Here is a 72,089-nt window from a genome sequence, read left to right as displayed (position 1 = left end):
TAAAATATCTTAATCCCTGCTTGGTTCCAGTGGTACAGTTTTAAGACTCCAAATGCACTCTATGAATATATCCTGAGGGGTAGATAACTGCTCTTAACATCAAGGTGCCGTTCAACCAAATATGACATCAAGGAGCCGTCGCAAAGCTGCAGTCAGTAAGAATCAGGTGAAAAACCCTCTGCCGGCTGGAACCTTACCATAAAGGAAGTGGTTGTGGTTGTTGGAAGTCAGTTGCCCCAACTCCAAAGCATCACTGCGGGGGTTACGTAAATTTGTGCCCTGAGCTCAACCATCTTCAACTGTTTCATCAAATGCCAAATGCCATCCCTCCGTCAGAATGCCATACGTGGGGATGTTCTCAGTTGATTGTGTCATGTTCAGCACCACTCATAGCTCCTCAGATGCTGAAGTAGTCCATGTCCACGGAACATAAGTGATGAGAAGCAAGTGGTAGTTGTGCTGTGCAACTTACGGGCAATGAACGTCACCATTAAGGAGAATCTAACCATTGCCCCATGACTTACACTCCTTTACTGCCAATATGCTGAGGCTTATCAGGTTTCCAGAAACTGAATTGGACCAAACTTGTAATTATTGTGACGACAAGAGCAGGTCAGAGGTTAAGAATTCTGCAGTGAATAATGAGCCCCCTACCTACACAAAGCCTGTCCACCATCTATAAAGCCCAAGTCAGGAATGTAATCTCCACTGGTCAGGACTGGTGCAGCTCCATCAACACTCAGGAAGCTTGAATCATATGGACAAAGCAGCCTGTTGGATTGGTACCCCACCCACCACCTTCAACATCTGTTCTATCATCAGTAATGTATAATTAGTGCCCCATGCAAGTTTCCCTCCAAGCCACACACCATCCTGACTCGGAACTATATCGCTGTTCATTAATAGTCATTGAGTGAAGATTCTGGAGCTTCTTTCTGAACAGCACTACTCTAAGGACTGCAGTTATTCAAGAAGGCAGCTCACCACCACCTTCTCCAGGGTAATTGGGCTTAGCCAGCAACATCCACATCCCGTGAATAAAAAAGAATCTTCCAGGCTATCTGTGCCAATTGGACTCACAGTTTATGGTAACATCTTTCTTACAAGATCCCATTACTTCTTGGTCTATCGACTGTATGCTATCCTGGACTGTATCTTCTGTCAGGGGATCTATGAATCTGAAACTGTCACAGCTGTGACTTCTTTCCTTTGCTGTTCCTTATCTCTACCCAAACTGATTGTCTATTTTGCCTGGGAGCCAGTTGGCTGGTTTGTAATTCAGAGTGATACCAACAGCCTGGGATCCGACACTGTCTGAAGTTACAATCAAGGAATCTTCTTCTCAACCTCTCTCCTCATCTGAGGTGTGGTAACCTTCAATTTAAACCACCTCCAGTTATCTCTCTCGACTGTGAGAGCAGACCTGTGGTCCCATCTGGGACTATAGTGACTTTGAATCTCCAAACCAAGATAATTTCTCACCAATGTATTGATCTCATCTTTGACACAAGACAAAAAAACAAACAAATTAAACCCAATGAGATGAATTTTGGATCACTGGATTACATAGCATAATTGGACAACAAAATGCACTATTGTTAAAATAATTAGGAATTCAACCAGAAAGGCCACTAATGTGAATCCTGGATCTGTGTATCATTTGAAATTATTTAATTGGATAGTTTCAGTATTTGGCCACAAGATGGAGAAATCTGCTGAGGTGATGTACCCAGAAGATAGAAAGATGATAGAAATGTTTGGAGAGATATGGGCCAAGCACAGGCAGGTGGAACTAGTTCAGTTTGGGATTGTGATCAGCACAGGCTGGTTGGACCAAAGGATCTGTTTTCATGCTGTATGACTCTATGAAACTCAAGCTTAATTGTCCGAAACTCACATTCAGACATATCTAACCTTGATCATAATCTTACACAAAGATAGCCGACTTTATCCCTCAGAGTTGCAGACTCTTCAATTTTACATCCTCAAAGACATTTAGCAGGAATAGCATGGATTATAGAGTGAGTTGAGTAGATTGGTTCATTATTAATTCTTAACTAAATTTGATTTATTTTACATTTTTAGACAACATCAGGTGAAGATGTGCGTGATTTCACCAAGGTGCTGAAAAATAACTTCAGATCAAAGAAATACTTTGCCAAACATCCTCGCTTGGGTTATTTACCACTACAAACAGTCCTAGAAGGTGAGAACCTTGAGATGTAAGTTTATTGATGTGAGATTTACTAATGTATCAATGCCCATTTGGGGGTTGACAAATATTGCAGCATTATTCGTTCTGCAGCTTAGCAGGAGAGTGAGGTTGTCCATTTGCGCCGATATCAGAAGTACACAATACAAGAACAAGAGGGGCTTAACTGATATCATCGGCCCTCTCGCCTTGAAAGCAGTGTAGTTACTCAGAGTGCATCTGCTGTGGACTTGTTGATACTGTCACTAACGTGCAACCTTCCTTGATATCTTTCTCTGTCCTCCAGTTCTGTCTTTAAAAACTACAATCAATTACCCTCTCCTCAAAAGGAAAGAACCTTTGGCTGAACAGAGAACAAAGAACAGTACAGGCCCTTCGGCCCACGATGTTATGCCGACCTATTATCCCACTCAGATCAAACTACCCTGCATACCCTTCATTTTACTATCCTTCATGTGCCGATCCAAGAGCCGTTTAAAAGTCTTGAAATGTATCTGACTCCGTTACCACTGCCAGCAGCGCATTCCACACACCCGCCACTCTCTGTGTAAAGAACCTACCTCTGACATCTCCCCTATTCCTTCCTCCAGTCACCTTAAAATTTCTCCCCCTCGTAATAGTCATTTCTGCCCTGGGAAAAAAAATCTGACTATCCACTCCAGCTATGCCTCTCATCATCTTGCATACCTCTATCAAGTCACCTCTCATTCTTCTTTGCTCCAATGGAAAAAGTCCTCGCCCCCTCAATGTTTCATCATAAGACGTGCCGTCCATTCCATGCAGCATCCTGCTAAATCTCCTCTGCACCCTCTCTAAAGCTTCCACATCCTTCCTATAATGAAGCAACCAGAATTGAACTCAATATTCCAAGCGCTGCTCCATCCCCACAAACTAATGCTCGATTCCAAATCCCTTTTCTCTTGATGCTTTAAATTCAATGCTGTCTTTCGTGTAATTTCATATTTGAATTCACTGGTCCTGAGCCGCTCGCGGTGATGTGCCCCCGCGGTCCTGCTACAGTGCTTTGAGATGGAAACAAACATGACTGATGAAGGTCCACCAGTTGATGTAGTACGTTTAGATTTCAAAAAAGCATTTGATGAATTACAACTCATAAGGTGACTCAAAAGAAAGCAGCCCATGGGTTCAAGGGTAGTATATTAGGATGGACAGAGGACTGCATCGCAAACAGAAGTAGAGAAGGGGCAGCAGGATGGTAACTTATAACTGGTGTCCGGCCACAGGGTCCCTGCTGCGGAGGCCGTACACCTAATGTTCCCTGGGTTGATTTCGGAAATGGAGGAGGGGATTGCCATGCTTAGGAATGTTGGGCGGATGGGATTTATAAGATTGAAAGAAATCTTATTTTTTCAGCATTTAAGATTCTTAAGAGGCTTGATAGTGTATATCCGTAGAGAATGCTCCCATTTGTGAAATATTTTATGACCAGAGGCCACATTTTCATATTAGTTGCCTGTTAATTCAGGGGAAGAATTACTTCTTTCAGGTGGTAGCAATCTATTCAACACTTTAGCAGAGAAGGTTTTCGAGGTAATGCCATCAATTATATGCTAGGCTGAGATGGCCCGTTTAATTTTCAAATCAAGAAACAACAATAATGAGAAAAGGGTAGTCTTCACAGTGGAAGATACTTCAAGGATCCCCTTATCCCTGTATTCTTTAGTAATGAATTAAATACATCACTACCACACCATCACTACCATTACAGAAGTAGTAGTAGACAATCTAATGGAGTAAAAGCAGATCAGACTCTTTGCCCTAATGGTTTACTTTCTATGATTCCAAACAAAGGAGCTTCAGAGTTGGTGTATGCATTGATTGTAATTTCTGAAAAAGGTTTCGATTCTCGAGAAGCATCTGAGGGCTGGAAAACTGACGATGTGACATCCCTATTTAAAAAGGAGAGAGGCAAATTGTTGGAAATATGTGGCAATCAACTGTGAAGAAAATAATAGCAGGACATTTGGAAAATCAGAATCTAATCAAACAGAATCACCATAGCCTGACGAAAGTGAAATTATGTCTGGCTAATTTGTTTGGGTTTTTCAAGGAAGTCCCAACCAGAATTAGTAGAGGAAAACCAGTAAATGTGTTGTATTTGGACTTTGAGCAAGCATTTGAGAATGTACTCAAAAGTAATAAGCTAAGAGCTGAGGTTTTGAAGGTAGTATATTGCTATGGATCAGTAGGCTTTGCATGGCCAGGAAGGAGAGATCACATCTACAGTGAAATGCACCAAGTGAATAGATATTTTGGGGAATTTGGTGGCAATGTGGTAAGTCAGTGCAGAGGGTAAGAGGTGCTATTTGCTTGCTTTTTTTGCCTGATAGTTGGTCAGCTTTTTTTTTTGAGACAGGGCGAATTGAAGCCAGAAGCGGGGACCCAGAAGGTGAACCCGGTTCATTGGTTGGTGATAGCTACTGGTTTAAGAATCTATTATCGGTAACTTTCAGATTGAAAGTAAATCGGTGAAATATATACAGGCTACAAACTAATGTTTTTAAATCAAATTAAGATTTAAGTAATTGAAATGGAGATGCCGGGCCAATGATGATTTAAACCTCCATGACGGGGGAGTGGTCAGACACCATACTCCAGCTCAGGGTTGATGAACTGGAATCTCAGTTTCGACCAATCAACAAATCATGCGGGGGAGAGTTACCAGGGAATGCTCTGTTTCCGGAGGCAGTCACACACCTTAGATTAACTACCTGAAGCTCGGTCAGTGGCCAGGGACGTGGGACTGTGACTAAGGACAGGGCAGGTGGAAGGATCCAGGATGTCGTGCAGAAGGAACCTTGGCCTTTGATCTTATCGAACAGGTTTGAGATTCTTTCTTCCTGTGTGGATGAGAGGTCAGGGTATATGGAAGATGAGTAAACTGACTATAGCACGGTGGTACAGGGGGACATTCAAGAGGGGATAAAAAGTGAAATGTAGTTATAATCAGAGGTAGTATAGTTAGCGGAATGAACATTGTTGGTTGTGACTAGGATCGAGAGTCTCGAAAGTAGTGTTGCCTGCCTGGCGCCCAGGTTTAGGATATTCCGTCTTGGCTACCAAGGAATTTGAAGTGGGAGGTGTAGAAATCCAGCTATCGTGGTGGACACAGGTACCATTGATATGGAAGAAAGCGGAAAGAGGTTCTGCTGAGGGATTATGAGCATTGAGGTGCTGAGTGAGAAGGCAGAACCAAAAGGTAATAATCTCGGGATTCTTATCTGAGCAATTTGGCACGGTGTGAACAAAACTGAAGATGTAAATGCATTGTTCAAATGATGGCATGGCAGAAATGTGTTTGAATTCATGGGACATTGGCATTGGTATGGGGAAGGAGGGAGTTGTTCCGGTGGCATAGGCTTGATGAGAATCATATTGGGACAAGTATCCTGGCAAAAGACATAGCTAGGTCTGGGGGTAGGGCATCAAAGTGACAAGTGTGGAGCGGGTGAGTCCAGTTGCATGGAAAAAGTTAGAAGCTAGTAAATGCTCAGCAAAGTTTCCAGAGCAAGTAATAGGACAAAAAGTATGGAAATAGTCAGGAGTCTCATTTCAGGTGCAGCAGATAAGAAGGGTGGCCGTAAATGCCAGACTGAAGGTCTTTTATTTAATTGTAGGGAGTGTATAAAACCAAGTGAATGAGTTTGTGGTGCAGATTGAAATTGACAGATGTATTGTTCTGGGTATCACAGACATGTGGTTGTAAGGGGATAAGTGTTGGGAACTAAATATCCAATGATACATGTCCTATAGAAAGAACAGACAAATGGACAGAGATGCCAGGGTTGGCTTGTGAGTAAGAAATGGGGCAACGCTGAAGGAACCACAGGTCTTGAGCTTGTTTATTAATGACTTGGAGGAAGAGGTGAATGTGCTGTGGCTAAATTTGTAGATGACTCAAAAATATTTGGAAAGACAAGGCATGGCACAGAAACAGAGATTTACCAGGATGTTACTTGGATTGGAATGTATTAGCTTTCAGGAGGGCTTGGTGGCAATGTTGTACAATAATAAATGTAATGAGATCAACCATGATCTCACCGAATGGTGGAGGAAATTCAATGGGCCAAATGACTTTTTGAGTGAGTCTTGTTGTTTGACAATGAATTCGTAAAGGTGTTTTTTTTTTGTCTCTTGGATGAGATGTAAAAATGAAATGTGTACGCTTCCTTTTCATCTGGCAATAAATAATCGTTCTGAACGATTTCCATTGACTAGTGGCAATCTGACAAGCATCACGATGTAAAGAGATTCTTAGCTTCTTTTTAATTGTCAAGTTATTCTTTGGAATTAATTCAGCATATATTTTTGCATCTCAGGAATTATATTCATCACTGCATCTCAAAAAGTACTCTGTTGTATGATAACAGCATTTTAAAGAACACTCTTCAATGGTTGTGATTTTCAGTTGCCATAACACACATTAAATTACATTGTTGGCCAATCTGTCCATGATTATTTCATTGTCTTACATTTCAAACAGACAAGGAAATATTGGTGATGCAATGAAGAGTTTGATGATAAAATATAATTACTGTTACGGTTTCCTCTTGGACGAAATATTCTCATCAAATTGACTGGTGAAGGAAATGGGACACTGACTGTGAGTACTTTGAGTGTTTAAGTGACTCCTAAAATGAAAATTATGACCTTGATTTCTCTTGCATGCAGATATGAAGAGACTATTTTAAAAATCCTCTCGGTTCGTGGTTCAGGCATAAAGGTGTCACATGTATATTTATGTATATACATGTACATGTGTAATCTGAAAAGAAAATGACGATAAATCACTTGTTACAAGGTGAGAATGAGTTATCCAGATAGTAAGAACTGCCAAAGTTGGTGTCTGAGATAACACATTGTGGAGCTGGGGGAAAGCAGGCAGCATCAGAGGCTCAAGAAAGTTGATGTTTTGGGTCAGGACCCTTCCTCCAAAATGGAGGGTGGACGGGAGCTCAGAAACAAATAGTGTGGAGAGGGAGGAGGTGCTGGGGAAGGTAGGTGGGATGGTGATAAATGAGTACTATCCAGATTGGAACAGATTTACCCCAGAAGGTATTGAATACAAGTTCCAAATCACTCTCAAAATCCTAGTGACTGTTAACATTCATGTTTTTTTTGTCTGTGTGTTTCAGTAGTTGCATGTCAGTTTGAATGGTTCATTGAGAGTGAGGAACCTATGGACTCACACACACCAACATGGAATTTAATTCAAAGAGTGACTCCTCTTCAAAGTACTTAGTCGCTTTTAAAATCTTGACCATTTCTGCTGTCTAGTTGAACAAGTGTAGCTGAATACTGCTTCAATAGGAATTAGTGTTTAATAGGAACATATTTGTGAAACTTACAGTTCCTCAAGCTTTAGCATAAACTGGTGGAGACTTTCGGCGCTTGCAAAAAGGCTCACCTCTCTTAATACTGAAGGAAAATTGGAGTTTAAAAGTAAGTTCATCCGCTGTCGGGGAATGAAATGTTAATGTTGACTTGAATATAATTTTTAAAAAAGTAATATATTTGTGTAGCACTAAACTCAAATTAAAATTTGGATATGCCAGTTGACTCCTGTTTGACACTGTATGGAATGGCGGTGACATCAGATTCAGTGATGATTGAGAATCTAAAGAATATGAGGATAAGATTTAACATCCAAATATCATTGAACTCTTCAAGGAATGTATTACTGGAAAAGGGGGAAAGCATGTATGTCTATTAGAATTGAATACACTCTGAAGGCGGTGGCACAGATGAAACAGACCTGTGTGCTAAAACTTATCACAAATTTCACATTGAATGGAGCAGTTTAAACAGGCTGGAGGAAGCAGACATGCCAGCGCAAACTTTTGAATTTGTGCATTCTGTTCATAAACATCAGCAAAATTGTGGGAACCTGTTTATTCTTTCTCTTTTATTGCACAGAACCATACGATTACACTAATTTTGATTAGGAATTTAAAGATTATGAGCCCCGTCCGTTTGACTCGCAGTTTGGTACCATAGGTTGGTACGATCTTCGTTCAAGAAGGAAGAGGGATGTTCCAGACACAGAAAATCGTCAAACCATTTACTACAAAGTCTGTTTCTGCTTAGTATTAATTAATGCAGTTAACATTTTCAGATCGACATGATTGCAGAATGGAGTCAATAAAACAAATTCCATCTGATATTCAACATAAATTTTAAGTTTGGAATAACAAGCTCACAAGAAAGATGACCTGGTTTTAGATATCACTTGGGACCACAGACTAACAGACAAAGGAACAAAGCAAAACGACTCTGCGATTTGATGTAGAAACTCCTGACTCCGAAGCCTGCAGCCGCCCTCCAATTCTCAAGTCAGAAGTGTGTCAATGATGGTGCAGATCCAACAACACTGGAAACGATCTTGAGTCTAGACCAAAGCAGCCCCTTGATTGGCACCGTATCCATTCTCTCCACAACTAACTCCAAGACACAATAATGTGTCCATATACAAGATGCACTGCCACATTTTTTTCCAACTATTCTTACACCCGCCTTTCCAGACTTAGAAAACTCATCTTCAAGGTCAAGGACATCAGACATGGTAGCACTAATCCCAGTAAAAATCACCTCCAAGCTACTCTCAAACTGATTTGGAAATGAATGATTGTTCCTGAGTCAATATTAGTAATCTCTTTTGGAACAGCATTGTGGGCCTGTCTACAGCAACATGAAGCTGTTCAAGAAGTCAATTTGTGCTGGACAATCAGCAACAGCTATGTCTCATTAAAGAATAAATAAATCGGAAAGAAATCCATCTGAGAGTCACAAGCAAATGGGTAACTTTTTTTTGTTCACTCTGCAGCTCGTGGGCTATTACCAATTTTGACAATGACAAATGAAGCTTTTGTTTGGTTTGCTATTGATAGCATCTGTCCACAAAATAAAAACAATTGGCATCAGAGATAATGGGAAGTGCAGATGCTGGAGAATCCAAGATTACAAAGTGTGGAGCTGGATGAACACAGCAGGCCAAGCAGCATCTCAGGAGCACAAAAGCTGACGTTTCGGGCCTAGACCCTTCTTCAGAAAAGAGGGAGGAGGAGAGGGCTCTGAAAGAAATAGGGAGAGGGGAAGGCAGATTGAAGATGGATAGAGGGGAAGATAGGTGCAGAGGAGACAGACAAGCAATAAGGAAGGAGAGGATCAAATACGAAGGTAGGCTAGCTAGTCATATCAGAAATCATAGTAACAGCTTCTTTCAATAGAACATAGAACATAGAACAGTACAGCACAGAACAGGCCCTTCAGCCCACAATGTTGTGCCGACCATTGATCCTCATGGATGCACCCTCAAATTTCTGTGACCATATGCATGTCCAGCAGTCTCTTAAATGACCCCAATGACCTTGCTTCCACAACTGCTGCTGGCAACGCATTCCATGCTCTCACAACTCTCTGCGTAAAGAACCTGCCTCTGACATCCCCTCTATACTTTCCACCAACCAGCTTAAAACTATGACCCCTCGTGCTAGCCATTTCTGCCCTGGGAAATAGTCTCTGGCTATCGACTCTATCTATGCCTCTCATTATCTTGTATACCTCAATTAGGTCCCCTCTCCTCCTCCTTTTCTCCAATGAAAAGAGACCGAGCTCAGTCAACCTCTCTTCATAAGATAAGCCCTCCAGTCCAGGCAGCATCCTGGTAAACCTCCTCTGAACCCTCTCCAAAGCATCCACATCTTTCCTATAATAGGGCGCCCAGAACTGGACGCAGTATTCCAAGTGCGGTCTAACCAAAGTTTTATAGAGCTGCAACAAGATCTCACGACTCATACATAAGAAACAAACGTGAGGCAAAAGTAGACACTGGGCCACTCCAAATTGATGCTGGAAGGCAAGTGGTGGGAGATAAGGAAGTAGCTGAAGAACTTAATAAGTACTTTGCGTCAGTCTTCACAGTGGAAGACATGAGTAATATGCCAACAATTAGGGAGAGCCAGGGGGCAGAGCTGAGGATGGTAGGAATTACAAAAGAGCAAGTGCTAGAAGAGCTAAAAGGTCTAAAAATTGATAAATCTCCTGGCCCCGATGGGCTATATCCTAGAGTTCTGAGGAAGGTGGCTGAGGAAATAGCAGAGGCTTTGGCTATGATCTTTCAAAAGTCACTGTAGTCAGGGAAAGTCCCAGATGATTGGAAAATTGCTGTTGTAACTCCCTTGTTTAAGAAAGGATCAAGGCAAAAGATGGAAAATTACAGGCCGATTAGCCTGACCTCGGTAGTTGATTAAAATTCTTGAATCATTGTCAAGGATGAGATTTCGAAATTCCTGGAAGTGCAGGGTCAAATTAGAACAAGTCAGCATGGATTTAGTCAGGGGAGGTCGTGCCTGAAAAACCTGTTAGAATTCTTTGAAGAGGTAACAGGTATGTTAGACCAGGGAAACCCAGCGGATGTTATCTATCAAGACTTCCAACAGGCCTTTGATAAGGTGTCTCACAGGAGGCTGCTGAGCAACGTGAGGGCCCATGGTGTTCGAGGTGAGATACTGGCCTGGATTGAGGATTGGCTGTCTGACAGAAGGCAGAGAGTTGGGATTAAGGGCTCTTTTTCAGAATGGCAACCAGTGACGATTGGTGTCCCGCAGGGTTCAGTGGTGGGGCCGCTGCTGTTCACCTTATATGTTAATGATCTGGATGAAGGGACTGGGGGCATTCTGGCGAAGTTTTCCGATGATACGAAGATAGGTAGACAGGCAGGTAGTACTGAGGAGGTGGAGAGGCGGCAGTAAGATTGAGACAGTTTAGGAGAGTGGTCCAGGAAATGGCTGATGAAATTGAATGTGAGTAAATGTGAGGTTTTTCACTTTGGTAAAAAGAATACAGACATGGAATATTTTCTAAATGGTGAGAAAATTCGTAAAGCAGAAGTACAAAGGGATCTGGAATTCTTGGTCCAGGATTCTCTAAAAGTTAACTTGCAGGTAGAGTCCATGATTAAGAAAGCGAATGTAATGTTGTTGTTTACCTCAAGAGGGTTGGAATATAGAAGCAGTGATGTGCTTCTGAGGCTTTATAAAGGTCTAGTTAGGCCCCATTGAGAATACCGTGTCCAATGTTGGGCCCCACACCTCAGAAAGGACATACTAGCCCTGGAGCGTGTCCAGCGGAGATTCACACGGATGATCCCTGGAATGGTAGGTTTGACATACGACGAATGGCTAAGGATCCTGGGATTGTACTCATTTGAGCTGAGAAGGTTGAGGGGAGATCTAATAGAAACTTACGAGATAACGTGTGGCTTAGAAGGGGTGGACGCTAGGAAGTTGTTTCTGTTAGGCCAGGAGACTAGGACCCGTGGGCACAGCCTTAAAATTAGAGGGGGTAAATTTAAAACGGAAATGAGATGACTTTTCTTAAGACAGAGAGTGGCGGGCTTGTGAAATTCATTGCCACGGAGTGCAGTGGGGGCCGGGACGTTGGATGCCTTCAAGGCAGAGATCAACAAATTCTTGATCTCACAGGTATCAAGGGCGACGGGGAGCGTGCTGGGAAGTGGAGTTGAAATGCCCATGAGCCATGATTTAAATGGCGGAGTGGACTTGATGGGTCGAATGGCCCTACTTAGACTCATATCTTATGGTCTTAAGTTAAAGGGTCGGACATGAAGCCAATAGAGGTGAGTGTAGGTGGGGAGAGGTCAGTCTGGGGAGGACAGACAGGTCAAGGGGGCGGGAAGCGGTTAGTAGGTCAGGAATGGGGGTTTGGCTTGAGCTGGGAGGAGGGGATCGGGGAGAGGAAGAGCAGATTAGGAACGTGGGGACGAGCTGGGCTGGTTTTGGGATGCAGTGGTGGGAGGGGAGATTTTGAAGCTTGTGAAGTCCACATTGATACCATTGGGCTGCAGAGTTCCCAAGTCTCAGTTAAGGAAGGACAATAAACACTGGTCAGTCAGTCATACATCGAACAAAAAAAGTTTATTTTTTAAAAAAAATAGGATGCATCTGTCAATCAAGTGGCCAAGTATTATCGAGTTTTGAGAAGATTTTTAGCTCAGGATTGAGGTTTTGGATGTAAGATTGCTCACTGAGCTGGAAGGTTAGTTTTCAGATGATTCGTCACCATTCCAGGCGAAATCATCAGTGAGCCTCCAGTGAAGCGCTGGTGTTCGGTCCCGCTTTCTATTCAAGTGTTTAGGTTTCCTTGGGTTGGTCATGTTATTTCCTGTTCTTTGGCTCCAAATCCATCTACCATCCTCAGAGAAAATGTGTTCTCCCCAGTGTAGTTTGTGTATGGAATGAACTGCCAGAGGAGTGCCAGAGGCTATTATAATCACAGTATTTAAAAGTCACCTGCATGGACACATGAATAGGAAGGGTCTGTAGGGATATGGGCAACATGCTGGCAAATGGAACTAGTCATTTATGATATCTGGTCAGCATGGAGGAGTTGGACTGAAGGGTCTGTTTCCCTGCTGCACAACTCTACGACTCTGTCTTTGTCTCTTTGTGTCTCTCTCTCTCGCCCTCGCTCCCCACTCCCATTTTCTCCAAACCCACCCCTCGCCACACACACAATCTGTCTCTCCATCTCTCTGTGTGTGCCTCACTCTGTGTCTATGTCTCTCTCTCTCTCTGTTGTCTTGTCTCTGCCACCTCGCTGTGCACTTCTGTCTCTTTCTTTCTCTTTCACTCTGTCTCTTGTGTGTGCATGTGTGTGTGTGTGCGCGCGCTCCTCTCTGTCTCTCGTCTTGTCTCTGCCTCCCTCTGTGTGTGTCTCTGCCGTTGTCTCTCCCCTGTCTCTCCGTCTCTCCCTGTGAACTTCTCCCTCTCCCCTGCCCCCGCCCCCGGCGCTCTGTCTTTCTCTGTGTCTCTCTTACTCTCGCCGTGTGTTTATCTATCCGTGCATCTCCACCCGCTCAGCAGGCAGCATTGAGTTTTTTTTTAAAAGTTTAAAAATCTGTTTAAACCCAACCCATCCGCAATCAGACTGCATTTCTAATTCTCTCTCTCACACACACAGTCTGTCTCTTTCTCCTTCTCAGTCAATCCCCTTCCTCTCCTGTTCCTACTCACGCCTTTCCCCCCCGCCCATGCCTCGGTGACGAGTCCACTGTCTGGAACCCTTTTCCCGGGAGGGGACTGAGGACCCAGCTGTTCTGCATCGGGATCAGCGTACCACGATCCCGGACCCCTACAGCCTCCAGCATGACCACTGGGCGAGGAGCAGGCATCCAGGCTGCTGGAGCGCTCGCTGCTCAGTGGCTCGGCCCTGCGCCGCCTTGGCCGGGAGCGGGGATCCGAGGTGGGAGAAGGCCTCTTCGCCCGGCTCCTGGGCACAGCTACCTGCCTGAACAATAAAATGTGAGACTGGATGAACACAGCAGGCCAAGATCTTGGATTCTCCAGCATCTGCAGTTCCCACTATCTCTGGTACCTGCCTGAACAGCTGCCTGGCACCGAACCCACCCCCTCTCCTCCCCTCCTCTCTCCCCGCCCCCTCCTCCATTCCCCACCCGCCCCTCCTCCTACCCCCCGTCCCCTCCTCCTGCTCCCTCCCTCCATTCATCCATTCCTTCCTCCTGTCAGTCCTTGCTCCCTCCCTCCAGCCATCCATTCCTCCCTCGCTCCAGCCGTCGCACCCTCCCTCCCTCACTCCAGTCAGTCAAAACAACAAAGAAAATTACAGCACAGGAACAGGCCCTTCAGCCCTCCAAGCCTGCGCCGACCAAGATCCTCTGTCTGACCAGTCACCTATTTTCTCACGGTCTGTGTCCATTTGCTCCCTGCCCGTCCGTGTACCTGTCCAAATATATCTTAAAAGATGCTAATGTGCCTGCGTTGCCCACCTCTGCTGGCAATGCGTTCCAGGTGCCCACCAACCTCTGTGTAAAGAACTTGCCATGCATATCTCCCCTAAATTTTCCTCCTCTCGTCCACGTCCTTTTGGTAATGGACACAGTACTCTAAATGTGGCCGAACCACAGTCCTATACAACTGCAACATGACCTGCCAACTCTTGTACTCAATACCCTGTCCAATGAAGGAAAGCATGCCATATGCCGCCTTGACCACCCTATTGACCTGCATTGTCACTTTCAGGGAACAATGGACCTGAACACCCAGATCTCTCTGTTCATCAATTTCCCCCAAAACTTTTCCATTTACTGTTTCGTTTGCCCTTGAATTTGATCTTCCAAAATGCATCACCTCGCATTTGCCTAGATTGAACTCCATCTGCCATTTATCTGCCCAACTCTCCAGTCTATCTCTGTTCTGTTCTGTAATCTCTGATAGTCCCCTTCACTATCTGCTTCTCCATTCCTCCCTTGTAGTGCGATTAGGCAAGACTTAGGAGGCATAGAATGGGTGTGCAAAATGCAGGGGATGGGGACAATTGAATTGTGGAGCTGGTTTAAGGAACAGATATTGCGTGTCCTTGAGAGGTACGTCCCTGTCAGGCAAGGAGGAAGCAATAAGCTAAGGGAACCGTGGTTTACTAAAAAAATTGTATCTCTTGTTCAGCAGAAGAGGGAGGCTGATGTGACGAGACCAGATGGTTCAGATGAGGTGATGGAGAGCTACAGATTAGCTAGGGAGGATTTAAAGAGAGAGTTAAGAAGAGCAAGGAGGGTACATGAGCAGACATTGGCAGGTAAATAAAGGAGAGCCCTAAAGCTTTCTATAGGTATGTGAGGAATAAGAGGATGACTGGGTTAGGCAAAGGGCCAGTCAAAGACAGAAGTGGGAAGTTGTGTGTGGACGCTGTGGAGATTGGAGAGGTGCTAAATGAATATTTCTCATCTGTTTTCACTGAGCGACAGGAGAATATTGCAGAGGAGGTGACTGAGTTACAGGCTACTAGAATTGAAAAGGTTACGGTTAGTAAGGATGAAGTGTTATCAATTTGACAACGTGTGAAGGTAGATAAAACCCCTGGGCCTGATGGGATTTTTCCGAGGATTGTCTGGGAAGCTAGGGAGGAGGTGGTGGAGCCTTTGGCCTTGATCTTGGAGTCCTCATTGTCTACAGATTTAGTACCAGAGGACTGGAGAAGTGCAAATGTTGTGCCCTTGTTCAAGAGGGGCAGTAAGAATGACCCAGGCAATTAAAGACCTGTGAGCCTTACGTCTGTTGTAGGAAAAATTTTGGAAAGGATTATAAGAGATAGGATTTATAATCATCTAGAAAGCAACAATGTGATTGGAGATCGTCAACATGGATTTGTCAAGGGCAGGTCGTGTCTCACAAACTTCATTGAGTGTTTTGAGAAGGTGACCAATCATGTGGATGAGGGTCGGGCAGTTGGCGTGGTGTACATGGACTTCAGTAAAGCCTTTGATAAGTTTCCCCATGGTAGGCTATTGGAGAAAATACAGAGGCACGGGATTGAGGGAGATTTAGCCATTTGGATTAGAAACTAGCTTTCAGTAAGAAGGCAATGAGTGGTGGTTGATGGAAAATATTCAGCCTGGAGTCTGATTACTAGTGGTGTGTCTCAAGGATCTGTTTTGAGACCACTGCTGTTGTCATTTTTATAAATGACTTGGATGCAGGCATTGGTGGATGGGTTAGTAAGTTTGCAGATGACACTAAAGACAATGGAGTGGTGGACATTGTGGAAGAATGTTGCAGGTTGAAGGGAGACTTGGATAAACTGCAAAATTGGGCCGAAAGGTGGCAAATGGAGATTGATACGGATAAATGTGAGGTGATTCACTTTGGGAGGAATAATAGGAAGGCAGGACACCGGGTCAACAGAAAGATTCTTGGTAGTGGAGATGAACAGAGGGATCTTGGTGTCCATGTACATAGGTTCCTGAAAACTTCCCCCCAGGTTGATAGTGCTGTTCAGAAGTCTGATGGTGTTTTAGGTTGCATTGGTAGAGGGATTGAGTTGCGGAGACGTGATGTCATTCTGCAACTCTGCAAAACGCTAGTGCAGCCTCGCTTTGAATATTGCATGGTCGCTCCATTACAGGAAGGATGTGGAATCGTTGCAACAGGTGCAGAGGAGATTTACCAGGATGTTGCCTGGTCTGGAGCGAAGGTCTTATGAAGAAAGGCTGAGGAACTTGGGTGTGTTCTCATTGGAGAGAAGGAGGCTGAGAGGGGATTTAGTAGAGACATACAAGATGATCAGTGGATTAGATAGGGTGGACAGTGAGAGTCTTTTTCCGAGGATGATGACTTCAGCTGGTACAAGGGGGCACAGCTACACATTGAGGGGTGATGGATTTAAGACAGATGTCAGAGGCAAGTTCTTTCCTCAGAGAGTGGTACGGGGGTGGAATGCCCTGCCTGCCAATGAAGTTAACTCAGCCACATGAAGGGCATTTAAACAGCCCTTGGATAAACATATGGATGCTGATGGGACAGTGTAGGGGAATGGACTTAGATTAGTTCACAGGTCAGCGCAACATGGAGGGCCAAAGGGCCTGTTCTGCGCTGTGTTGTTCCATGTACTATTACAGTTCACAGATGACATTTAACACTAAAATGAGTGGTAGAGTAAAGAGGATAATGAAAATCTGCAGATGGACACAAAGTTGAAGTGAATGGACAAGGGTCTTGCAGATGGAGTGCAATGATGGTAAATGTGAGACTATCCATTTTGGTAGCAATTAGGGCAAAATGGAGTATTACTTAAATGGTGAAAAATTGTAGCATGCTGCTATGCAGAGGGAGCTGGGCAACCTTGTGTATGAATCACAGAATGTTTGCAGATGCAGCTGGTAATTGAGGCAACAAATGGAATAGTGTCCCTTATAGCTCGAGTGATGCAGTTTAAAAATCGGGAGGGGATGCTCCAGTTGTATAGGGTGCTGGTAAAGCTTGATGTAGAGTAGTTTGTACAGTTTTAGTCTCCTCACTTTAGAAAGGATGTGCTGGCACTGGAGGGGGTGCAAAGGAGTTTCACAAGAATGATTCCAGAATTGAAAATGTTGCTGTATGGGGAGAGATTGAGGAGACTAGGATTGCACTCACTGAAACTTCGAAGAATGAGGGGTGTTCTAATAGCAACTTTTAAAATGATGAAAGAAATAGATAGGAAAGAAACACGGAAGTTGTTTCCACTGATGGGTGAAATTACAACTGGGGGGGCACAGCCTCAAAATAAGGGTGAACAGATTTAAGACTGAGTTGAGGATGAGCTGCTTCATCCAAAGGGTTGTGAATCTGTGGAATTCTCTGCTCAGTGAAACAGTTGAGGTTCCCTGATTGAATGTGTTAAAGGCCAAGACAGATAGATCTTTGAACAGGAAAGGAATTGAGGGTTATGGTGAATGGCGGGGTAAGTGGAGCTGAGTCCGCACAAAGATCAGCCATGACCTTATTGAATGGCGGAGTGAGCTGAAAGAGACAGATGACCTACTCCTGCTTTATTTCTTATGTCCGTATGTCCTTAGATTGCCATCCTTGTCATTCCTCCTTCCCTGGAATAGGCCAGTTCTGAACGCTGATCAGTAGGTCTTTAAATAACTCCCGTGTATCAAATGTCGACTTGTTCAATAAAAGCTCCTCCCAATGAATACTGCTCAGCTCCTACCTAATACTCCTTCCCCCAATTTAGTAGCTTCCCACAAGTTCCTGATTGTTCATAGCTATCTTAAAATGTAAGGCGAGGCGATCACCCTGTTTGAAGAAGCTCCTGGTTCAGTGTTTTTCCCCATGTGGGAGTCAGCTGCAGGTTTTCTTGTTCCAAGCTTGGGGAGGAAATGGCCCAGTGGTGGTATTGCTGGACTGTTAATTCAGAGATTTAGATAACATTCTGGGGACCTGTGTTCAAATCACAGCACAGCAGATGGTGGAATTTGAATTGAACATCAAAGAAAATCATGAATGAAGAATCTAATGATGACCATGAATCCATTGCCAAATGTCAGAAAAACCCAACTGCTTCACTGATGTCCTTTAGAAAAGCAAACTGCCATCCTTACGAGGTCTGGCCTACTTGTGACTGAAGACCCACAGCCATATGATTGACTCTGAACTGTCCCCTGGGCAACGAGGGATGGACAATAAACACTGCGTAGCTAGTGATGTCCTCCTCCCATTAACAAATAAATAAAATTGGATTCTACATCTTCTGATTGAAGATTGTTTCTTGTTCTCTCAGTAATTTCATCGCTTACAGTCAGTTTCGCTCCTGCCTGTCTTTTTGGAATGTCACGTAGCCCTGCACATTTACCTCCAGTGTTGATCTCCTTATAACCATGTCTTTGTAATAGCTCTCAAATCATGCCCGTCAACCTGTATGTGTGCTCTTAATTTGTTGATTTTGTTCTGAATACAATGAGCACGCAAGCAAAGAGTCATTAATTTAGCTTTATATCTTTATATGACCTCTTGACACTATTTACAGCTGTTTTCTGTTTCTACATGCTGTCTTTTCCAGTCCCATGCTGAGTATTGTTATCCCAATAGTTCTTTAATGTCAGTGTGTGTGTATTCCTGGGCGAATATGCTCGTGTGGTCTACGGAGTTGTGGAGGTCGCAGTTCTAGGACAGCCATTTCATAGGCCTCTGCTGCAGCTAAGAAGAAAAGACAATCTCTTGCTCTGAGCTCTGCAAACCAGGGCGATGTCAAAAAGAAACAAGGTCAAAAGAGTTTCAACCAGAATCTCAAAATTAACTGCTGAATTCATATCAGCATTACAGGGATCGCCCAACTTAGTGGCCACAACATCCCACTTTCTATTCTTCACAAACAATTCAAATTCTGAACTATCCGTATCCCTCTTAACAGTTATGTTTTTTGAGCTAATTTCTTGTGTCTAACTTGTGCATATTTGTGGTGCCTTATGACTTCTTGCGTTTAGCAATTGATAAACTCACTCTCTCTTGAATTGAGTAAAACCTAGTTTTATAGAATCCCCAGTGTGGAAACAGGCCATTCAGTTCCACAAGTCCACAGCAACCCTACAAAGAGCATCCCACCCAGACCCATCCCCATTCCCTGCTCTATCCCTGTCAGCCTGCATTTCCAATGGCGAATATACCTAACCTCCACATCCGTGGGCAATGTGGGTAATTCAGCATTCCCAATCCACCTAACCTACATGTTTCTGGACTGGTCAAAACAATGATTCGATATGAATTAGTTAGAATGCAGCTGTTGACTGTCATCTTCCATCCCTGTGTTGGAGCGAGATTTAACATTCAAGATCAAAAATGAAACACTTGAACAAGGTAGTTCAAATTGCGGTTGTTGACTTGCTCGCCAATTTGGCTTGTTTTCATTGAGACGTTTCGTCACCATGATCAATGACATCATCACTAGAGCCTCCAACAAAACAATGTTACTCCACTCTGTCTGGAATTTATACTGTCCGGTCTGTTACCATGAGTACTGTCATTTCCGGTTTTGATCTGTATGGGTTTGTATGTGGGGGCCCAATTGTATCTGCTTGTTGGTTGCATTATGGGTGGTGAATCACGCCTGTCATACAAAACTGGGACAAGGTAACCATAGTAGCCCAAGCCAAGCATAGACATGCAGAGGAATCCTAGAGGCATGGTTCTCAACCCATTCTCCAGCCTCACATTCTTGGTGTCTTCTATTTGAATATGATCACTCAGCCATATCCTTTATGACAAACAACAGAGTCTTACATCACAAAATCTTCAGACAGGACTGCCCAGACAGATCCACTTGTTCTCATGATATCATCTTTTGCTGGAGGGATTCCGAAATGTCTACATTCTTCATCAACTGAGCATCCTTGCGTTCGTGGTTGACAGAGATCTCAGCCATGTCCAACCCATGTCCTACACTTTGGCCTCATCCCTGATGAGGTACCCTGGTCCTCAATGACCAACCCATCAATATCCACATCGAGAAGAACATCAGCCACGATTTCTAACAAGATCCCACCACCAGGCATATATTCCCCTCCCCTCTCTTGTCAGCCTTCCGCAGGGACCATTCCGTCGGGACGCCTCGATCCACTCCTTATCCATTCCCAACAGCTCCCCATAACCCAACAGCACTTTCCATGCCACCACAGAAGGCATAACATCTGCCCATTTACTTCCTCCTGCTTCACTATCCAAGGCTTCCAGGGGAAGCAGCGATTTACCCACACTTCACTCAATCTAGTCTACTGTATTCACTGCTCACAATATGGTCTCCTTCTGCATCGGGGAGACGAAACGCAGACTGACTAACCGCTTGGCAGAACACCTATATTCTGTCCGTAAGAATGGCCCCAGGTTTCCAATTGCCTGTCACTTGAGCGCCCCATCATGATCCCTGTCCAAAATCTCTGTCTCAGGCTTGCTGCAGTGCTCCAGTGAGTGCAAGCTAGAAGAAAAAAACCTCATGTGTGCTTTGCAGAACACCTCCGCTCGGTTCGCAGGAAACAGCAGCACCTCACAGTCGCGAACGGTTTTAGCTCCCCCTCCCATTCCTTAGACGACATGCCCATCATGGGCCTCCTGCAGTGCCACAATGATGCCAACCGAAGGGTGCAGAGGAACAGCAACTCATATTCCACTTGGGAACGCTGCAGCCCAATGGTATCGATGTGAACTTCACAAGCTTCAAAATCTCCCCTCCCGCCACTGCATCCCAAAACGAGCCCAGCTTGTCCCGCCTCCCTAACCTGTTCTTCCTCTCACCTATCCTCTCCTCCCACCTCACGCTGCACTTCCATTTCGTACCAACTGACCTCACCCCGTCTCCTTGACCTGTCTGTCCTCCCTGGACTGACCTATCCTCTCCCGACCTTCCCACCTATACTCTCCTCTCCACTTATCTTATTTTCTCTCCATCTTCGGTCCGCCTCCCCCTCTCTCTCCCTATTTATTTCGGAACCCTGTCCCCATCTCCCTCTCTGATGAAGGGTCTCGGCCCGAAACGTCAGCTTTTGTGCTCCTGGGATGCTGCTTGGCCTGCTGTGTTCATCCAGCTTCACACTTTGTTATCTTGGATTCTCCAGCATCTGCAGTTCCCTTTGTCTCTGAATAAAGGAGAAGGTGGGTCAAGAGGAGACAGACAGGTTAAAGAGGCGGCGGATAGAGCCAGTAAAGATGAGTGTATGTGGGCAGTTAGGGACGGGATCGGTCAGTCCGGGGAGGACGACCAGGCCAAGGGGGTGGAGCTGAGGCTGGTAGGTAGGAGATGGGGGTAGGGCTTGAGGTGGGAGAGTGGATAGGTGGGAGGAATGACAGGTTAGGGAGGTGGGGATGAGCTGCACTGGTTTTGGGATGTAGGTGGGGAGGGGAAATTTTGCAGCTTGTGAAGTCCACACTGGTACAATTAGGCTGCAGGGTTCCCAAGCAAAATAAGTTGTACTGTTCCTGCAACCTTTGAGTGGCATTGTTGTGGCACTGCAGGAGGCCCAGGATGGGCAGATGGAATTATGGTGTTGAAGGTGGAGATGTGGTCAATAAGTAGGAGCTTGACGTAGATGCCCTTGTTATCTGGACGTTCCAGAGATATGTGTAAAGCCAAGGAGAGGGCATCTGCCATGGATCTGCTGCATCAGTAGGTGAATTGCAGTGGATCAAGGTAATGTGGGAGGCTGGAGTTGATGTGACCCATGACCAACCTCTCAAAGCACTTCATAGTGATAAATATGGATGTCAGAGCCACTGGGCAGTCGTCATTGAGGCTTTTGAAAAAAATTGCTGACATTCAGTGCGGGGATCTTAAAGCATTAGCACGAACATCAGAAAATTGGAGAAGCCTCGAGCATATGAGCACAGGTAGCTGAGGGTAGGGAGGGCGTGAATTGCAGAAATCAAAGAGGGCAAGATACAGAGAGAGAGAGAGAGAGAGAGAGAGAGAGACAGAGATCATAGTGAACAAATGATTGGCCTGGTAGGCAGTGGAAAATACATGATTTTACATGGAACATGCAGATATCTTCGAAAAATAGGACATTGAGTTTTGGAAATTAGTGTTATAGTTGATTTGGAGTGAACCAAGTTACTGTTCAGTTTGGTTGTGGCTTTTGATGAAGGGATGGTCCATCTGAGATTGAAATTGGAGGAAGATTTCAGGATTTTTTCATGTTCTTGTCTTTCTGTTATGCCCCGAGGTAAAAAGCATTGGAAATGCTGTTAATTTTTTGCACGGCGAACTGCAGAATATTAACCAGTCTCACACCATTGCCATCACCTTGCCCTTGCAGATGCGGATAAAGTTCTCCAAGCTGACAGAAATTGAAAGCACTCGCATCCTGTGACGATGGTAAGTTTACTTTCTTAAAAAAAAAATGCTTGCAGCTTAATGAGCATAATAAAGAGCACAGGGGCTCTGGTTAACACTGCTGCCTCATGGCACCAACAACTTGGGTTCAATTCCGCCCTTGGGTCACTGTCTGTGTGGAGTTTGCACATTGTCCATGTGTCTGCATGGGTTTTCTCCGGGTGCTCGAGTTTCCTCCCACGGTGAAAAGATGTGCAAGTTAGGTGGATTGGCCATGCTAAATTTCCCAAGGTGTTCAGTGATGTGTAGGTTAGGTGAGTTATAGGTGGATGGGTCTGGGTGGGATGCTTTGAGGGGCAGTGTGGACGTGTTGGGCTGACGGACCTGTTTCCACATTGTAAGGATTCCCTGAATCATGATTCTATCATTTTACTGAGCGCAAAGGTACAATATTAGCCGGTCATATTTGTCTCACCTCTTTACACATTGACAAGAAAGCTTTAATTTTAGTTTCTATGCATTTGCAACGTGTCTGCTGTCTCTAACAAGGCTGACTATATCTCCTTCTCTAACGCGCATCTCCTGTCCCCTAACACCAAGAGGTGACACTTGCTTTTCGTTTCGTACAATCAGTAAAACAATAGCCTCCATATTACAGCCAGCGGCTTCTCTTAATGCTCACACACGGTTCTTTTTTTCCTCCAGGTATTGACCACTCATCATTTCTTATTCCTCATCTCATCTCTCTCTCACGCACTCTCTCTCTCTCTCTCTCTCTCTCTCTGTCATTATCTCTCCTCTCCCTGTTATCCCCCATCACTTGACTCACAGGCACAAACAGAAGTTCACAGTCACACTGTGTTGCACATGCATATCCTATCCCTCATGCTCAAACATACTATCCATACACACACAGAACCAGGAACACAGTCTCTCACTCACACATTCTGTCACATTCTCACTCATTCATACTCCGTACTGTCACACAGTCAAGCACGGTCTTGCACACATGCTGTGGCATACTTGCATGCACTGTCGCAGGATCTTTTGCCACTGCTCATACTCTCAAGTACGCACAGACACCCCCCCCCACCCCCGACAAATCTCTCCCTCACACACTTAAGGTTGCAAATTTGCTTGCTCTCAAAGTCACTCGCTCTCACAGACACTCTCACAGCCTCATGCATGCTTGTAACACTCCCTCCTTGTGCTAATTCTTTTCACACACTCTCAAGCACAGACACTGGCGCACACATTCTGTCGTGCGCACACTCACACTTTCATGCACCATCTTTGCACTCTTGAACACAATCATATGCTCACCTCTCTCTCGCACACAGTCAATTTGATTTGAGTCATCATTGTCACTTGTGCCTTGGTACACTGAGAAGTTTTCTTATGCATGCAGTACAGACAGATCATACCATACAAAGTGCATTCGTGAAATGGAACATTGTACATCTTCTCTGTAGCTGTCACTGAGAGCGAGATCCAAGTTAGATCCAAAGGGCCTGTTCTGTGCTGTACTGTTCTATGTTCTATGTTCTAGATTTAAAATTTTAAGTGTTCTATTCAGATCCCCAATAACAGCGGTGAAGATGCAGTTCTTGAATCTTTTCACACATGTATACAAACTTTTTTACATCTTCCCTTCAGTCAAAGGTAGAAGAGAGTGTAATTGTTGGGTGAGAAGGGCCTTTGATTTTGTCAGTGGGTTTCCCGAGGCAGTGGGAAGTACAGGTGGAATCAATGAATGGAAGGCTGGTTTGCATAATGGACTATGCTGTGTTCACGACTCTGTAGTTTCTTATGAGCTGAGGAAGAGCTGTTGCCAAACCATGCTGTGATAGGTTGCTTTCTATGGTACATCAATAATTGTTGTCCTTGTGGACACACTGAATTGCCTTAGCCTCTTGGGGAAATGGAGACATTGGTGTGCTTTTTTGCCCATTGTGACGATCTGGGTGGACCAGGAGAGATCGTTGGTGATCAACACTCTCAACTATCTCCACCTCAGCAACATCTCTCTCACTGTCTGATGCAGGCGCGCTCACACTCACATTCTGTCGCCCATTCTGTCTGTCTGTCTGTCTCTCTCTCGCTCATCGCCCACCTCTCTCGCTCTGTCTGTCGCGCGCTCGCTCTCTCCGATTCTGCCTGGAAGAAGAAAGGCAAGAGCCATAATAAATAGGGATTGTTCAGCTAGAGGAACCATGCTGTGATATGCATCCAGATAGGATGCTTTCTCTGGTACATCAATGAAAGTTGTCTTTGTGGACACACCAAACTGCCTTAGCCCCCTGGCAAGTAGAGACAAATGGTGTGCTTTTTTGCCCATTGCGACGATCTGGGTGGACCAGATTTTGCACAGTCGTACCTGTGACTCCATTGTGGCATATTAACCAGGTCAACAATGTCATTAAGGGGATCCTGAAGGAGGAGGACCCTAAGACACAGCTCGATGTACACATTGGTAAGATGAGTGATTTGGTTTGGGGTAACGCTTGCACCAAGCGTTCTGAGAGCTAGGCAGTGGATTAAATAGCAGGACCTGTAAAGTTGTAATCTCTGGATTATTCCTGGTGCCACATGCTGAGAAGGCAAGAAAAAGGAGAAGAAAACAGATGAATGCTTGGCTCAAGTGTTGGTGTTTGGGGAGGGATTTAGACTCCTGGATCTGAAGGAGAATTTGTGAGGATGGTATGTCCTCTACAAGTGGGCTGGTCTGCAGCTGAAGCAGAAAGGAACCAAAATCCTTGCACAAGGGTTTGCTAATGTTGTGAGGAATTTAAGCTATCGGCCTTGCAAGCAGTGGGCAGTTGAAGAGCAGGGAATTCACTGAGGGGTGAGAAGCTAATAAAATAATAATTATATTCTGGGATTTCAACTGCACAACATTAATTGAGATTAGACAAAAGTTTGACTTGGGAAATAATTCTTTAAATACATTTGATAGATTATTTTACATGAACATGGAGATGAGCTTGTAAGGGACAGTGCAATGCTGGATCTATTTCTGGGACACAAAGCCAGTGTTCCTTTGGCCCTCGATGTTGCGCCGACCTGTGAACTAATCTTAACCCATCCCCCAACACTATCCCATCATCATCCATATGCTTATCCAAGGACTGTTTAAATGCCCCCAATGTGGCTGAGTGAACTACATCAGCAGGCAGGGCGATCCTTATCGCTCTCCGACTAAAGAACCTGCCTTTGACATCTATCTCAAATCTATTATCGCTCAATGCGTAGCTCTGCCCCCTCAGACAAGCTGATGCCATCATCCTCAGAAAAAGACTCTCACTGTCCACACTATCTAGTCCACTGATCATCTTGTATGTCTCTATTAAATCCCCTCTGAACCTTCTTCTCTCCAATGAGAACAGACCCAAGACCCTCAGCCTTTCTTCCTCAGACCTTCGCTGCAGAGCAGGCAACATCCTGGTAAATCTCCTCTGAACCTTTTCCAATGCTTCTACATCCTTCCTGTAATTGGGTGACCAGAAATGCACGCAGTATTCCAAGTAAGGCTGCACTAGCTACATCTTTTAATTTACTAGCACAGAGTACATCGCGTGCAGGATACCTATTGACCTTTAGCCCCATTAGTTTCCCTAGCACCTCTTCTCTGGTGATATTTCCTGTCTTCTTTTTGCCCCTTGTTAATTAAGTAATTTTGAGATGCTATTTGTGTCTTTTGCTGTGCAGACTGGTATAAAGTATTTATTTGTCTCATTTGCTATTTCCTGATTCCCCATTATTATTTTTGCCGCCTCCATTCTTTAAGGGATCTGCTTTCACTTTGGCCTCTTCCTTCATTTGTTTAAATAAGCTCTTATTGTCTGTTTCTTTTCTATTTCTCGGCTTTGAAATCTTTCCTTATTTCTGGTTTTCTACTAACCTTGGGCACTGACTGTTGAATTGGCAGAACATTGGAGAGAATGCTTAGGATATGAAATTTTTGGTCTGATAAATAGTACTCGACATGGTGCTGTTGCCTCCGCTCCTGCTCAGGTCTCTCCCAGTTGAAATGCCAAATGTGAGCCTGCCCATGCTCTTCACAGCTGCCCTGCAGCATTAAATGGCTGGAGGCAGGACAGCGGGCACCCTCTTGGATGGAAGTTCTACCTTGTAGAACTCCTAGCCACTTAGAGCCCAGAAGAGTCTGAAGTTGCTGATGGCTGGATGGCGGGTCCCCGAGGGTTGTTAGGGGTTTTTAAAAGGTTGGATGAGAGTTTAAGGGCATGAAGTGCCTAGGATCAGGCCAAGGGGCCTGTGAACGATGCTCCCCTACCAACTCACTTTTTCTCGACTGGATTGTGCATGTAAAGCTGACTGTCTTTCTGATTGACATCTATCTCCTGACACAATAGAGGGGATCCCTTAAATTGCCATCAATTAGTCTCAGGAGGTCAAAGGATAGACAGGCTGCTTGACAGTTCCCCAGAACTTTCACACATGTACGCACAGTGCCCTCCAGATTTTGTGTGTTCTTCCCACCTTCGTATCTGTGGGATGGGGCTGTATAATCGAGCTCATAAGAAGTTATCCTGAGCCTTGAAATAGGACTGGAATGATGCAGCCAAATCTGGTGACTAAACTTCAAGACTAATAATTTTGGTAGTCTTGAATAATAATAATGAAATTTACCCAACTTGTTTTAAGAATGTGACATTTTATCATCAAATTTAGCTAATGCTGTTTTCATTGGAGTACAGGGGATTAATAAGTAGTTAATCGAGACATTAGGGATTACGATAGGTTGGGATAAGATAAACGTGGAAAAGCTGTGTTCCCATGGCTAATGGATGATGATACAAGGAGAAGGGAATGCATTCATGTTTTGGGGAAAAGATGTAGGGGGATGTAAAGAGGAATTTTTTTTTAAAGCAGTGAATGTTTCTGCCTGGCATTCGATGTTTTGACAATGTTTGCCAGATTTTGTTGGCATCTTGTGAACTAACATTGAATTGATACTTGCTTAACTACTAATTGTTTTTGGTAGACACTGTAGAACATACCATATGTATGGCAAAATAGCAAAATTACAAGAGAAATCTAGTTCAAAACCTAGGTAACAGAGCACCTTTTTAAACTTAACAAGAACGTGTCATTAACACACTTAATAGCTGCGACATAGTGTGATTTAAAAGAATGCTGATAACCCGAAGTGAAATAGGGGTTGTAAGATCCACTGTTTGAAACAAGTGAAGAGCCAATTAGATTGTACTTTGGATTTGGATGTAATGAGAATGCACGCCGGTTGAAAGAGATGGATGTTTTAGGTTAAATTGTTGTGAGTGCTGCTTCATAAATATCAAGGAGGGCTTCATAACATATAAAGCTACTGTTCCTCCACCATTGTTCCACAGAAATTACTGAAGCAAACAACAGAATATGACCAGCATCACTGACGGTTCCCTAGTTAGATTTGACATTTTACATTTGAGAAGGAAATGGCCTGTTTCCATCATTCCAGAGTACTTTTGTGAATCATTGTATTTATTTCTAGGCCAAATAAAGGAATTAATTTTGTTTAATAGATCCAATAAGTTAAAACTGTAATCGAAGTTAGTTTTCTTCCTCCTTTGTAGTGGATCTGTTGGAGTTGCACACAGCACAATGTGTCTTCGATCAACACAAATTGACACAAAACGAGCAACTTCTAAATGTGACTGAAGTAATCAACTGTTCAACGACCATTTATGATGGTTTGGAACAAAATCACAAAAACTAGGTCAATGTGCCACTCTGTGTCGACATGTATCTGAACTGGCTGCTGAACGTCTTTGATACGTATGTATGATTTACACTTGAATGTAGTATGTTTAGATTGTCCTAAGGTGCATTAAACTGCTTCCTGCATATTGGATTTTGATATATGCATGATCAGTTAAGTAAATGTGAAGATTGTCGACTGATTAAAATCAACCCTGGCATTGTTGACAGAAAGTTTCAGTGTGTTCTAATTTCATTTCAGTGAAAGAAATAAAGTAGTTGAAAGTTTTAGCGACTTTTGTTTTAAATCATAAAATTGAAACTGATATACTTTTGATTCCTTTTGGTCAGATCTGTACAGGATCATGTAGACATCGCGACACTCTGATTGCAATGCTCTTCACGGTTACAAATGTTAGTGCTGGAGAATGACGTGTATAATGCGCACAATATGCACATCATCCAGTTAATGTCAAGGAATAAACGGCCAGATGTTGAATAAAATTTTGTGACCGTCAATCTCGTAGAGTCATACAGCATAGAAACACCATATCTATGCCTACCAACAAATACCAAACTGCACTAATCTCATTTATCTACACTTGGTCCAGAGCCTACTTTGACCTAGCATTTTAAATGCTCATCCCAGATGCTTTTTAAATGTTGAGAATACCTGCCTCTACTTGCCCTCTCAGGCAGCGTGCTCCATACGTCTACCAGTTTTGACATGAAAAAGCTTTTCCTCAGACTTCCTCACCTTAAACTTGTGCCATCTGGTTTCATCCTCACCTTAAACTTGTGCCATCTGGTCTTAGACACATGTGCCGTGGGGAAAGAATTCTCACAATGTATTCTGCCTGTGCCTGTCATAATTTTCTATGCCTCAATCAGATCAGAGGAATTGAGTATAAGAGCAAAGTGGTCCTTCTGCAGCTGTACAGGGCCCTGGTGAGACCACACCTGGAATACTGTGTGCAGTTTTGGTCTCCCAATTTGAGGAATGACATTCTTGCTGTTGAGGGAGTGCAGCGTAGGTTCACAAGGTCAATTCCCGGAATGGCGGGACTATCATATGTTGAAAGATTGGAGCGACTGGGCTTGTGTCCTCTCGAGTTTAGAAGGATGAGAGGGGATCTGATTTAGGCGGATAGGATTATTAATGGATTGGACACTGTGGAGGCAGGAAGCATTTTTCTGCTGATGGGTGAGTCCAAGAGGGAGAGAGAAAACAGGAAATTGTAGACCGGTTAGCCTGATGTCAGTGGTGGGAACGATGCTGGAGTGAATTATAAAAGATGAAATTACAACTCATTTGGATAGCCGGAACAGGACAAGTCAGAGTCAGCATGGATTTACAAAGGGGAAATTGTGCTTGACGAATCTTCTGGAATTTTTTGAGTATGTAACTATGAAGATAGACAAGGGAGAACCAGTGGATGTCGTGAACCTGGACTTTAAGAAAGCCTTTGATAAAGTCCCACATCGGAGACTAGTGAGCAAAGTCAGGGCACATGTTATTGGGGGCAAAATACTGACTTGGATTATAAATTGACTGGCTGACCGGAAACAAAGAGTCGTGATGAACGGGTCACTTTCGGAATGGCAGGCAGTGGCCAGTGGGGTACCACAAGGTTCGGTGCTGGGACCACAGCTGTTTACAATATCCATTAATGATAGAGATGAAGGCATTAAAAGTAATCTTAGCAAATTTTCCAACGACACAAAGCTGGGTGGCAGTGTGAAATGTGAGGAGGATGTTATGAGAATACAGGATGACTTGGATTGGCTCGGTGAGTGGACGGATGGCTGATAGATGCAGTTTAATGTTAATAAATGTGTGGTTATCCACTTTTTTGGTAGCAAGAACAGGAAGGCAGATTACTATCTCAATGGAGTCAAGTTGGTAAAGGGGAAGTACAATGTGATCTTGGTGTTCTTGTACATTAGTCAATGAAAGCAAGCATGCAGGTACAGCAGACAGTGAAGAAAGCCATTGGCATGCTGGCCTTCATAACAAGAGGAATTGAGTATAGGAGCAAAGACGTCCTTCTGCAGCTGTACAGGGACCTAGCTTAGAAGGATGAGAGGGGTCTGATTGAGATGCAGAAGATTATTAAAGGATTGGACACTCTGGAGGCAGGAAGCATGTTTCTGCTGATGGGTGAGTCCAGAACCAGAGGTTCTGTTTAAAAATAAGGGGTAAGCCATTTAGAACAGAGTTGAGGAAAACCTCCTTCACTCAGAGAGTGGTGGATATATGGAATGCTCTGCCCCAGAAGGCTGTGGAGGCCAAGTCTCTGGATAGTTTCAAGAAAGAGATGGATCAATCTCTTCAAGATAGTGGAATCAAGGGTGATGGGGATAAGGCAGGGACAGGATACGGATTGTGGATGATCAGTCATGATTATAATGAATGGTGGTGCTGGCTTGAAGGGCCGAATGGCCTACTCCTGCACCTGTTGTCTGTTGTAAAAGTTAATTGTAGAAGAATGATTAAGATGGTCCCATATATATGGTGTTGGCAGCTGGTTCACATTGGGAAAACAACATGGTTGATCTTGATTCTACTCCTACTTGTTACACAGAAGCCTCTTCGAGCAACAATTCTTGAATGCCACAATGATGCCACCCGAAGGTTGCAGGAACAGCAACTCATATTCAGCTTGGGAACCCTGCAGCCCAATGGTATCAATGTGGACTTCACCAGCTTCAAAATCTCCCCTTCCCCCACCGCATCCTAAAACCAGCCCAGTTCGTCCCCTCCCCCCACTGCACCACACAACCAGCCCAGCTCTTCCCCTCCACCCACTGCATTCCAAAACTAGTCCAACCTGTCTCTGCCTCCCTAACCTGTTCTTCCTCTCACCCATCCCTTCCTCCCACCCCAAGCCGCACCTCCATCTCCTACCTACTAACCTCATGCCACCTCCTTGACCTGTCCGTCTTCCCTGGACTGACCTATCCCCTCCCTACCTCCCCACCTATACTCTCCTCTCCACAAACTATCTTCTTTTCTCTCCATCTTCGGTCTGCCTCCCCCTCTCTCCCTATTTATTCCAGAACCCTCACCCCATCCCCCTTTCTGATGAAGGGTCTAGGCCCGAAACATCAGCTTTTGTGCTCCTGAGATGCTGCTGGGCCTGCTGTGTTCATCCAGCCTCACATTTTATTATTCTTGAATGTTGATGGGACGTTGAAATGCAGGTAGATTATCGTGATCACTTGTTGAAAATGGATAGCAGCTAGTAGTTCTCTTTCGTCTCAACTAGTGACCAGTAGGCAACGGTCAAACAGTACCTAACCCAGAGGACACAAGCTCCTCTGAGACATGATGTTAGTTGATTCTCATGAATAACTACCTGCAGATGGACTATCTGCAGATAAAGCATGGTATTAAATCTCACCTATACTGCTCTCAACCGTTTTAATCAAAGTATTTATCACTCGTTGCATAGAAACAGATCACAAAACTGAAATGGCATATGCACAAATGCCAGCATAGAAGTTCTATACAGTAGCATTTTGTTTAAAGTTGTATTTGTAAAATAAAAGGGTGAAGTATTAACTTTCACAAATCATATTAACATGCTGTAGAAATCCGTGGAAGTGAGAAATTTGTTTTTTGATTCAAGACATGTCTGACAAATGACAATTCAAAGAGATCTTTGTTTCAGCTGGAGTGGGTTGTGGAGTCGACCTCATTAGGGGCATTTAAGTGACTATTTGACAGGCATATGGGTGTTAATACAAGATAGGGGTGGAGGTTAGATAGACCTGAGGTTTAGGGTAAAAGTTCAGCACGACATCATGGGCTGAAGGGCCTGTACTGTTCGATGTTCTATGTATCTTATGCTGTATTCAAATAAGTAGTCAGTCAGTGGCATTCTGTAACTTCCTTTTCCAGGGGTAGGAGTGGAAGAATCAGAGTGTTTCTTTGAAAATTGGCTTGATGTGTCTGTCCAAGGGTCATCTGGAGGAAAAAATACAAGTGTAAGTACGAAATCTATCATTGCCGATACACATGTAAACTGTAGATTTAACTGTACGTAAACTTTGTTTAACAAACTAGCCCACTCAATAAAGTGACAAAAATTACACACCAGATGTTTACTGTATTCTCATCATCTCTGTGATGTCTGGTGAGGGTGCAAGTGAGAAGGCTCCCTGCCAGTAAGTTTGAGTTAAGGCAAAGTTGCATCATTGCTGAAGTTATTTATGCTGTAAATGAAGGAGAACAGTAATGTGTATATCCCATGCGTTATGTTCCTGTTATTGAGTGTGTGTTTTTTGTGTGTGTGGGCCTATTGATCAACTGGAATTTTTGATTATTCAGCCCATTCCTGGTACCACGGGTACTGTTTAACAAAAGGTTTGCTGTCTTAGTATATTTCTCTATTTAGTCACTGCCACTATTAATGTTAAGTTAGAGCGTGGTCTTTGCAGAATCTGCACAGTGCATTCCTGCTGGATAAATGATGCACTACATCTGTATGATGCCATTGCTTCTCAACGACACCAACTTAGCAGCTGTTTTTGTTACCAATAATGTTTTCATCATTAGAATACTTGGAAAATATTCAGAAGTGCTGTATGACTCGACTGCTCACTTGCAGCAGTGATAACACTTAATGTGAGGTCATGTTTTTCCCCATTTGATGTTGTGTTGTCAACAATGTATCTCACAACTAATGGGCATATTTCATTGAAACCTGGTCTGTACAGGTATGGTCCAAGGAAGAACTGATTAGTTTTTGACAGATCTAGATTTATTTCTCTATTTTTTAAAAACATCAGTTAAAATTCGTTGGATAGGCAAATGATCATCTTTCTAGAATATTGTTGATTGATTTCGAATGTTGTGGATTGTGACAGCCCTGATAGTAGAATTTTTCATAACTATCAAAATATGAGCAGAATTTTCAGAGCAGATTATCAAATTGGCCTGAAGCTTTCTCAGTGAGATGGAAGCTTTTAATAAAAGGATTTATTTTGTCGGCCTTGCATTTACAAAGAATCAGTCAAGTGGAGAAATGCCTCAAAGAAAAGCTGTGTAATTATAGAGTCATGGATGTTTGTTGCACAGGAGGAGGCCGTGCGCTCTGTCGTTACTGCACTGCTCAACAAAGATCTGTCTACATTGAACTCACAGTACATTGATTTCCTTTTTGATTGTTTGACCCATAGCCCTGGAGCCTACAGCAACAGAAGTGAATATCTAAATACTGCTTAAATATTCAGACACTTTCTGAATCAGCCACACTTTCCGTCAGTGAGTTCATGTCAACTAATGGAAAAAGCAGCTTCCAGTTATCCTTTCTATGCCCTTCAAAATCTTAAACACCTTTTACCAGGTCCCCTTGTCTGCTCCAATCTTGTCGTCGGTCAGATGGGCAGGTCAGTGGCAGATTGATATAGCCTGAAGAAGGAATAAGATAAGAGAGTACTTAATGTGGCAAAGCCTGTCGTGCCTGATGGAGGTCAGCAACGGCAGTCAGCAGTGAAGTCCACTGGCAAGGATGGGTGGGTTTTAGCCCAGCGCAGGGAATACAAACCATCACGGGGGAAGCCTCGTTCAGAGTGTCTGCAAACTCGTGGCTTAGGAAAGGACTGTAATAGAACATAGAACATAGAACAGAACAGTACAGCACAGAACAGGCCCTTCAGCCCACAATGTTGTGCCGACCATTGATCCTCATGTATGCACCCTCAAATTTCTGTGACCATATGCATGTCCAGCAGTCTCTTAAATGACCCCAATGACCTTGCTTCCACAACTGCTGCTGGCAACGCATTCCATGCTCTCACAACTCTCTGTGTCAAGAACCCGCCTCTGACATCCCCTCTATACTTTCCACCAACCAGCTTAAAACTATGACCCCTCATGCTAGCCATTTCTGCCCTGGGAAATAGTCTCTGGCTATCAACTCTATCTGTGCCTCATTATCTTGTATACCTCAATTAGGTCCCCTCTCCTCCTCCTTTTCTCCAATGAAAAGAGACCGAGCTCAGTCAACCTCTCTTCATAAGATAAGCCCTCCAGTCCAGGCAGCATCCTGGTAAACCTCTTCTGAACCCTCTCCAAAGCATCCACATCTTTCCAATAATAGGGCGACCATAACTGGACGCAGTATTCCAAGTGCGGTCTAACCAAAGTTTTATAGAGCTGCAACAAGATCTCATGACTCTTAAACTCAATCCCCCTGTTAATGAAAGCCAAAACACCATATGCTTTCTTAACAACCCTGTCCACTTGGGTGGCCATTTTAAGGGATCTCTGTATCTGCACATCAAGATCCCTCTGTTCCTCCACACTGCCAAGAATCCTATCCTTAATCCTGTACTCATCTTTCAAATTCGATCTTCCAAAATGCATCACCTTGCATTTATCTAGGTTGAACTCCATCTGCCACCTCTCAGCCCATCTCTGCATCCTGTCAATGTCCCGCTGCAGCCTACAACAGCCCTCTACACTGTCAACGACACCTCCGACCTTTGTGTCGTCTGCAAACTTGCTGACCCATCCTTCAATCCCCTCATCCAAGTCATGAATAAAAATTACAAACAGTAGAGGCCCAAGGACAGAGCCCTGTGGAACCCCACTCACCACTGACTTCCAGGCAGAATATTTTCCTTCTACTACCACTCGCTGTCTTCTGTTGGCCAGCCAATTCTGTATCCAAGCAGCTAAGTTCCCCTGTATCCCATTCCTCCTGACCTTCTGAATGAGCCTACCATGGGGAACCTTATCAAATGCCTTGCTGAAGTCCATATACATCACATCGACAGCTCGACCCTCATCAACTTTTCTAGTCACATCCTCAAAAAACTCGATAAGGTTTGTGAGGCATGACCTACCCCTCACAAAGCCGTGTTGACTGTATTTGATCAAGCCATGCTCTTCCAGATGGTCGTAAATCCTATCCTTCAGAATCCTTTCTAACACCTTGCAGACGACAGACGTGAGACTTACTGGTCTGTAATTGCCGGGGATTTCCCTATTTCCTTTCTTGAAGAGAGGAATTACATTTGCCTCTCTACTCTCCACTGGAGTCATACCTGAGGACTGGAATGTTTGACTTTTTAAACTTTTGTTTTTATTCTTCTACTGTTCTAATAAGAAGACTGTAGTGCTGAACATTTTAACTTATTCATTTATTTTTATCACATGGAGCATGGAACGGTACAGCACAGTACAGGCCCTTCAGCCCACGATGTTGTGCCGAACTTTTACCCTAATCCTGTGGTCAATCTAACCTCCGCCCCTCCCTTATACTATCATCCATGTGCTTGTCTCATAGCCGATGAAATGCCCCTATTGAGGCTGACTCCACTACCCTCTCCGGCATTGCATTCCACTCCCCTACGACTCTGAGTAAAGAAGGATGGATAAATTTTGTACTTCTGCAACTAAAATTGCGTACCAAAGTACTTTGTACCTGAGATGGCACCGTCTAAGGCAACTTTGTACTCTTTTCTTTGTACTCTTGTACCCTGTATTGAATGCATGTGATAATAAAATCTCAATCTAATGCATAGCAGGACACTGGGAAGCTTAGAGGAGAAAAGGGATCCTGGAGTGCTTGTTCATGAATTCCTGAAGGGGTCAGGTCAGGCTAGTAAGGGTTGTTACAAAGACATATGGGACACCTCCCTTTATCAGTTGTGGCATAAATTGTAAGAGTGGGAAGGTCACTTTGGAGTTGTTTAAAAGTTTGGTTAGGCCACAGCTGGAGTCGTGTGTGGCATTTTGGTCACCACCCATTAGGAAGGATGTAATTGCACTGGAGGGAATGAAAAGGATGTTGCATGTGTTGGAGCATTTTAGCTGTGAAGAAAGACTGGAAAAAATCACATTATATTCTGTGAAGCAGAGAAGGTTTGGTGGGTGAATGGAGGTCCTGACAGAGGCATATAAGATTATGAGAGGTATAGATGGGTTGAATAGAAAGCATTGTTCCCCTTAGTTAAAGCATCAATAACAATAGGGCATAATTTTCAAGAGAAAGACGGGAATATTTTAGAGGTTTGAGGAAAATCGTTTTCATCCAGAGTGTGGTGAAGGTCTGGAGCGCATTGCCTGGGCGGGAAGTTGAAACAGGAAACCTCACAACCTTTGAAAAGTACTTGGATGAGCAGTTGACATGTCGTAATATTTAAGAGAATGGTCCAGTGTGTAAAAATGGGACTAGTATATGTTGCAGTGTATTTTTAGAGGTACAGCCTTAGTGGGCCATAGGACCCCTTCTGTACTATATGATTCCATGACAACCCCCAGCCCAGGCAGCTGTTTTTTTCAGTCATCTCCAGGATTACACCCTTCGTAGTGTGATCCCTTGCGTTGTTCGCCCTCCCAAGTTCATTAGCTCACACTTTTCCTGGTTGAGTTCAATTGCTGTGCTCAGCTGACCAGTCTGTTGATCTCCTCCTGAAGTTTATTCTTCCTGTCTGTCAACCAATTTTGGATCCAGTGTGCCACTTTGCCTTTGATCCCATGGCTGTTATTTACATGGCCATTCCATCGATATCCTCCTCACTAAATTAGCCATTCGCTAGCGATACAGTCATACATCCTGTGTTTAAGCCCAAATGATGAATTAACTTGACAAATTTCAAGGGTCCTTATGGAAAGCCCTGCACAACCCCACTCAAAGCAAACATCCTGTCAAATAGATATCCCTCTACCATCAATCACCCTGTGCTCTTTGCCTCAGCCAGTTTTGGCTCCAGTGTGCCTCTTTGCCTTTGATCCCATGGCTGTTGTTTTCTTGCTCAATCTGCCAAGGGGGACTTTACTAAGCCCACATCAAATGCATAATGTGACCTCATCTTAACAAATCCATAGTGTTTATCCCTGATTATTTCTTGCAAGTACATTCTACCCCTAAGAATGCCTCTTTATAGCTTCACCAGTGCTGAGATTATTCTGACTGGCTTTTAATTTCCTGGTCTGTTCCTCTCTCCGTTTGTTCATAGTGGGACAATGTTAATAGTGTTTCATTACTTCACGTGCGATTGACAAGGCTTTGAAAATTGCTGCCAGCGGCCCAGATATCTCCTCCCTCACTTCCCCCGCTAGCTGGTATACATTTCAGTTCGCCCTGTAGATGTATCCACTTTTAAAGTTGCTCAACCAGCTGCATCTCCCTGTCTCTTAACCTCTGATGCTCCGAGGTCCTTTGCCCTGATATCTTACTTGCAGTGTCCTTTTCCATTGTAAAGATTGACACAAAATATTCATTGAGGACGGTGCCGATGTTTTCCAGGTCCACACAAAGATTACCTCTGTGAAATGAACGAGGAGATATTAGAGAGGTTTGAGATTTACAATCAAGAAAGAAATTGACAAAATGACTTCCTTGGAGAATCATACAACATCCATTGTCCATTGTTGTAAACAAACAGAAGTTTTTGTTTCCACAGTTGTTTGCAAATAGCCAATCAAGGTAATAAAATAATGTTTTAAGATAATTTACAAAGCAAGGCAATTGAGGAAGATGTATTGGATGTATTGAACTCTCAACTACCTCCCTTAAGTTTAGGAATGTCAGTATTTTTCTTCTGGATAACTTTTGCAGATATCTTCAAACAAGTAGCTGAACCCACAGATTTATGTGACCAACGAAGCCTGAACCTTTTGCTTCACGATGCAGTCCAGATCCCTTGGCAGCTGGGTGAGGTAGCTTCATTTGGAGGCAGCACCATTGAACCAAGTGTCCGCAGTTGCTTCCAACATGTAAGTGTGCTCTGCACCAATTCATATTGTCAAGCGGGTCTACTTGCCAGTATGAATTTTGAGCTCATTTTCGTTTTGTTCACCTGCACATCTGCCAATGTGGTATATCGTATCCATTGCACCCGGTGTGGCCTCCGCTACATTGGGGAAACCAAGCAGAGGCTTGGGAACCACTTTGCAGAACACCTCCGCTTGGTTCGCAACAAACAACTGCACCTCCCAGTCGCGAACCATTTCAACTCCCCCTCTCATTCCTCAGACGACATGTCCATCATGGGCCTCCTGCAGTGCCACAATGATGCCACCCGAAGGTTGCTGGAACAGCAACTCATATTCCGCTTGGAAACCCTGCAGCCCAATGGTATCAATGTGGACTTCACAAGCTTCAAAATCTCCCCTTCCCCCACTGCATCCCAAAACCAGCCCAGTTCTTCCCCTCCCCCCACTGCATCTCAAAACCAGCCCAGCCTGTTTCTGCTTCCCTAACTTGTTCTTCCTCCCACCCATCCCGTCCTCCCATCTCAAGCTGCACCTCCTTTTCCTACCTACTAACCTCATCCCACCTCCTTGACCAGTCTGTCTTCCCTGGACTGACCTATCCCCTCCCTACCTCCCCACCTGTACACTCCTGTCTACGTATCTTCTTTTTTATCCATCTTCGGTCCGCCTCCCCCTCTCTCCTTATTTATTCCAGTTCCCTCTCCCCATGCCCCTCTCTGATGAAGGGTCTAGGCCCGAAATGTCAGCTTTTGTGCTCCTGAGATGCTGCTTGGCCTGCTGTGTTCATCCAGCTCCACACTTTGTTATCTTGCACTATTGATATGGACTGGTTTGTCACTAGAATTTATGACCCAGGCAAAGTGTGTCACGACTTCAGTTGATCTGAGCTCTTATCAGCAGATGGAGCCTCAAGTTAATGCCTCTTCTGAATGCTGGCATCTCCGACAATCCAAATTCCTCAGTACTTCATTGAAGTATTACCCTAAAAATTATGCTTAAATATAAATTACAGCTTGAAGCCACAGCCTTCTAATTTATTGTTGAGAGCTCTACTAGTTTATGACAGAACTAGAACAGACCTGGAATGGATACGGGATGGTTTTCTTGAGCAATATGTTGAGGAACCAACTGAAAAGCAGTGCATCTAAGACTGGGTGCTGTGTAATGAGAAGGGAATCATTGCCAATCTAGCTGTGCAAGATTTCTTCGAGATGAGTGGCCGCAACATGATAGAATTTTTTCAATCAAGATGGAGAGTGTGAGAGTTGATTTGGAGACCAGGGTGCTGCATCTTAATAATGAAAGCTGAAGATATGAGGCATGAAATTAAGCAACTCTTTGTGATCTATCAAGGCTAAAGGGATGACAGTGGATAGGCAATGGCAAACATTTAAGGAGCACGTGGGCGGACTGCAACAACTGTTTATTCCTGTCTGGCATGAAAGCAAAATGGGTAAGAGGACCAATCCATGACTTAACAAAGGCAATTAGCGATAGTATCTGATCCATGGAAACAACATTTGAGGATTGGCAGCATAGTAGAATTTAGCAAAGAAGGACCAAGGGATTGATTAAGAAGGGGTAAATGCAGTAAAGTAAGCATACAGGGAACATAAAGACTGACACAGAGTTTCTATAGATACGTGAAGAGAAAGAGACTGGTAAAGACAAATGTTAGGAAGGGGGTTGACCAGTCAAGGGAAGACAGACAGGTCAAGGAGGCAGGGCTGACGCTGGTGGGTAGGAGGTGGGGTGGGGTTAGGGTGTAACCCTAACCCGAACTCTCACCCTAATCTCCACCCCACCTCCTACCTACCAGCATCATCCCCTCCTCCTTGACCTGTCTGTCTTCCCTTGACTGACGAACCTCCATCATAACTCCCCAACAACACTCACCTTTACTGGCTCCAGCGCCGCCTCTTTGATCTGTCTCCACCTATCTTCTCCTCTATCCATCTTCTATCCACCTCCCCTTCTCTCTTTATTTATTTCAGAATCCCCTTCCCCTCCCCCATTTCTGAAAAAGGGCCCAAACCCGAAACGTCATCTTTCCTGCTCCTCTGATACCGCTTGGCCAGCTGTGTTCATCCGGCTCCACACCTTGTTATCTCAGATTCTCCAGCATTGGCAGTTCCTCCCATCTCTGAAATGGTCTGTTGGCCTTCGTTCCGAGAGGTTTCGAGTACAGAAGCCGGAATGTGGTGTTGCAGTTACGCAGCACCTTGGTGAAGCCGCACCTAAAATAGTGTGTGCAGTTTTGTGCTCCTTTTCTGCGGAAGGATGCTGTTGCTCTCATAGTTTATCAGTGCAGCGCATGTTTATCAGCCTGTTTCCGGGAATGGCAGGTCTGATGTATGATCAGAGATTGACTCGGTTAAGATTGTTTTCGCTGGAATTCAAATGAATGAGGTGACTTATAAAATTCGAACAGGACTGGACAGGATAGATGCAGTTCCCAGTGGTGGGTGTGTCCAGAACCAGGGGTCACAGTATGAGGATTCAGGATAGACGATTTCGGAGGTATTTCTTCACCCAAAGAATGGTGAGTCCGTGGAAATCATTACCGAAGCCAGCAGTTCATGTCAAAACATTGAACGCATTCAAGATATGGCTAGATATAACACTTGGGGTGAATGGGATCAAGTGTTATGGAGAGAAAGCAGGATTAGGCTGTTGAGTTGGATGATCAGTCATGATCATGAAGAATGGTGGAGCAGGCTCAAAGAGCCATTTGGCCTCCCCCTTGCTCCTAGCTTCCATGTTTACAATAGTCACTCTCTGAAATGCAAAACTTGAGCAATTGTGCAACTTTGAACTGGGTGCTGGTCGTTACTGACCAAACTAAGTTAGGTTATGCTCAGCAGGACAGTGCTCATTGTTGTTTCTAGCATTTTCACCGTGTAGGACTTAGTCCTTGCTCTGCTTCAAGCGAAGAAGTGAGCTAATTGGAGATATCTACAACTTGTTAAGGTTCCAAAGGTTTAAAGTGATGTGGGGATGTGTGGTATTGTTCATAAAGTACATCATGAAGATAAATAAGATAAAAGATAAAAGAATGACGAGAGTAAGATGAGGGCCAATCAAGGACAGTAGTGGGAAGTTGTGTGTGGAGTCAGAGGAGATAGGGGAAGCACTAATTGAATATTTTTTGACAGTATTCACTCTGGAAAACGACAATGTTGTCGAGGAGAATACTGAGATACAGGCTACTCGACTAGCGTTTTGTACAGTCACGGGATTTATAGGGATTGACTTCCGGAGCCATGATGTCATGCTCCAACTGTACAAAATGCTAGTGCGGCCTCATTTGGAATATTGCGTGCAGTTCTGGTCGCCCCATGACAGGAAAGATGTTGAAGCATTGGAAAAGGTGCAGAGGAGATTTACCAGGATGCCACCTGGTCTGGAGCACAGGCCCTATGAAGAAAGGCTGAGAGACTTGGGTCTGTTCTCATTGGAGAAAAGGAGGCTAAGGGGGGATTTAATAGAGACATATAAGATGATCAGAAAATTAGATATTGTGGACAGTGAGAGTCTTTTTCAGAGGATGATGATTTCAGCTTGTACAAGGGGGCATAGCTACAAATTGAGGGGTGATAGATTTAAGACAGATGTCAGAGGCAGGTTCTTTACTCAGAGAGTGCTATGGGCGTGGAATGCCCCGCATGCCAAAGTAGTTAACTCAGCCACATTAGGGGCATTTCAACAGTCCTTGGATAAGCATATGGATAATGATGGGATCGTGTCAGGGGAGGGGCTTAGATTAGTTCACAGGTCGGCGCAACGTCGAGGGCCGAAGGGCCTGTTCTGTGCTGTATTGTTCTATGTTCTATGTTCTATAATGGATATCACAAGTAGATGACTGATGTGTATAGTGTGCATTGTCAAATGGTTCAAATTTTAGAACTGAAAAGTGCCTGGTCTACCTCAAATTGCCATGGAAAACCAAAGCTTCTCAAAAGTTTGAGCTTAAGCAAGTAATTCATGCTGCTGCTGTATAGTGGTTATGTGAATGGTATTTTCCCCTAGCAGTATGCTGTTGTCAGTCCAAAAATAATTCTCATTGCATTGACCAACATTGTCTATGAAATTTGCAGCCAGTCTTATGCCAGACATATAGGTCATATGTGATAATGATTGGCCGACTGAAAACTGCTTGTTTGTAATGAGCAGAGCACACCGCACCGGCATGTGTGAGATGCTTTCTCTTTTCCACAACCAAGGACCCCAACATGGTTCGCAGAACTTTCACTTTGATCCATTTCACAAAATTCGGCCCTCATCCATTCCACCTATCCCAGAATCATAAATTCTCCTTATTCTCAGCTTGTCCCTCCATCAACCTCTGCGTTCAGCAGATTATCTTCCAGCATCTTCACCAGTATCCCCTTTCAGCATTCCAAAGTGACCATTCCCTCTGTAGTCCACTCCTCAGTCACCAAGCAAGGTCCCAAATACACTTGTAAAGTGAAACAGCGATTTACCCGTACTTCATCTGTTCAAACATACAGGTATATTCAATTTTTCCAGTGTTTTCTCTGCAAAGGGGAAATGATACATTGATTAGGTGATTATCCTGCGGTACACCCTCATTCAGTCCACAAGCATGACCTGAGTTCCTGTTCCTTGCTGTTTTCATTTTCTATTTTGCTCCCACTTGGACCTTGGCTGTTCATCCTTCCCCTGAAGAATTTCATGCAATTTCATGAATATTCACTACATTCTCCAAATTCCCAAAGCTACCTCAACCACACTTCCACACATATTGTTTCTTGTAAGGTCTCCCTTCCATCTTCCCTGATTCTTGGCCTCTATCACATCTGTCCTGACAAACAAACAAGCCTTCACTTGCAGAAGTCCAAAGTGAAACACCTGCTATTAGCAGGGGCTGTTCAGTCATGACCAGTTTAAGATAAACAGTTGAACTTTTAACGGGGCTCATTTGCACCTGCTAGAAGTGACATACATTGACACTCAATGACCTGTTCTCTGTAAACAGAAATGTTTTAAAACTTCCACCTTCTTTGAATTAGCCAGAAGATTGTACAGCCTGTATTCCCTGTTCCTTTCTCCTTATTGGCACAGAGGCTCAATGGTTAGCACTGCTGCCTGTCAGGGACCCAGGTTCAATTCCATTCTCGGGGAACTGTCTGTCTGGAGGTTGCACATTCTCTCTGTGCCTGTGTGGGTTTCCACGAGGTTCTGCGTGAGTTTACAACAGGTCTCTGATTCCGTCCCACAGCCTAAAGATGTGTGTATTCGGTGGATTAGCCATGAGAAATGTAGGGTTACAGGGCTAAAGCAAGGGGGTGAGTCTGGGTGACGTGCTCTTTGGAGGGTCGATGTGGACGTCTAGGGCCAAATGGCCTGTTTCCACACCGCCAGGGATTCTATTGACAGCTCGACCATTCAGAGTGGACTTGTCAACCACACGACATGTTTTTCTTCTCGTATAAATTATTCCAATTGTTTGAAATATCATGTTCTTGCGTTTGTTCCATTGGGTGTAAGACAAAAATGCTTTGGTAATAAAAGTCTCTCTGAAATGAAAGACACAAATGTAAGGTATTTCCGGCTGGTAGACAGGAGGTCGGAAAACTCCCAAAAATTCTCAAGGGAATGCTTGTGATGAGGTGGAGGGTAGAAGAAATTATGTTACGAAACATTATTTTTTGCAAAAGCTTGGTAACACAATGGTAATTTTTTTTTAAAAAATCAAAGGTTGTGTCCAGAAGAGGTGTGAATAGCTACATAGGCATCTGAATGCAAAAAGGGATACAGGAGCAAGATGGAAGCGTAGGTTCTGATCTAAATTGGTTGAACTTAATATTGGACCAGAAGGCTAGAAAGTGACAAGACAGATGATGAAGTCTTGTTCCTCAAACTTATATTAAGGTTGTTGACTAATTGATTGATTTATTGTCACGTGTACCAAAGTAGAGTGAAAATCTTTATTTATGAGTGGTACAGGCAGATCATAGTAAGCGAAGGATATACAGATGAAAATGACAGAGGCATGCAGGTTACACTGAACAGAGTATGCGCTCAGTGAGATCAATGTTAGCAAGATCAGCGTTATTTCAGGCTAGAGAGTCTATTTATCAGTCTGATAACAACTGGGAAGAAGCTGTTCCTAAAACTGTTGGTGTGTGTGTGTGTTCAGGCTTCTGTACCTGGTGCCTGATGGAAGAGGATGTAGGAGATCATTACGTAGGTGCGATGGGTCTTTGGTGATGCTGGCTACCTTTCCGCAGCAGTGAGCCATGTAAATGGAGTCCTTGGATGAGAGGTTGGCTTCCGTGATGATCTGGGCTGTGCACACCCGCTTCTGTAGTTTCTCACAGTCCTGGGCAGAATAGTTGCCATACCAGGCCATTATACACTTGGACAATGTGCTTTTAATGGTGCATCTGTAGAAATTGGCCAGGCCAAATTTCCTGAGCCGCCTGAGGAAGGAGAAGCATTGTTGTGCCGCCTTGACCAACGTATTTTCGTGGCAAGTCCAGGACGGGTTGTTGATTATCGTCATACCAGGGAACTTGACACGCTCCACCCTCTCAACCTCAGTTCCATTGATATACATCAGGGCGTGTTCTCCTCCTGTCTTTTGAAATCAGTGATCAGTTCTTTAGTTTTGCCGACATCGAGAGAGAGGTTGTTCTCTGCACCACGTCACCAAACCCTTTGCCTCCCTTCTGTATTTTGATTCATTGTTAGATATCCATCCCACTGCAGTGGTGTCGTCAGTTAACTTGCAGATGGCGTTAATTTGGAATTTGGCAACACAGTCATGGGTGCACAAGGAGTGCAGTAGGGGGCTGAGAAAACATCCTTAGAGGGCACTAGTGTTATTGTGGAGGAGGGGCAGTTACCTATCTTCACTGTGGTTTTGGGTCAGAAAGTTGAGGATCCAGTAGCAGAGGGCAGAGCAGAGACCTAGGTCATAGAGTTTTGAGATCAGTCTGGAGGGGATAATAGTGTTGAAGGTGGAGCTGCAGTCAATGAGCAGGATTCCTACATAGCTCATTGTGCACATTGCTGCCAACAACATCGGTAGAAAGAGGGTTCACTGAATCCCTGCAGTGTAGAAACATTCAGCCCAACAGGTCCACACCTACCCCTGCAAGGCTAACAAACCTTAGCTATGGACAATTTAGTGTGGTCAATCCACCTAATTTGCACATCTTTGGACTGTGGTAGGAAACTGGAGCACCTAGCGAAAACCCTCACAGACATGGGGAGAATGTGTAAACGAAGAGTCACCCAAGGGTGGAATTGAGCCCAGGTCCCTGGTACTGTGAGGCAGTAGTGCCAACCACTGCACCACCTTGTTGCCCTTGAGACTTTCTCCAAGGCTACCCTTGTGTCTTAAGGGACTCTTTTCCCCCCATTCTCACTAACACATTTATTATGTCGTACAATCCCGTAGCAGCAATATCTTTTAGAGTGTGGGAAGAAATGGGAGTAACTGGAGGAAATTCAAACAGTCATGGGGAGAATGTGCAAACTCCACACAGACAGTTGTCCACAACTGGAATCGATCCTGGGGCCCTGTCACTGTAAGGCAGTGGTGCTAACCACTCAGCCACTGTGCTGTGGCATTTAGGTCCTGCAAAATGAGTACAAGAACTAGAATGATGAACATTCAACCTTTCGCACAAAAAGTTGGTCAGAGCTAGGACCCATATTAATCACTGTAACACTGTTTCTGAGACAACAAGGTGGAGAGCTGGATGGACACAGCAGGACAAGCAGCATCAGAGGAGTAGGAAAGCTGATGTTTCTGAAGAAGGGTCTAGGCCCGAAACGTCAGCTTTCCTACTCCTCTGATGCTGCTTGGCCTGCTGTGTTCATCCAGTTGTACACCTCGTTAACTCCGATTCTCCAGCATGTGCAGTTCCTGCTATCTCTCCAGAACACTGTTTTTGTTTTGTTCACAGCAGTGACAGAACACAGTTTGAGAGAAAATAATGCAGCCATATACACAACATTGATGAAAGATACTTTCTTATTTCCAAATGTTAAGGAAAGCGTTGTATGAAAATTATATTCTGTCACAGAATTTGGACACACTCTGGTTTCTTCCTGTGTTACCTAAAACGTATGCCATGTTTTTCGACCTTTGATTTCTCAGCATTTCTTCTTCTTTTGTAATGTAGTGCTGGAGGGAAACCATAATCCCAGATTGTAAGTGCTTTGAGCTTCAACATTGTCTGAGAACCCCCTCACTGTCTCTGAATACCCAAACTGATCAATAATAATCATCCTAATTGTCTGTCTTGACCTTACTGCAGCATTGCTTATTGTGTCACTGGCAGGTGACAGATCACATTGACATTTCACATCATGAAAGTAGCTGCATGAATATTTGTATTCTTGGTTCTACATTAGTGAGTTTTTGTTGCAACGTTTTGGTCTGGAAGTAAGAGGCATCTCAAAGAATGTGCTATCTGTGCTTTTGTGGAATCTGCTTTTGTGCTTTGACTTTGGGTTAAGCAATGTAACATGTCCTTGCTGATTTTCCATATTTAATTCAATTAGAATTTCATTGACTCTAGGTTTTACTCTTGAAATATGATGAATGAGCAGAAGGCTATTCAGTCCATTGAGTCTGCCACTCAATGAGATCATAAAATACTGATATTCCTCGATACCACTTTCCTGCCGTTTCCCTATAGCGTTTGATTCTCATACTGTTAAAAATACTCCAGTCTGAGCGTCTTAACTTTTGTACATCCCTCTGCAGGCAGTCTGGCAGTCTCATCACTTGTCTTCCATACCTATTTTTGTGTTTTCTGTAAGCTCGGTAATAGTACATTCACTTTCATCACTATGTCATTAATATTTATTCGCAACAAGAATGGCCGTGGCATTGATCCGTATGGCAGTTCACTGTTTACAGCTTGCCGACCTGGAAATGACTCCCCCTGTACCAAATGTCTGTTCTCTATTATTTGGTCAATCCCCTATCCATGTTAATATATTTCCCCAAAACTATGTGGTCTTATTAAAAGTCTTATCTGCTTGAAGTGTGATTATTTTTACAAATACCTTTTTGAATGTTACACCCTTTTATTTGTACTACTTGTAATCTCCTCATGGAATTCTTATAAATCTGTCATGCACAATTTCCTGTTTATCAAGCCGTAGTGACTGTGATTGTATTATGTATTTTAAGTGCTCTGCAATTACATCTTTTCTGATAGGCTGTTGCATTTTCCAATAACAGACATTAAGCTAACTGGCCAGTAGTTATCTTTTTTGTCTCCTTTCCTTTCTAAAATAAAGGTACTAGTCATAGAATCCCTGCAGCATGAGAGCAGGCCACTTGGCCCATTGTGTCCAAACTGACTCTCGGAAGAGCATGGCACCCAGATTCAACCAGCTGCCCAGCCCCTGCAACCTTGCATTTCCCATGGCTAATCCACCTAATCTGTGCATGTTTGGATTGTGGGAAGAGACCAGAGCAGCTGGAAGAAACCCACACAGACACGGGGATAAGGTTCAGATTCCTCACAGAAAGTCACCTGTGGATGGGATTGAATCCAGGTCCCTGCCACTGTGAAACAGCATGCTACCCACTGAGCCACCATACTGCCCTGTGGGGCACTGGGACTTTTTGAAAAGCCAAGGATACTGGAGAGATTGTGATCAGTGCATCAACTATCACTATAGCTATTACTTTTAATATCCTAGGATGCAGCACTTCGGGCCCAGGGGACCTAATGGTCTTTAACCCAGTTAGTTTCCCTCATATCTTTTCTTTAGGGATAGTTGTTGTTTTATATCCTGTCCTATCATTTGCCCTTTGATTATGCAGGAATTTTGGAACACTGTCAGTGTCTTTTACTGTGACTGTATTCATTTGTGGGACATGTGTGTCACTGCCTGGCCAGTATTTCTTGCCCATCCTGAGTTGCCTCTTGAGAAGGTGATGGTGAGCTGCCTTCTTGAACCACTGCATTCTTCCTGCTGTGGGTTGACCCGCAGAGCTATTAGGGAGGGAATTCTGGGATTTTGAGGGGAAGGAATGGCAATGTATTTCCAAGTCAAGATGGTGAGGGACTTGGAGGCGGTGGTGTTCCCATATGTCTGCTGCCCTTGTCCTTCTGGATGGAAGTGGTCTTGGGTTTAGAAGGTGCTGTCTGAGGAGCGTTGGTGAATTTCTGCAGTGCATCTTGTAGTTAGTACCCACCGCTGCTACTGAGCATTGCAGATGGAGGGAGTGGATACTTGTAGATGTTGTACTGGCTGCTTTGTCCTGGATGGTGTCAAGCTTCTTGAGTGTTGTTGGAGCTGCACTCATCCAGGCAAGTGGGGGAGTGTTCCATCGCATTCCTGACTTGTGCCTTTTAGATGGCGGACAGGCTTTGAGGAGTCAGGGGGTGAGTTATTTGATGTGATATTCCCAGCATCTGGCCTCCTCATGTGGCCACTATCTTAATGTGATGACCAGTTGAGTTTCTGGTCAATGGTAACGCCCAGCTGAGAGTGAGGGATTCATTGATGGTAACACTATTGAATGTCAAGAGATGGTCAGAGCCTGGCATTTGTGTGGCGCAAATGTCACTTGGTACTTGTCAACCCAAGCCTGGATATTGTCCAGATCTTGTTGCACGTGAACTTGGACTGCTTCAGTGTCTGAGAAGTCAAATGGTGCTGAACATTGTGCAAACATCAGCGAACATCCCCAGTTCTGACCTTATGATGGCGGGAAGGTCATTGATGAAGTAGCCGAAGATGGTTGGGCCGAGGACACTACCCTGAGGAACTCCTGCAGAGATCTTCTGGAGCTGAAATGATTGACTGCCAGCAACCACAACCACCTTCCCATGTGTCAGGTATAACTCCAACCACCGGTGAGTTTGCCTGTGAAACTCATTGATTCCCATTTTGCTAGGGCACCTTGATGCCACACTCGGTCAGATGCAGCCTTGATGTGAAGGGTTGTCGCTCTCACTTCAGCTCTGGAATTCAGCTCTTTTGTCCACGTTTGAACCAAGGCTGTGATGGGGTCAGGAGCTGAGTGGCCACGGCAGAACCCAAACTGGGCGTAACTGAGTAGGTTATTTCTGAGCAGGTGCTGCCTGATAGCACTGTTGATGACACCTTCCATCACTTTACTGATGATTGAGAGTAGACTAATGGAGCAGTAATTGGCTGGCCTGGTTTTGTCCTGCTTTTTCTGTACAGGACATACTTGGGCAATTTTCTACATTGTCGGGTAGATACCAGTGTTGAAACAAACTAGAACAGCTTGGCTCGGGCAGCAGCAAGTTCTGGAGCACAAATCTTCAGTACTGTTGCTGGAATGTTGCCAGGGCCCATAGCCTTTGCGGTATCCAGTGTCCCTAACCATTTCTTGATATCACATGGAGTGAATTGAATTGACAGAAGACTGGTATCTGCAACAGTGGGGATCACTGGAGGAGGCCGAGTTTGATCACCCATTCAGCGCTTGTGGCTAAAGATTTCTGCAAATGCTTCAGCCTTATGTTTTGCACTGATGTGCTTGGTTCTTCCATCGTTGAGGATGGGGACATTTGTGGTGCCTCCTCCTCCTCCTCCAGTGAGTTGTTTAATTGTCCATTGCCATTCATGACTGGATGTGGCAGGGCTGCAGAACTTAGATCAGATCCATGGTGAGATTGATTAGCTCTGCCTATCACTTGCTGCTTTCGCTATTTGGCATGCAAGTAGTCCTGTTTGGTGGCTTCACCAAGTTGATTCCTCATCTTCAGGTAAGCCTGGTGCTGCTCCTGGCATGCCCTCCTGCACTCTCCATTAAACCAGGATTGATGGTAACGGTTGAGTGAGGGACATACTGAGCCACGAAGGTTGTAGATTGTGCTAGAGTTCAATTCTGCTGCTGTTGATGGCCCACAGCACCTCATGGATGCCCAGCCTTGTGTTGCTAGATCTATGTGAAGTCTGTCCCATTTACTGCAGTGATAGTGCCACACACATGATGGAGGTTGTTCTCAATGTGACGGCGGGACGTTGTTCCACAAGGACTGTGCGATGGTCACTCTTACTGAAACTGACATGGACAGATGCAACTGCAGCTGGCAGATTAGTAAGGATGAGGTCAAGTATGTTTTTCCCTCTTGTTGGCTCCCTCACCACGTGCCGCAAACCCAGTCTGGCAGCTGTGTCCTTTAGGATCTGACCAGCTCGATCAGTAGCACTGGTGCTGAGCTACTCTTAGCAGTGGATATTGAAATCCCCCACCCAGAATACATTTTGTGCCCTTGCCATCCTCAGTGCTTCCTCTAAGTGTTGTTCAACATTGCAGAGTACTGATTCAGCAGCTGAGGGAGGACGGTACGTGGTAATCGGCAAGAGCTTTCCTTGGCCATGTTTAACTTGAAGCCATGAGGCTTCATGGAGTCCAGAGTCAATGCTGAGGCCTCCTAGAGCAACACTGTCCTGACTGCACACCACTGTGCCACCACCTCTGCTGGGTCTGTCCTGCCGGTGAGAGAGGACATATCCAGGGATGGTGATGGTGGAGTCTGGGACATTGTGTGAAAGATATTATGACTGTGTCAGACTGTTGATTAACTAATCTGTGAGACAGTTCTCCCAATTTTGGCACTAACCCCCAGATGTTAGTGAGGAGGACTTTGCATGGTCGACAGGGCAGTTTCTGCCATTGTCTTTTCTGGTGGCTAGGTCAATGCTGTGTGATTTATCCAGTTTCATTTCTTTGAGTCTAAGTAGTGGTTGGTCCAACTGAGTGGCTTGCGAGGCCATTTTAGAGGGCAGTTGAGAGTCAAGCTCATTGCTGTGGTCAGGAGTCATATGTGGGCCAGACCAGGTGAGGTTGGCAGATTTCCTCCCTTGAAGGACATTAGTGACAATGGATTCATGGTGATCGGTAGATTCTTAAGTCCAGACTTCTTTTTAAAATTAAACTTCCACCATCGAACCCAGGTCCCCAGAACATTTTCTGGGTTTCTGGATTAATAGGTTAATGATAATACCAGTAGGCCTTGAGGACTCATGCAAAGAATTTATTTAACTCTTCAGCCATTTCCTGGTTCCCCAATATTATTTCTCCAACCTCATTTTCTTAGGGGCTTGTATTAACTTTGGTCTGTCCTCCTTTCTATATATTTAACAAAGTTCCAGTTGCCTGTCCTGATATTATTTGCAAGTCCATCCTCAAAGTTTACCTAATCCCCTTCTTTTTTTGGTTGTTTTCTGCCTTTTAAGAATTTCTCGATCCTCTGGCTTGTGATTAATCTTTGCAACATTATATCTATTCTTTCTTTCCATTTGATAAAAGGATCCCTTTGCCTTGTCATGTAGGATAATACGATACAATGTTTTATTTGTCTCTTCTTGCAATACAGAGTTTTTATAGAACATTACAGCATAGTACAGGCCCTTCGGACCTTGATGTTGTGCCGACCTGTCATACCGATCTCAAGCCCATCTAACCTACACTATTCCATGTGCGTCCATATGCTTGTCCAATGACGACTTAAATGCTCCTAAAGTTGGCGAATCTACCACCGTTGCAGGCAAAGCGTTCCATTCCCTTACTACTCTGAGTAAAGAAGCTACCTCTGACATCTGTCCTATATCTTTCACCCCTCAATTTAAAGCTGTGCCCCCTCGTGCTCGCTGTCACCATCCTAGGAAAAAGGCTCTCCCTATCCACCCTATCTAACCCTCTGATTATTTGATATGTTTCAATTAAGTCACCTCTCAACCTTCTTCTCTCTAATGAAAACAGCCTCAAGTCCCTCAGCCTTTCCTCGTAAGACCTTCCCTCCATACCACGCAACCTCCTCGTAAATCTCCTCTGCACCCTTTCCAAAGCTTCCACATCCTTCTTATAATGCGGTGACCAGAAATGTACGCAATACTCCAAATGCGGCCACACCAGAGTTTTGTACAGCTTCACCATAACCTCTTGGTTCCGGAACTCGATCCCTCTATTAATAAAAGCTAAAACACTATATGCCGCCTTAACAGCCCTGTCAACCTGGGTGGCAACTTTCAAGGATCTGTGTATATGGACACCGAGATCTCTCTGCTCATCTACACTGCTAAGAATCTTACCATTAGCCCTGTACTTTGCCTTCCAGTTACTCCTACCAAAGTGCATCACCTCACACTTGTCTGCATTAAACTCCATTTGCCACCTCTCAGCCCAGCTCTGCAGCTTATCTATGTCTCTCTGCAACCTACAGCATCCTTCATCACTATCCACAACTCCACCGACCATAGTGTCATCTGCAAATTTACTAACCCATCCTTCTCCGCCCTCATCCAGGTCATTTATAAAAATGACAAACAGCAGTGGACCCAACACCGACCCTTGCGGTACACCACTAGTAACTGGTCTCCAGGATGAACATTTCCCATCAACGACCACCTTCTGTCTTCTTTCAGCAAGCCAATTTCCAATCCAAACTGCTATATCTCCCACAATTCCCTTCCTCCACATTTTGTACAATAGCCTATCGTGGGGAACCTTATCGAACCTTGCCGAAATCCATATACACCATACATCAACCGGTTTACTCTCATCTACCTGTTTGGTCACCTTCTCAAAGAACTCAATAAGGTTCCTGAGGCACGACCTTCCCTTCATAAAATCACATGATACACCAACTTTGGATGCTTGTATGCTTGCTTGTTTGCTGATCAAAATTAAATAAGTGAAACAATTGTACTGAGGTCACCAATCAGCCAGCACATGACCCTTCCTGTGCATTGGCTGCATGGTTACAAGGAGGAAGAATGAAGTGTCTGGTTCAGCTCAGTGAGACAGAAGCTGTATATTTTGGAAGTTTTGGATTTGACCTTTGAACAGGACAGTTCCATTTATGTATCTAAGTTATATTTATTCACTGCTTCACAGTGGAAGGACACAGTGGAAGGATGGCAAAATGGTCAACTCAAGGATGAATCTTGGGGATGTTTGCTAATAATTGCACAGTGTTTAGCATCAACAGCAAGATGTCGATAATACTCGGGCTTGGACTGATGAGTGCCAAATAATGTTTGCACCACAGAGGTGCCAGGCAATGATCATCTCTAACAAGAGAGAATCTCACCATCTTCCTTTGTTGAGTTTCAACACTGAAATTCTGTTATCAACTTCATGGGTGTTACTACTGACTTGAACCTGCATGAGATAAGCCATATAAATACTGTGGCTACAAGAGCACGTCTGGGAATCATGTGGTTAGTATCTCCTCTCCTTTCTCCCCAAAGCTTGTCCATCTCTGACAAGGCAAAGTTGGGAGTGTGATGGAATATGATTGCCTGGATGCCGCAGCTCCAGTAACACTCAAGAAGCTTGATGCCATCCATGCTTGATTGGCACCATTTCCATCACCTCAACATTGATGTTTGTCTACTGCTGATAGACAATGGGGGCATTGTGTACCATCTACAAAATGCACTGCAATAACTCATCTGACAGCAGTTCCCACTAGAAAAACAAGGGTAGTTCACCTGTATTGGGTACGTGTGACTACAATAAATCAAATAAATCAGATCAAATGCTGGGCCAGAATCCTGGCCATTCCTATCCATCAGCCTTGTGCAGGGTATCTATCCCAGATGAACACTTGCGGTCCATGAAGTTAGTTCAGTGCCTTTGCAACAGTGATAATGTGTGACCAATGTATGCTGGCCTTGCGCAGGACCAACAGAGAGCCATACAAATGATATAAACCAGAAGGGAGCCATTCAGCCATCTTTGTCCATGCTGACCCATAGACATCTGATGCCTTTTTTAATCCCAAATTGTTACAAACGTACATGGACCTGCAGCACTTAAAGTGCAGATCCAGGTACTTCTTAAAAGAGTTTAGAATCTCTTAGTCCAACACCAATTCAGGCAGCAAATTCCTGACACCCATCACCCTCTGCATAAAACGGATTTTCCCACATCCCCTCTAACCCTTCTGCCACTTAGCTTGACTCTGTAACTGCTGATTTTTGAATTCTCTGCCAAGGGAAGCAGCTTCCTCCTGTCTACACTAACTCTACCCTATCGCTGCCCTTCACTGTTTTGTATACCTCAATCATGTCATCCCTCAGACTTTTCTGTTCCAAGGAAAACAGCCTCATATTTACAATTCTCCAGCTTTGGCAATATTTGAGTAAATCTTTTCTGCACTGTCTCCAGAGTTATTATATACTTCCTGGATTGTGATGAACACAACTGCACACACTACTCCAGTTGTGGCATCATCAGTATCCTGTACAGTTTTATCATGATGTCCTTACTTTGGTAATCTACACTTTTCCCAATGAGGCAAAGCATTCCCTGTGCCTTCGTCAGAACATTACTGACCTGTAGTGCTACCTTTAGGAACCTGTTCACTTCCATGCTTAGATCCCCCACTTCATCTACCCCTATCAATATGTTCCTATTTATTGTGTATTCCCTTTATGTCCTCATGAAAAGCAATGCATCACACTTGTCAGAGTTGTGCTCCATCTGTCGCTTTCCTGCCTTCTCCGCCAACCCATCTAATATCATTTTGGAACTTGGAGCTATCCTCTGTCCTATCCACCTTACATCCAATTTTTCAGTTGTCTGCCAATTTACCAATTGTGCCCCCCATGTTCAAGTCTGAATCGTTCATCTATAAAATAAATTAAAGGGGCCCCAAAATCAAGCCCTGTGAAACACCAATGGAAATTGCTTTCCGTTCAGAAGCACAGCCATGAACAATTACCCTTGTTTCCTGCCACTAAGCCGATTAGTCAACACATTACTCCGTATCCCATGACCCATGAGCTTTCACTTTTTTGCACTTCTCAGGTGGGACGTTATCATTTGCTTTGCTAAAATCCATGTCGACAAATTCATTGCGCAACCCTCATCGATCCTCCTTGCCACTTTCTTAAAGAATTCAACTAAATTTGTAAGTAATGACCTTACCTTGACAAAGCCGTGCTGACTATCCATGACTAGTCCATGCCTTTCTCAGTTAGTTTATTTGATCTCTCAGATCGATTTTAAAATTTTCCCACCACTAACATAAGACAAGCAAGCTTTTAATAGTTTGGCATTTCCTTCGTACCCTTTATAAACAATGGAACCACATTTATATTCCTTCTCTAATTGATTTAAAACAAAATTTGCCCTGAGGATGATTAGTTTAGTCTTGCATGTGCTGGTGCTACCCTCCTAATGGAGGAAGGGGGACTTTTCATCCAAATTCCCTACTTGTTTCCTTTGTTTTAATTTTCTTTTCTTGTAAATATTTCACCCAGTTCCCTTTTAAGTGAAGCACTAGATTTTGCTTGAATAGTCACTTGCAGTAAAAGCATTCCCTATTCCATTATATGGAAACTTTTCCTCTAACTTTCCCATCATTGTTGTGTGAACAAATCCTGGCCTGAATCACAAGAAACAAACTGTGTCTCTTCAGAATTTTTTTTTGTTTGTTAGGGGTCTTACCTCATGAAAAAACAAAAATCAAGCTCTGTTTTTCTGAAACTGGAACAGCAACATTAGAAGCTGCAAGTTCTTCAGTATGTTTGGGAGATCTAGAGTGAATTGTCCCGGTAACCAGATGTTCCACAACATGGTTCTGTACTAGTGACCATTGGCCTTGAGATTGGTCTCATCTGTCCAGTATTGGAGAATCAGCCTTTGCCTGCTAGAATAGACCAATCATAAAGTCACCAATTGTAAGAGATGCAGTGTTTACCTTCCCTGCATTTGACCTTACTATTGAAATTTTTTTTACAATTATGTGGCTTCTGTCAGATGCTAGTAACTATTTGGAGCCACAGGTGAGAGCTGGTGAAGGTGAGGATGAACCCAGCATGAGCTGCTCAAAAAAAAAGTGAATCAAACAATTTTTTTTGCCCTCTCTCTTAGTCACTCCAAATCCTCTTGAAGCATCTTTGTATCTTCCTCTCAATTCTCATTTCCAACCAGTGATGTGATTTGTCAGTCACGGTGTTTTTCTGTAAATATGCCCATCTTCATCCTTTGTCCCCATCCACAGATTAGCACATTTAATATGAAGAACATAATATGAAAAACATATAGACCACATCAGATGAATTTCCCTCTTCAACACTTCTGATATCTGATAAATAGAGGCCTTCTAATGGGCATTAACATGTTGTGTCAGCATTGCTTGACTGATGCTTAAGGTTGCGGTGGTAATTAGTCTTTCTGCATTAAATATACTTTCAATATTAGAAACTTAAGTGATTGACTACTTCATTGGAACCTAATACAATTATCAGTGTTCTTTTTTTTTGACAGTGCTGATTGATTGGATTTATTAAATGGAAATGTACAGTGTTGCTTTCAAATGGTGATAATTTCTTAATGGAATTTCACGTGCAGGCACTCAGACATGAACTAATGGATAAGGAGGAGACAATCATAACTGCTTTGGATTCAGCCCATAGAAGGGCCAGAGGAGTCGCGCTGACACCTTCATGTTTAAACAGGTCAGCCACTTAATCTATTGCAGGAACAACCACTTTTCTGCAGAACACTTGGCTTTATAGAGCAGTAAGAGATTAGAAATAAAGTAATGCTAAACTGGAGAGTGAGAAATAATGCAGGGACTCGTATGTTATTTAAAGAAACATGTTACAGCGCATGACAGAAGATTCTGTGACAGTTACTTAGAATTGTATGTTGTGGGAACAATTGAAAATGTTTCCACTCACCTAGTGATTGTGGTAACTTCAAATTATTAGAAAATTTATAGATCAGCATCTTGAAATATTTTTTTTTCATTTTCACAAAACGTTACATGACTTTACGTTCTGCAATGTGTTCTTAATTACCATATTCAAAAGCAAAAAGCATGTGTTTACTGTCCTACCATATTTTGGTGATGTATTGATGTGTCTCATTTTCAGAGGACACTTTTCTGCGTGCCACTAGATGTATATCAGCCATACCAAAATGCTGCCTTTGCCTGAGACAGGGAAGATGAAATGACTTTGGGGAAATGGAGAATCATTCATGAATCCAGTTACTTTCTGATCTGACAGCTTTGTGGCATCTGAATGGATAACAATTTGATCTGGTAATCTCAATTGATAGAGTGCAAATGTGTAGTGATGCATTTTGGGAGCTCTGGTAAGTGAAAGATGTTCACAATGACTAGTAGATCCCTAGAGAGCACTGAGAAACAAAGGGACCTTGATGTCCAAAAGCAAGAGTTCATGCCCTCTGCTTCTGGCCTTTCAGGCAATGTTGGATCCAACACTCCACTGAGCCTTAGATCCCATGAGCTCTTGTTTTGTTGACCAGTCTGCTATCACTGACCTTATCAAAAACATATAGACCACATCAGATGAATTTCCCTCTTCAACACTTCTGATATCTCCTCAATAAAAATTAGATAAAATTTGCAAACCATGGCATTACCTCAACAAAGCCATGCTGACTATCCCCGAACATTCCATGTTTCTCCAAGTGCAGCGACATTTTGTCCCTTAAAATTCTTTCTGATAACTTCCCTACCACCAAGGTTAGACTGGCTTGTAACTTCTGGATCTGTCCTTTCTTCTTTTATATAAAAGTATGAGCGGTCCTCTGGCACCTTAGCTGTGGCCAGAAATGACTTGAAAAATCTTTGCCAGGACCTTTGATATCTCCTCCCCTGCTTCATAAAGTCATGCAGTATAGAAACAGGCTCACTTGATCAACATCAATGCCAACTAACAAACATCAAACTACTGATCCCATTTACCTGCACTGAGTCATTACCTACCATACCCTGGCCCTTTAAATGCTCATCTGTTGCTTCTTTAATATTGCAAGCGTATCTGCCTTCTCCACCTTGTCAGGCAGCATATTACATGTTTGTATCGCTTTTGGTGAAAACACTTGCCTCAGATCCCCTCTAAATAGCTGACAGTTCACCTGAAATCTATACCCCCTGACTTAAACTCGTCTACTGGTTCTCACAATCAATCTATGCCTCCTCATAATTTTGAATACGTCGATCAGATTTCCCCTCAGCCTCCTCTGCTGCATGGAAAACGCACTTAGCCTACCAGTTTCTCCTCATAAAACTTGCATTCAATCACAAAACAACACCCTGAAACATATACTATCAACCAACCTGGCCAACATCTCTGTCTCCGGCTTGCTACAGTGTTCCAGTGAAGCCCAGCACAAGCAGACAGAACAACACCTCATTTTCTACTTGGGGACCTGACAGCCCTCCAGACTTAATATTGAGTTCTGCAATTTTAGGGCCTAAACTCTCCCATATCCCAGCGCCCCCACCCCACACACCAGGCTTTGTTACCACGCAGCCTGCCACTACACACTCCCTGTTGTTAGTGACTAACAGTCCCCATTGACAACTTCCCAGCCTGATCGTTAGCAACTCCTTTATCTGTCCACCTGTCTTTCTCTCTCTTTGGGCTCTATCCTATTGTTTACTCCCTCCCCACCCTCCTCCCTATTTTCGGCATAGAAACTGATGTTTTCCCAGCCACCATCAGTTCTGAGGAAGGGTCACCGGACTGGAAATGTAAACTCTGTTTTTTCCTCCAACATATGTTGCCACACCTGCTGAGCTTTTCCAGCAACTTTGTTTTTGTTCGTCGTTTACAGCATCCGCAGTTCTTGTGGTTTTTATCACTAAACCTGTCAGACTCATCAATGCTCTCTAATGCTCCAACTTGTTGCTCAAATTGCTCCAATAAGAGGCACCTGCTGTACACATGGTCATGCAGACCAGCAGGAGCACTCAGCATTTGACATGTAGCGTCGGATGTACCAATCATGGGTCAGATCTTAATTCCAGGCATACCTTAACTCAACAGAACACGGATCTTTGCTTTTAATTTACTCATTCTCCTGCTTAATTGTAGGGGACAAAAACCGGTGTTCACTCTCAGGTCTCTGCTGGTATGCCTGCTTTTCAGAGAGAGCCTTATCTCACCCACTCCTCTCAATAACATTCTCTGACTGTCACTGGGCCAACCCTCTGCTCTCAGTAACACTGTCTGCCCGTCACAGGGCCCTCACCCCCTCCTCTCAGTAATACTGCCCGTCACAGGGCCCTCGCCCCCTCCTCTCAGTAATACTGCCCGTCACAGGGCCCTCGCCCCCTCCTCTCAGTAACACTGCCCGTCACAGGGACATCACCCACTCCTCTCAGTAATACTGCTTGCCACAGGGCCCTCACCTGCTCCTCTCAGTTATGCACTGACTGACTGTCACAGGGCCCTCACCCCCTCCCCTCAGTAACACACTCCGTCACAGTGCCCTCAGACTGTCACAGAGCGCTCACCGCTCCGCTCAGTCACACTGCCAGTTACAGGGCCCTCACGCGCTCCTCTCAGTAACACTGCCTGTCACTGAACCCTCACGCGATCCTCTCAGTAACACTGCCCGTCACAGGGACTTTACCCGCTCCTCTCAGTAACACTGCCCGTCACAGGGACCTTACCTGCTCCTCTCAGTAACACTGCCCATCACAGGGACCTTACCGCTCCTCTCAGTAACAATGTCCGTCACAGGGACCTTACCTGCTCCTCTCAGTAACACTGCCCATCACAGGGACCTTACCGCTCCTCTCAGTAACACTGCCTGTCACAGGGACCTTACCCGCTCCTTTCAGTAACACTGCCCGTCACAGGGACCTTACCCGCTCCTCTCAGTAACACTGCCCGTCACAGGGACCTTACCCGCTCCTCTCAGTAACACTGCCCGTCACAGGGACCTTACCCGCTCCTCTCAGTAACACTGCCTGTCACAGGGCCCTCACCCGCTCCATTCAGTAACACTGCCCGTCACAGGGACCTTACCCGCTCCTCTCAGTAACACTGCCTGTCACAGGGCCCTCACCCGCTCCTTTCAGTAACACTGCCCGTCACAGGGACCTTACCTGCTCCTCTCAGTAACACTGCCCGTCACAGGGACCTTACCTGCTCCTCTCAGTAACACTGACTGTCGCAGGGCTCTCACCCGCTCCACTCAGTCGCACTACCTGTTACAGTGCCCCTACCCGCTCCTCTCAGTAACACTGATTGTCACCGGACCCTCACCCGCTCCTCTGTTACACTGACTGACTGTCACAGGGCCCTCACCCGCTCGTCTCAGTAACACTGACTGATTGGAAAGGGCGCTCACCCACTCCTCTCAGTAACATCCCCTGACTGTCACTGGGCCCTCACCCGCTCCTCTCAGTAACACTGCCCGTCACAGCGCCCTCACCCACTCCTCTAAGTAACACAACTGTCACAGAGCCCTCACCCACTCCTCTCAGTAACACTGCCTGTCACAGGGCCCTCACCCGTGCATCTCAGTAATACTGCCTGTCACAGAGCCCTCACCCACTCCTCTCCGTAACATTGACTGCCTGTCACAGGGCCCTCACCCTCTCCTCTCAGTAACATTGACTGACAGTACAGGGCCCTCACCCCCCCCTCCTCTCATTAACACTACCTGTCACAGACCCCTCACCCGCTGCTCGCAGTAACACTGACTGACTGTCACAGGGCGCTCACCCCCTTCCTCAGTAACACTGTCCGTCACAGGGCCCTCACCCACTCCTCTCAGTAATACTGTCTGCCACAGGGCCCTCACCTGCTCCTCTCCGTTACACTGACTGACTGTCACAGGGCCCTCACCCCCTCCTCTCTTTAACACAGTCCGCCACCGTGCCCTCACCCCCTCCTTTCAGTAACACTGCCAGTCACAGGATCCTCACCCGCTCCTCTCAGTAACATTGACTGACTGCACAGGGCCCTCACCCCCTCCTCTCAGTAACACTGACTGCCTGTCACAGGGTGCTCACCCGTTGCCCTCAGTAACACTGACAGACTGTCACAGGGCTCTCACCCGCTCCTCTCAGTAACACTGCCCATCACAGGGCCGTCACCCGCTCCTCTCAGTAACACTGCCCGTCACAGGGACCTTAGCCGTTCCTCTGAGTAAGACTGCCTGTCGCAGGGCCCTCACCCACTCCTCTCAGTAACACGGCCCGTCACAGGGCCCTCAACTGCTCCTCTTGGTAACTCTGACTATCTCCCGGCCCTAAACCCCTCCTCTCAGAATCACTGACTGACTGTCACAGGCCTCTCACTCCCTCCTCTCAGTAACACTGCCTGTCACAGAGCCCTCATCCGCTGTTCTGAGTGACACTGGCTGACTGTCACAGTGCCCTTACCTTGCCCACTTATCTGAATTAGAGACAATATCAATGTGGTTGCTTTATCAAGAACAAATACGGAGAGAAATTAATGTCACAATCAAAGTGAACTTGATTAGTAAGAGAATGTGATGGAATGTCTTTATTTATTTAATATAAGTATGTTATGACTGATTTTATGACCTGAAGTCACAGCCGTATTCAATCAGCTTCCCTGTCTATATTTGCAACTCATTGATATAAAGTATTTAGTGACGTTCAAAATTGATCCCAATGTTTCCTCATCAGATTTTTTGAAAAGCCAGTGCCAGACTTTGTGAATAACAATACCTGACACCAGGTTTATAGCCAAAACAAAAGATTTTACAGTTTATGAACAATATAGTATCTTTTTTAAAAAAAGTTAAGCAAAAAGGTATTCTGACGAACGCCTATGACTTAAACATCATCTTCTTTGATTCTAGCCCCAATTCTAGCAAAGACAGAAAGACACACAAACAGATATAATTAAGGAATGTATCAAAGGGAAAAAACTAAATCAAGTGTAACTGGCCAGTTTACTTAACCAGACTGCATGATCTTTAAAATGGAAAGAACTGTGGATGCTGTAAATCAGGAACAAAAACAAAGCTGCTGGAAAAGCTCAGCAGGTCCAGCAGCATCTGTGAAGGAAAAAAAGAAGTAAGATTTCAGATCTGTCAACCCTTCTTCTGATCAGCTCTGAGGAAGGGCCACCAGATCTGACATCGTACCTCTTTTTGGCCTTCACAGATGTTTTCAGACCTGCTGAGCTTTTCCAGAAATTTTGTTTTTGTCCATCATCTAAAATCTCACAGTCAGATGAGATTGTATGTTAAGTTAAAATCTGAACAATCTACAGATGCTGTAAATCAGAAACAAAAACAGAAGTTGCTGTAAAAAACCAGCAGATCTGGCAGCATCTATGGAGAGAAAACAGAGTTAACATTTTGGGTCGTATCACCTTTCCTCAGAATTCCTTATTTCTAAGTGTCACAGGATCTGAAATGTTAATTCTAACTTCTGTCCATAGATGCTGCCAGACTCGCTGAGCATTTCCAGTAATTTCTGAGCTTCTGTCTTGGTTTCTGAAAACATTGAGCTATGCAAATACCTTTCAGTAGGCTTTGGGGGATATTTAATTATTACTTGTAACAGAGGACCTCTTAACTTAGAATAAGTTGATAATGGGAGGACAACCAGTTGGCAATCAAACGTCTGTCCTGTAGCTTTTGCAGGGACAATCCTTCTGATTTAAAGACAGTTCAATATTGGTTTCTCTTTGCTAGTGACTCATCAACAGAGTTTTCTTGGAAGAAGAATTGACCTGCAATTAACCTCCAGACCTAGCCTCATAAACAAATATCAAATTGTTTCTTCTTTTTTCACATAAGCTGCTGCTCACAGTCCAAAGGTCACTCTCAGCTCACAGTTCACAGCTCCAAACCAAAAATGATAATGAACTTAAGTACTAGGAGGAGTAAGACAATTCAGCTCCTCGAGCCCCGCTGTTTGATATGATTGTGGTTGATCTTATCTCTGCTGCAACTTTAGTTTCCTACCTGCTCTCCATAATTCTTGAACCCATTATGAACTCAAAAATCGTTCTATCTCCTCTTCAAATTTGCTCCATGTCACAGCCCTCCAATGCCTTCTCAGGGAGTGAATTCCAGAGATTCATGACCCTTCCGGTGTAGAAATTTTTCATCATCCCTTTAAACCTTCTCTCCCTATGCTAAAACTATGACCTCTTGCTCTATTGCCCACATGAGGAACCATCCTTTCCACGTCAACTTTATCAATCTGCTTGAACATATTATATCCCTCAATTAGATCCCTTCTCATTGTTCTGAACACCTGAGAATGTAGGCCGAAACTACTCTGTCTGTCTTAAGACGCATTCTCGTCTCTGGAATCATCCTGGTGAACCTCCACTGGACTGCCTCCAATACAATGACACCTCTCCTTAAGTAAGGAGACCAGAACTGTACACAGGGCTCCAGGTGTGGACTCACTAATGCCTTGCATAGTTGCAGCAACCTTCTTTTGTATTTGTATACTCTCTTTCTTGAGCAACAAATGCCAAAATTCCATTTCCCTGCCTTAATACCTGCTGTACCTGCTTACTGAGTTTCTGTGATTCATAAAACTAAAAAAAATGAAGGTTTCAATGCTGTTAAAATGAAATCCATCCAAGTAAAATTAAAATAATGATAAGAGGACATTAATAGAAAATGAAAACATTTTTCTCTCTCTGGAGAGCAATATTAAACAGGCTTCACATAATAATGTTATTTGTGAGCTTGGATTCTATACTGGAGGAATGCTGCGCAAGTTTTAAGTTTGAATTGTACACCTATACCGTGTGTAGTGAGAAGGACAAGACGTGGGTTTTAATCTAATAATTTTCTGTGTTCTTCTGTTATAAATATACATAGGCATCCGCTTGTGAGCATTTTCAGTAATTGAATACCACAGTAAAGAGAATGAAAATTTATCTCACCCTGGAATCTGAATTGTCCAGTATCACCATCAACTGGGATCATAACACTTGTCATTTCAAAGGCCAAACCTGATATTACCACTCGATTCCTCAACTAAAATGGAATTTGATTCATTCAATTGTCATACATGAATGACCTTGATAGTGTGTTGTAAATTATAAAGTGAAACAAAATAGCCCTTCACCATTTTTCTTGTAAAGCAAATCCATCATATTCGATTGTTGTAGTGGTATAAAACACTAGTAAGTCACACATTGCAAAGTCCTCCTGAATGTGAGCCAGACATTTACATAGATCTGTGGTTAACCTCAAGAGGCAACCCAATCTTGTATTTGTTTCCTTTTTAGGCCACTTTTCTGACAACAAAGACTTCACCAGTCTCCTTAAACAGCTGAGATCAGACTAATTACAAAGCTCTATTTTGTCCATAACCTACCCTTGATCAATGCTAAAGAAGATAGACTAGCATTTAAATAAAATTGTATTTATAGAGTCATAGAGTGATACAACACGAAACAGACCTTCCAGTCCAATTAGTCCATGCTGACCATAATCCCAAACTAAAGTAGTCCTGCCTGCCTCCTGCGCTCGGCCATATCCCTCCATTCATGTACTTACCTGGACGTCTTTTAAATAGTGAAACTGTACCCGCATCCACCAATTCTTCTGGAAGTTCATTCCACATATGAACAATCCTCTGTATAAAAATATTGCCCCTCATTTCCTTTTTAAATCTTTTTCCTCTCATCTTAAAACTATGCCCCATAGTTTTGAAATCCTCCACAGTAGGGAAAAGACATTTGGCGTTCACCTTATCTAGATCCCTCATTATTTTATAAACATTCATCGGGTGACCCCGAAACCTCCTAAGATCCAGTGAAAAAAGCCCCAGTCTATTCTCACCTTAAATCTCAAAACCTCCATTTCTGGCAACATCCTGGTAATTCTTTTCTGAACCCTCTCCAGCTTAATAATATCCTTCCTTGAACACCGACCAGAATTGGACACAACAGTGTAGAAGAGGCCTCACCAATATCCTGTACAACTTCAACATGGCATTCCAACTCTTCTCCTCAAAGGTCTGAGTCATGAAACACCTTCTTAACTACCGAAAGAACTACAGATGCTGTAAATCACGAACAAAAACAAAGTTGCTGTCAAATCTCAGGAAGTCTGGCAGCTTCTTTGAAGGAAAAAACAAAGTTAACGTTTCAGGTCCGGTGACCTTTCCTCATAACTGGCATTTCCCCTCTTTGCTGTGCACTGTACCACCGATTTTGGTATCATCTGCAAACTTACTAACCAGGCCTTCTATATTCTCATCTAAATCATTTACATAAACGACAACCAAAAGCAGACCCAGCAATGATCCCTGTGGGACACCGCTGGCAACAGGCCTCCAGTATGGAAAACTTCCTTGCATCACCACTCTCCATCTCCTGCCTTTTATCCAATTTTGTTTAGTTTCTACTTAATTAATATTCCAGTAATAAACATCCCTGATGAGCTGCGGAACGGTCACCGCACCCGAAACGTTAACGCTGTTTTTGTTTTCCGTCACAGATGTTGCCAGACCCGGTGAGCTATTCCAGCAACTTTGTTTTAGTTCCTGATGAGCTGCGACTTTGTACTTGACTGATTTCCAACATCAAAAGTTCTAAATGTTGGAAGAGATTGGTTTACCTTGACTTCCTAGCTTGAAAATGTGCCTTTTATGCAAAGAAACTGTACTCTGGGACAGTGGTTTTGCAGATTTACCTGCAGGTCCAGCTGTGAATCGGAGTTGAAGTAGTTGCAAGCACTGATGAATAGGCAGCTATTTAGCCTCTGGATGTAATCCTGTGGAAGCGACGAGGGTCTAGGCCATTGACTCGAGAACTGATGAGGGAACGGCTTGCCCCAACCAGCTTCCCTTCAGGGGAGCGCCAGCCTCAGGTCGCTCCCCTCAAGGGGTACGTCATCCTGACCTTGCTCCTCTCATGCGTAGGCAGCTACATCTTTCTCCCCTCTGGCACATAATAGACCGGCGGCAAACCTGGTGGGATGCCACTTTCCATGAGCGGTTGGCTAACCAGAACCCAGCAGGTGTAGTAAGCAGCAGTGTCACTTGGGAGGTGATGATCTCTGTTACCATTGGCAACCAACCTACGATTATTGCTCGATCTCGGGCCAGGATTGAGTGAAACACCATTAGCACGCCACTTCCCCTTCTTGATGTTGCACATTGAATGCCTTTGAAAGCCTGTTACATTTCTTAATGGTGACACCCCTGCCCACTGTTGAGTCAATACCAGTTGTTGTGGGATGATGTATGTGTACGTCAGTTGCTCAATTGGGGACTTTAACTCGCAATGAAGTTGGGAAGTTATGCACAAGTCTTCTCACCATGGATTTAATCTGGCTCTAAGCAGAATTGTAGGTGGTGCCATCCTTCCACCTGATTAAATGTCCTCTATTTTCAAACTTGCCACAAGGGAAAGTACAAAATCCCGCTGTTTTTGTTATCAATTCATGGTTTTTAATTTTGCAATCAGTGTCGTAAGCAGCAGATTAGTTCAGTCCTTGTGAAATTGAAGGCAATGCAACACTTTAATTGGTCACTTTTTAACATGGTAGGTTCTCAGACTGAGGAAATGGTGAATGTTGTTGATCTTTAATGCAACATAATGGAGGAGAGAAAAATCTGGACTACAGAGCCCACAGGAAGAAAATTATAATCTGTCAGTGCTGCCTCCATGAGAACAATGCCAAGTAAATACCCGTCCCCATATCGAACAATAGAAGTTTCCTGCATATCAGAACATACCCATTGAGTGGGGAACTGATGAATAATGCAGGAGCACCATCGGATTGAAATACTTTTATTCTAAGAATTTCAGAACATGCTGGGATTTTTATAGCAAGCAATACTTGTGATGGAATATTCTTTTAATGTCAAAATGCTGCAACAGTTTGGAAGAACCAATATTAAATGGATATTATTGCAGATAATATATGTGAATTAAATAAAATTGTTTGCTTAAAGTATTTTGTAATTCAAATTGAATGTCGCATTTTTGTTGTATCTTAGTTGTCTTCTGTTTCTACTTTTTCTTATTTTTATAGAGCAGGTATTGTCCTGGTCACTTGTAATGCTGCCAATTCAAGATTAACTACATGGATGGTCTCTATCAGTTGCTTAATCCCCGATGTCAGTTTGCAATCCTGAATCCAAGATTGTCACTTCATCTTTCAATTCTGTGTATAATCAAAGTCTGAGATCAACAGCTTTCATTTTACTATCTGGAAGTCAATCAGTGCAGATTTTGTTTGTAAACCAGCGTTCTGTCTGTAAAACTGCTTCGTTTAATTAGATTAGTTAGTTAAGATTCATGTTAATGAAATGAATCATAACTAAGCTTCATCTCTTCCTCATTCTGAACACATGGTATGTCACGCAATGGCAATTCAATTTTGCATTGGTGCCGGTTCAAACCATGTGTATTCCAACTACAGATTGATACAGATGAAATTGTACCATTTCCTTTTTAGTACCATTCTCACCATACAGTGTTTCTGTTCATTACGTTTCTGTGTACAGTTCTGAACCAGTCCCCTTGCCCCTGAGCTTGCCAAATGTCTCAATGTTGTCGTGACATTGTCAAAGAATTCATTTCTTGGTAGATTCAGAGATAAATTAATGTAAACTAGTATGTGTTAATGCCTCTGCTGTAATCGGGCGAAACACTCAGGCCATTGTCTTAATTTTTCTCTCTTGTATTTATATTGAAATGTTGACCATGCCATTTGCGCCACTTAGTGGAATTGGACTTGTTACAGAAGTGCTGAACGTCAACTTGCCAAATACAATTGGATGAAAAGTATGAGGCCAATCAGTCTCTTGAAACACTTTCTCTATGCAATCAACATAACAACATTCATTGACAATGAAAAATTACGTACGTGCTTAAGAAGATTAGATTTGAAACAGAGATTTGTGAATATGAATGGAGCTATATATGTCCCCATCTCAGGCACCCACCTCAAGTTCACCTGGACTATCTACAACACCTCTGTCACCTTCCTGGACCTCTCTGTCTCCATCTCAGGTAACCACCCAGAAACCGATATCCATTTCAAGCCCACCGACTCCCACAGCTACCTAGAATACACCACCTCCCACCCACCTTCCTGCAAAAATTCCATCCCCTATTCCCAATTCCTTCACCTCCGCCTCATCTGCTCCCAGGATGAGGCATTCCATTCCCGTACACGTCAGATGTCCTCGTTTTTCAACGACCGCAACCCCCCACCCCCCACCCAACCACACACAGTGGTCAAGAACCATGTCTCCCACATTTCCTGCAACTCATCCCTCACACCCCATCCCCGCAATAAGCACCAAAAGAGAACCCCTTCATCCTCTCATACCACCCTACCAACCTCTGGATACAACGCATCATCCTCCAACACTTCCACCATCTGCAATCTGACCTCACCACCAAAGACATTTTTCCATCCCCACCCTTGTCTACTTTCTGGAGAGACCACTCTCTCCATGACTCCCTTGTCGGCTCCACGCTTCCCTCCAACCCCACCACACCCGACATTTTCCCTGCAACTGCAGGAAGTGCTACACGTGCCCCCATACCTCCTCCCTCACCCCCATCCCAGGCCCCAAGAAGACTTTCCACATCAAGCAGATGTTCAACTGCACATCTACCAATGTGGTATACTGCATCCGCTGTACCCGCTGTGGACTCCTCAACATCGGGGAAACCAAGGAGAGACTTAAGTGTTCTGCAAAGCAGTCCCTATGCTCGGTTCACAACAAACAACTGCACCTCCCAGTCGCGAACAATTTCAACTTCCCCTCCTATTCCTTCGACGACATGTCCATCCTGGGCCTCCTGCAGTGCCACAACAATGCCACCCGAAGGTTGCAGCAACAGCAACTCATATTCTGCTTGGGAACCCTGCAGCCCAATAATATCAATGTGGATTTCACAAGCTTCAAAATCTCCCCTCCCCCTACTGCATCCCAAAACAAGCCCAGCTCGTCCCCGCCTCCCTCACCTGTTCTTTCTCCCACCTATCCCCTCCTCCCACCTCAAACCACACCCCCATTTCCTTCCTACTAACCTCACCCCTTGACCTGTCCGTCCTCCCTGAACTGTCCTACCCCCTCCCTACCACCCCACCCACACTCACCTCTACTAGCTCCACCTCTTCAACTTGTCTGTCTCCTCTCCAACTATCTTCCCCTCTATCCATCTTCGATCCACCTCCCCCTCTCTCCCTATTTATTTCAGAATCCTCTCCCCCTCCCCCTTTTCTGATGAGGGGTCTCGGCCCAACATGTAAGCTTTTGTGCTCCTAAGATGCTGCTTGGCCTGCTGCGTTCATCCAGCTGCACACTTTGTTATCTCTATATCACGTAACAACCTCATTGAGTGAGTTCTAGAGCGAATTGTGCAGGGTAGACTTCGGGTTTATCATTCTAACTTGCCAGTCCTGAAAGATGAAACTTGGTTTGTGTTGGATGTTTGTTTTAATAGCTATGAAAGATATCCTGAAAGGATATGTCAAATCTTTTGTTGAGAATTTAACCCATTTAGTCACTCTAATCTTTTTCCTTTTTTAAAGTTTCCTTGGTAGTCATAAATTTCAAATATCTGCACAATTTTATTTGGCTTTGTATTGGTTCTCTGAGATTCTCTGTTAATGGCTCCGTGACCTGCTAGCTCATTACAGAATTTATCATTGATGTGCCTGTAACAAAATCTTTAGTCTTATACTATATATTCCCAATTTCAGGATAAAGTCCAGAGAGACCTTTTAAAGGAAAGGGGTTTCGAAAGAAAACTTCAGTTCCATCGATCAAAGTCATGAATAGTTGATAAATTATTTGCATTTCATATTTCCAGAACCTAACCCGGAAGAGAGAGCCCAGAGAATTGCCAAAGCTGTCCTCAAACAGTCAATAGAAGTGAAGGAAAATTGGGAGCAATTGAAAACCCATGCAAACAACTGGCAGAAACAGGTGGAAAAGGCATTGGAGAAACTTCAAGAACTGCAGAAAGCTCTGGATGATCTTGAGGCTCGTGATAACAGCTGAGGGGGTCCACACTGATTGGCAACCTGTGGGTGACCTGCTTATTGACTCATTGCAGGATCACATTGATAAAACCAGACTAAGTGCAATTACATTACACTTCACTTATGAACAGATGTAACCGCAATGTTGTATCGAGACGATCAGTAATATGAGTACTTAAGTAATATTGATTGAATGGTTGTTAACTTAATTTGAAAATTAAAACTTAGTTGAGCATGCCTTCTGATGATATCACATCGGTAATATTAGTATAATTGAGGATTCTATTAGTCAGTGACATCAGCTGAGTTATCTGCTTGTTGCTATGTTATCAGGATTAAAGGTAAAGTCTTAGCACGCCATTTGGCCACTCCTTAGAGAGAGACAACTGGTTATGATTTAACCTGAAGATCACCATGCCTCGGGCAAGTAGAGGGGTTGAGGCAAAGATCCTTTGTGGTCAGCTCACTGGTGTGGCAATTGAGCCCTCTCTGCAGGGCATCACTTTGCATCACAAACCAACCGTTCAGCCAACTGAATTTGAATGGAGTTTAGGATTGTAGAGTAATCCATGCAATTGTATTTTTTTGAATGAATGTTTCTAACTGGGACTCTCTCACTGGCAAACTTTTTAAAAGCCAGCTCAGCCATACAGGTTAGATAAGTTCCTGATCTCAGCTGAATTTTTTGATCTGGGGTGGGTCAGCGTTAGGAGTTCAGTGATTGGAATGAATTCTCATTAAATTAGCGAGAGGGATACTACACGTGAATAGACCGATGTTTTGAAAAGAGGATGAGATACGAGCAAAAGTTTAATTGATGGAGAAGACCAGCCACAATCATCATCAACGGTGGAGCAGGCTTGAGCAGCCATGCAACATTGTGCTGCCGCTATTTGACTTGCTCCGTGAAGAGGAAGGAAAAGGGTCAAAGTTTCAAAAATGCTGAAGACCACATCATTCTACAACCTCAAAATTTGATTGTGTTCAGCATATTATCAGTACTGGTACCCCTCTTTCCTGGTCTATCATCTCAGCAGCTCTACTCTGCCCAAAAGCTGGTTACCAGTGACATTTTTGAAGGCTCTTCCCAAGTCTGAAAATCATTTTTGTTACGTAGAATCAGAGTTGGCGTGTGGAAGGAGGTCTTCTGGCATATCACAGCTCTTTGAAATAACTCCCCAATTCATCCCCGTCTGCTGTGCAATGTCTTCAACCACTTTATATCTCTTCAATGGAGGCAAAGTTTTGAAGGCATCTGAAAGGAGTATTAACGATCCCAGAATACAACTGAGCCTTATTAAGTTCTTAGTTCTGATGATCAAGAGCTTGATCAAAGAGGATTGTTTTAAAAAGTGCCTTAAAAGAGGAAAGGTACAGCGGCTAAGAGGTGGAGGAAGTCTCTTGTTGGGTTTGACGCCTACACAATTAAATGTTTGACAACCAGTCGTGGGCCATTTAAAATCAAGAGTGGGCAAGAGGACATAATTAGACGAGTGCAGATATCCTGAAGTATGGTTGGACTGGTGGAGATTACCAAAATAGCGATAGGCGTAGCCAAGGAACGATGTGTAAACAAAAATGAGAATTTAATAAAATTACTGTTAATAGTATCAGTGAGTTAGAAAGTACGGAGAATAGGATTTGTTTCAAGATGAGACTCAGGCAGTGGAGTTTTAGATGACCTCATAACACTCTTGGTCACCTGTAGAGAGTTATTATCTGACACTCCACTCAGGCCAATTCTATGATCTTTTGATCTTTCTGCTTATAAATTGTGTGTCTTTGTGGTCACCTCACAAAATGCACCTGGTGAAGGTGGCTGCACTCCAAAAGCTTGTGTGATTTCAAATGAACCAGTTGGACTACAAGCTGGTGTCATGTGACTTCTGACTTCAAACAGTTATAGAATATGTTTTCAATCCTACCTTGACTTGATAATGAGACATCTTCCTAAAATTTATAAAATGAGAAGTATGTCTAACCCTGAGCCTTAGAGTGTTTTAGATGCCATGGGCAAATGTGGGACTCCAGCAGGGAATGCATTGGAATTGTCAGGTCCAGAAGTGAAGTAGTTCCAGATGAAGGTTTCACTGCTAATGAGCCAAGACAAGAGACAGGTAGGCAGTATTAAAAAGATGTAAAGAGACAGCTTTAGGGATTGCATGAATGTGTGGTCGGACCACAAACAGTGGTCTTCCCAGTTTTAAATTCTTGTCTCCACATAGTTCCGCAACTTCATGTTCTGTTCAAAGGGCATTACTGACAAGAACGCAGAAGTTAGCTTGATTTTCCCACCATGTTCTCCAATTATGAACACCACATGTGCACTGTACAAAGTGAACCATTCAAACCTTAAAAGGAAATGTTCAAATTGTGGAATATAAAGTTAAATTTATTTTATTGAAAATTTAAATAAATTACATGAGGGTTTGACCAAGACCGAAAGGAATTAGATGGAACACCAGCTGAATAAAACAAGCAGTAGTAAGGTGGTATTAGCTGGATGTTCCTGAAGAAAGAGAACGCAGCCAACCTTTCTTCCATCAGGGGGATTAATT

The 72,089-nt window shown here is 44.0% G+C and overlaps 2 long non-coding RNA genes across 3 annotated transcripts; both read left to right on the top strand.

The window, feature by feature from the left end:
* Positions 1-6,351: 6,351 nt before the first annotated feature.
* Positions 6,352-9,027, top strand: LOC132209231 (uncharacterized). Its single transcript, XR_009445320.1, has 2 exons — positions 6,352-6,836; positions 7,584-9,027. It is a non-coding gene; the product is annotated as an uncharacterized LOC132209231 (long non-coding RNA).
* A 28,678-nt stretch (positions 9,028-37,705) lies between these two features.
* LOC132209230 (uncharacterized) lies at positions 37,706-67,837 on the top strand. Of its 2 annotated transcripts, XR_009445319.1 has the most exons (4): positions 37,706-37,799; positions 56,146-56,252; positions 56,673-56,842; positions 67,253-67,837. It is a non-coding gene; the product is annotated as an uncharacterized LOC132209230 (long non-coding RNA). The 2 variants fall into 2 exon arrangements; XR_009445318.1 differs by lacking the exon at positions 37,706-37,799 and having other exon boundaries at positions 56,048-56,252; positions 67,253-67,835.
* The last annotated feature ends 4,252 nt before the right edge of the window (positions 67,838-72,089 follow it).

Source organism: Stegostoma tigrinum, unplaced genomic scaffold (genome assembly GCF_030684315.1).
Source record: "Stegostoma tigrinum isolate sSteTig4 unplaced genomic scaffold, sSteTig4.hap1 scaffold_73, whole genome shotgun sequence".
In the NCBI taxonomy this organism is placed as follows: Eukaryota; Metazoa; Chordata; class Chondrichthyes; order Orectolobiformes; family Stegostomatidae; genus Stegostoma; species Stegostoma tigrinum.
This window is presented reverse-complemented; position numbering and strand designations above follow the sequence as displayed.